The sequence below is a fragment of the Aulonocara sp. 'chitande type north' Nkhata Bay genome, linkage group LG12 (genome assembly GCF_057382095.1).
Source record: "Aulonocara sp. 'chitande type north' Nkhata Bay isolate Kocher_YH1m ecotype deep benthic linkage group LG12, A_spYH_male_GT1.1, whole genome shotgun sequence".
In the NCBI taxonomy this organism is placed as follows: domain Eukaryota; kingdom Metazoa; phylum Chordata; class Actinopteri; order Cichliformes; family Cichlidae; genus Aulonocara; species Aulonocara sp. 'chitande type north' Nkhata Bay.
Genome location: NC_141355.1, coordinates 26,750,725 through 26,810,059, shown reverse-complemented (window position 1 = coordinate 26,810,059; position 59,335 = coordinate 26,750,725). Strand labels below are relative to the sequence as shown.

The following is a 59,335-nucleotide window of genomic DNA, read 5'->3' as shown; positions in this document are numbered from 1 at the left end:
ATACTCCATAAGCCCTTGTAACCTAGTTCTCATACTTGTACTTGAATTCACTGAAGAGGGAATTTGAAGAACGGGTTTTCAAGATTTAGTTAAAGATAAGATAAGATAACCTTTATTAGTCCCACACGTGGGAAATTTGTTTTGTCACAGCAGGAAGTGGACAGTGCAAAAGTTATGAGGCAAAAATTAGAATACAATAAGAATAAATACAGTACACAACTGTACAGAATAGAATAAAATAAAATACTATATACAGTAGAATAAAATAAAATAAATATACAATAAGATAAAAATAGAATACAAATACAAATACTATATACAACTGAGTAAAAATACAACGATGACAGAAAGGATTATTGCACTTAGTATTATTGCATATGTATGGATGTGTGTGCTTGATCAGTTAAAGTCTTTATTATGGAGTCTGACAGCAGTGGGGAGGAAAGACCTGCGAAATCTCTCCGTCCCACACCGTGGGTGCCGCAGTCTCCCACTGAAGGAGCTGCTCAGTGCTGTCACAGTCTGCTGCATGGGGTGAGAGATGTTGTCCATCAGGGATGACAGCTTAGCCGCCGTTCTCCTGTCACTCACCACCTCCACTGGGTCCAGAGGGCATCCTAGAACAGAGCTGGCCCTTCGGATCACCCTGTTCAGTCTCTTCCTGTCCCCAGCAGAGATGCTGCCGCCCCAGCAGACCACGCCATAAAAGATAGCAGAAGCCACAACAGAGTCATAGAATTTCTTCAGGAGTGGGCCCTCCACTCCAAACGACCTGAGTCTCCGCAGCAGGTACAGCCTGCTCTGCCCTTTCCTGTAGAGGGCGTCTGAGTTATGAGTCCAGTCCAGTCTATTGTTCAGATGAACACCAAGGTACCTGTAGCTGTCCACAGCCTCAATGTCCATACCTTGGATGTTCAGTGGTTGCAGTGGAGAATGCTTGTGCCTGCGGAAGTCTACCACCAGTTCCTTGGTTTTACTGGCATTGATCTGGAGGTAGTTCAGCTGGCACCAGTCCACAAAGTCTTGGGTCAGACCTCTGTACTCCTTGTCGTCCCCATCAGTGATGAGGCCGACTATTGCAGAGTCATCAGAGAACTTCTGCAGGAAGCACTGGGTGGAATTGTGGGAGAAGTCTGCAGTGTAGATGGTGAAGAGGAACGGAGCCAGAACCGTTCCCTGTGGGGCCCCCGTACTGCAGACGACCCTGTCCGACACACAGCCCTGAGTCCTCACATACTGTGGTCGGTCGGTGAGGTAGTCCAGGATCCAGGTAGTGAGGTGATGGTCCACTCCAGAGTTCACCAGCTTGTCCTTTAGAACCGAGGGAAGAATGGTGTTGAAGGCACTGGAGAAATCAAAGAACATGATTCTCACAGTGCTTCCAGCGGTCTCCAGGTGAGCGAGGGAACGATGTAGGAGGTGAATGACGGCATCATCATTAAAGGGACAGAAGTCCTTTTTTAAGGTTCAGGTTTGTGGCAACCAACCCGGTTTGTGGCAACCAACCCGAAATATTGTTGAAAGCTGACTCTGACATTAACAGCTGTCATGAATTAGACATTTTATTTTATATGATGGCAATTCAGATCCCTTTTTTTCTTTTTAAATATGTATATTGTTCATTTGAACACTGGGTTTAAGGTCAACCAAGGCAAAGCCTATTATTTGAGAGACCTATGTTTATATTGGGAGACATGGCAGTGATTAGTGATTATGCACAGTATTTATGACAATATTGATCTTTTTTCTGTGCTTTTGCTGGCAATGGTTTGATAAACCGTTCCTCTCGTGACACTCCTCCAAACACATAATTGTAGAAAACACAACCAGATGGGAAAACGACAACAACAAAAAAACCTGATTTTGGCAGAGAAGTCAGTCATCTACTTTGCTGTCATTTAGGTAATAAATTCCGTGGAGTGTCTGGACATGATACAGACCATGAAAGAAAAGGTTTTGTATATTCTCCATCTTTATACCATTACAACCTATTTTCTGAATGACTCGTGTTAAGCTGGCCAGCCAGCTGATTGTAATCACACTGATTATGCAGAATGGGTCATTTTCATATAGCTTTCAGTGATTCAAGTGCATGACCTTAGCTCAGACATAGGTTAACTAGGAATTAGAATTTAATCTGTGACCATCTTATGTTAAAACCCTACACTAACTGAACCTTTTTGGATAATGCACATATCCAGTCCTCTAAAAAGATGGCTTTAAATGTCCAAAATGTTCTAACCTCAGTAAAAGCATGTCTTGAATTATGGAATCAGCTTGGCAGACCTTTTTACATAGGCTATTCATATCCAACTATGTGGTTCCAAAATATTTAACATGCTGCCCTCATGTGGGGGTGTTCTGGCAACCTTATGGGTTTGTGTAGTCTAGCATTCATGCTCTGTGCATTAATGCTAAAAACATGAGATGATTATATGTTGCCTTTTATTTTGTAAGTGACTAGTACTGAAACATACCCATTGCGGCGTTTAGGCTATGTTACTATTGGGCGACTAACCGCCGAATGTTGCCATATTTAGATCCATCCAACCGCATTTTCATAAATGTGCAACACGCCTATGTGTGCTGCTGGGGGGGCTGACTTCTCGGTCGCGCAGTTGTGTCTGTGTGTGTGCGTGAGATAGGGATGCTGAGAGAAAGTGAGGCAGGGCGCGAGTGTGTCTGTGTGTAGAGAGAAAGAGAGAGCGCGCGCTCCAGGTTGGCGCAGGCACCGGTCAGGGAGAACGGAGCGTTGTGCAAGGTGGAAGCATGGCTTCGTCTCACGGGAGAAGCGACCTGCGGTTCGCAGACTGGATGGCAAGTTTACCGCAGAGCATGCACACTATCCCGCTCACCAACCTGGCTATTCCCGGTAAGTGTTTTTTTTTTTTTTTAAGACCTTGTCCAAGTGTAATCGGATGAGGAGGATGCCCGTGTCTTTTTAACCTCGCGCATTGCGTACAGCTTTTCTAGTAGATTAGAAATGCACAAATTGACAGTTTCAGATTTGTGTTTTACCGCTTCCTAAACTTGAATTGTGCATTTAATACAACCGTCACTTTCGTTGCACCTCGTTGGAACAAAGGGTAAGACCTGTTGCGCAACCAAAGAAGTACTATGTATTTATAATAGTTCAGTTGCTTGTGTTGCGATCACCTGTCTAACGGTTATCAAAATACCCAGCTGTCGTGTTCGTTCTCCGGCCGAGTAAGTATGCACTTAGAAAATAATGATAATAAAGAAAAGGGTCATCTAGAACCACTCTATAGGTTCAGAATAGATGAGCCACGCTGCTCTGTTTGTGCTTTTATGCTGGGGTGGTGGCCACAGGGAGACGGAGTGGGATGGGTGCCGTCTGCACACTCAGATGATCACAGCGCATCCCATTGAAAATGTGCTGTCGGACCTTTATCCAATCAGTGTGCCGGTCTTTTTAACTCCATTCAAATGGGAAATGCTGGTTGTATAGCCCACCACTGATCTGACTGATAGAATGTCTTATTAGCAGCCAGTTAAATCCATATTCACTGCCTAGCGATTATCACACCTCCACACAAAGCGATTCGATTCTTCATTCTTGTGAATTTCTAATCCTTTGTGCTTCATTCCCTTTCCCCCTCCTTTCTGTCTCACTTTCACTCTTCCGCTCTCTGTCTTTTTCTTGCTGAACTCCCAATACCTGAGGTGTTTATTGGTTGGCATGTGCAACATTGCATTTCACATGCAGATGGATTAGTGGTTGATGTCCAGGGCACGGCATATGACCAAATATGATCACAGCTTTTAAGGATGCCAAGACACATGCAGTCAAATTAGATGTAATGGAATACAAATAAGGACTGGAACAACATAGTATGCATAATCTATGCTTGTAATTTTGCTGAATCATGTGCTGTGCGGAATCACAGTTCATCCATGCCAAGACAGCATGGGAACATGCTCTGTCCCTTTTAATTAGGCATTAATATCTCTCATTGGTTCTGTGGCCTGCAGCTCAGCTGAGGATAGCTCAGTTTATCCTTCATTTGGATACAGATTCTGTAAACATCCACCAAATCTTTGCACTTTCTTGTGTTTGCCTGCACATATTTGCCAAGAAACTCCAGAACACACAGGATTTCTATCCAAGCTCATTATAGCAACAACCATGTGTTCCTATTGGAGTGTACGTCCGAGTTCTTTCAAAAGTGTGCATCTCATATCACATTCTTTTGTCTCATCATTGAACGCAGCATTAAGCCTTTGTTCAAGCAGGAATAAAACTGGGACAGACAAGAAACAAAAAGGATGGGCGATTCATTTCCTCAAACAAGTCTCATAGCTCCACTTAATTGGAAGAATATTATTTCCAGGATGTTACTGGAAAATGCTGCTGTACAAAACTTATTATACAACCGCTGCTGCCTGTTTCTTAGTTTATTTTTCTGTGCTCACTTTTTCAAAATAGCAATTCACCTACCGCAGAGCTTGAAATATCCAGGGAAAAGTAGTACTTTACAGTGTAGGATAATGTGATGGCTGCTACTCCGCTGTTGCCAGAAAACTTCACAGTCTAGCTGTTAGCACACATAACCATCTGAATGATTGACAGTTTATTTTAGGGTACTGAGGTGGCAGATTCATTACTGTCGGATTTTTTTAATATATATATAATGTTTTAACAGCATTTGCTGTGCTTCAAGTAACTGGTTAATGAGCTAATGCTGCCAAATTATTTGTGCATATAGCACATTAAAGATACTCAAAGTAGCAGGTGTTTGATGGCTACAACAGCTGTATAACAGATGTGTAACAGATTGCATGTGCTTACCTGTTACATTTGAGTGGTTCAACCTGCAAAATCTTGTTATGAAAGCAGTTTATATGCTACAGTACATATGATGCTGACTGTGGTTGTTCACTCATTTTAAATTCCTGCTATTTCTTGTTACTTTGTGTGATTGATGGACAATTCAAAAAATTACAATGAGACTGATCCAGTGACGGTAAACTTAGCAATGTCACCTACCTCTGTCAAGTGAACTTAAATACAGGTTATTTACAGTATTTAAATATGAGAGATATTAACAGATAAAAATCTGTTTTCATTTAGAGACACTTAATGAGATTGCACGGCTAGATCCATAAAGTTTTGGACACAGACACAATTTTTGTTCTGTCCATCTGCACTGTAAAGTGTCATCCAATGAATTTTGCTGTGCAACGTATTCCCATGCATAAGGAGCCTCCAACATATTTAATAAACGATGTTGTATACTATGAATCTTGGACAAAATATCAGGTGTATGTTCTCAGAGCAGCCAGAGTAAGAAATGAGGGTTGAAAAAAACACAGCATTTTTTTATCCTGAGAGATGGTTGCAAAGGAAAGTATTCCTTAACGTTTTGCTCTTCCAGGTAAGGGGCAAAACACTGCAAAGTCTGATCCTGAATGCCAACAACATGGTCGAGACAATCTGAAATAGAGGAATGATCAATTTTGTCAAACTTAGCAGGCCCAGCTGAATTGAAATTGCATGATTTACCGAGTTCAAAAACACATGTGAATCATTTGACACTTAAAGGAGAGCTGACTCAGTGTGGTTGTGAAACCTGGAGAAGATTTGTCCAGAAAAAAGAAATGAGCTGTGCACAGAGCTTTTTCTTTCATTCTAGAATTACAGTATATAACAATAGTACTGAGGAAGGGTGTTATCTGAGGGAGTCAGATTTAGATGTTTTTAACTGGATGACACTGGGACAGCTCTTGTCCAGTTTATTTGGAATAACTGCACATTTCTAATTTGTTTGTTTGTTTGTTTGTTTTATGCTATGACTCATGACTGAGCACAGTTGCGTTGTGGCTGTTTGATTAATTATGTGAGAATAATACATGCTCTCATTTTCTTAATCCTGCTAATCCACTGCAGACTACGTTGTTTGAGACCTAAGAACATGGTAGCACTTAGGCATGACTCAGCTTTCTGCATTGTCCCTACATGCCACTTTGGCCTCCGGCTGTGCCGACATATCGCATCTATAAAAGTCAAATGGCTTGTGCCTATACTAATTGGAACTAGGTTGAAGGGCTGTGCAGGAGAGGAAAGAAAGACTTAGTAGAATATTAAATATTTGGGTCATTGAAGGGAGAGATGGTGAGGGAGAGGGAGCAGCTACCTTTCTTGTTTTACCCAGGCTGATTAGTGTTTGACTCTTTTCCTGTGGCTACTGTTAAATCTGCCAGGTGAGGGCTGCAGACTGGCTGGCATTCCTCTCAGCAAGACGGTCAGCAGAAAGGTGTGCCACCAGAGATACTGTGAATTTCTTTCTCTGTCACCATGAAACGAGCTTAAGAGGGGGAAGGGAAGATCTGTCACGTTTTTACTACCATAGTAATTAAATGGATTTTCAGTACTTTGTGTGGTGGTAGGTGTATAATTTGAACTATGTGCTCACTGGCATGTACAATATCTGTGTCGTGCAGGTGTGCATGACAACTAAATGAATCAGCACTATAGTGGCAACACAGTATTAGTCACTTATTATGAAATGCTTTTTATGGGTTTATTTAAGCACCTAAAATATTCAAATGTATTGTCTTAATAAATTGAACTGGTGAGTGAAACCATATCGTTCTGGATCGTTAAAGCTACATTAATTAATATTCAGCGATTATGAATCAGAAGAACTGCAAAATAGACTGCTAGCATGCAATTTATATACATTGTACATTTATTATTTATATTATTTTTGCCTTAAACAAAGACTTTAGAACTAGCAGCTGTAACCCGTTTACATAGACTTTCTCAGTTACTTTAGAAAGCGATGCAATCTCAACTTTTAGGTTTTTTTTACTGTTTATTTCTTATTTCAGAGTACAATGATTAAATGGTGCATCATTCTATTGTGATAATTTGGTCAACACACTTTTTAAGTACTTTATTTACTTCACACCCATGGCCGGTTTCAAATCACCAATTAACCTAACGTCTTTGGACTGTGGGAGGCAGCCTGGAGAAAACCCACTCAAACACAGGGAGGACATGCAATCTTGTCCTCCCTGTGTCCTCCCTTGCTGTGAGGCAAAAGTACTAAGCACTATAACACCGTGCCGTCCCATTCCATTCCATGCAGATAATATTGATTATTTTAATACCGGGGAAGAAGGCTGATTTACACTTCTCTATACTACATTTTCAGGCTCAGGGGAGCCATTCTTCACCTCCTGAGTAACAGCTCAAGGCTTTAGGTAAGCAATGAATAGCATGAATTACCAAGGGGGATGGGTGAAGGCAGTGGTATTAGGTTAAGATAGTCTTGCGAGAAATAACAACCAATCCACTGTAAGAAGAGGCATCTTGAGTTTCAGTGGTTCCCTCTGGATAGAGAAAAAGGCTTGCCCTGGACTTTTAGCTGTAAAAGGCCATTAGTCCCCTGATTAGATCACTTTGACGCCACTTAAACCCCTATAGAGCAAGATGGATGAATGGTATTAGATGCCAAGATAAACACTGGTAGTGCGGATGTTTGAAGAGGAGGAGTCAGTCAACTCAAAGCCACTGAAAAACAGGATATAATGTGCAATACAAAAGCAAAAGGGGGGTCTTTGTTAGAGAGAGAGAGAGAGAGAATGCCCATCTTAGAGCTATTTCCTGCCATGGCTCTTTATCTGTGAATCAAGACCCTCCTTAATCTGAGTGAAATTTTGTTTTGCCAAAGATATTGTGTGCATCTTGCTTGTTTGGAGCTCATGAGGATTTTACAGTTAGCAGTTTTGCAAAAAATTCCCTCGTTTGCAGTATTGTATTATGCTGATGCATGATACTCATAATTAGCCACTCATTAGCCAACATCATATATTTGTGGAGTTTTCACTTTTATAAGTTGCTTAAAGAAAATTAAAAAAAATATTGTAGAATCCAAAAGAAATGGTTCAGTGTGGAATTCTCCACTGGCTCGTTTTCCCACCATTTGCAGTTAATTGCATTTCCAGCAGAGACACTTATCTTAATAGTCACATAGTCTCAAAGTCAAATAATTCAGCCTCATCAGAAATACAGTGTGCACACTAATGCTCAAACAAGATGGAGAAAATAAAGTGTTAAGACAGGAGAAAAGGAACTGGAGAGTTTGAAAAATAGATGCAAAGAGTAACACTTGCAGAATTACTGTAAAAAAAAAAAAAGAAGTGTAAATGACAAAATTATGTAGAGTCAGAAGCCTATATCTATCTTGTAGTAACATTTAGCTCATCTCCATCCTGTCAGTTTTCATTCTCTTCTCATTTTTCTTCTTCTCTTCTCCTCTTTCCTCTACTCAGCATCCTAAAATAGATCTAAAAAGGGTGGAGAGTGGTAATGTTTTGTAATGAAAAAGGGCACAAACCACCAGTGGTTCTCTCTGAATGCTCTGCTCTCATTCAGTCAGAATGACTCAGTTAACAAAGGTCAATTCTCTAAGGTAACAGTAGCAGCACCCAGCACCACTGTCATCAACACTGTCATCATCATCACTCTGTTTCACCTTGTTGAAGTCTTTTTTGTTGTCTCTGTGGCACTCTTGTTCATCTTCTCTCTTTGCAGTTTGAGACTCTTCTTCTTGTGTGCGGCTGATATTTACATGTCGGAGAAAAGAGTTCCCTAAGTTTGCTTTCCAATGAAAGTGCTACACAAGTGACATCTACTTGTATTATTCTGGGATATGTTTTTTTTCAGGGTGCTTTAGTTTTTTCTGTGTACACATCTTCAATTTTATCAAAGTTAAAGTGATCAAACAGCTTGACAGTAGTTTGTTTGGATATTGTTTGCGGTAGGTAATTCATATCAAACACTGGACTCTATTCCCCATTAATGCCTTTCCCAGTAATTGCATATTTTAAATACAGAGAGGAATGTTCATTCTCATGGCAGTAGCATGAAGATTTTGCGCATTTGTATATTATTGTAATTTACTGTCTGCATTTGGTGACAAAGATTATCCGGTCAGTGGTCTTTTTATTGATTTACCTGCTGCTTTTTTTTCATTCATCATGACACTCGATAGAAGTATCACAGTCACCGCACATTTGCACTCTGGTAAAAGCTAAGAAACAGCTGTACTTCTTAAGCAAACTTAAGTGGGCTGAATTCCTGTGTCAAGTTCTTGATAACATTTACAGAGGATCAGTGTAAAGCCTGGTAACTGGAAAAATCAGGAACTGGCACGAAATGTGCACATCCCAAGACCTGGAAACTGCAGGTGATTAATACTGCTCCGAATGTCACCAGTACCAATCTATGGAACATAAATGATAAACTATATAAGACAATCCACCCCAGTCACAACCTGTTATGTTGTATTTGCTTCTAAAGCTAAAATGAGAAGTATAAGAAGTTTAAAATCTTACACTTTGAAAGGAGAAGTTTTTTTGTCTCTGTAGACAAGTTTGAAATGACTCAGTTCTGAGCTGCTGTTGTTTGTTTTTGTGAGAATGAAAACTAATTGTGTGGATTGTATGTTTCAAAAACTGAAATGCTTCCACACATTTCCAAATGAATGTTTTTCCCTTGAGAAATGGCAGACCATCAAGGTGGAGCATAAACAATAATTAATCACATTCAGGGCTCAGGCATCATAATAGTATTGGAGTGAAGTTCTCACATTTCTGCAAATTCTCACAGATGTTCTGCACATTTGGCAAAAGATTTGGCCCTCCAGGGTTGATACTGTCTCAGCTTTTCCTGTGAGATTGTTTCTCTCTGCAACATGGCATCAACCATGGGCTTTTTGTCATACATATTTATAGAAGTATTTGTTAGCAATGCAAAACAAACCTCATTAGTTTCCCTCAGGTGCTAGGCTTTCATTAAAAACTAATAAAATATAGTTTGTTGCTAGATCCTTGGGGACTGTTAGATTTAATTTATATCTTATAACTGTTCTTCTTTCCCCAAACAGAACAACGCGTATCTCAAGGAGAGTGGCCTATGCAGCTTGATGGGTGTGTAGCTATTAGAAGTGTGTGTTGCAAAACTGAAACAATTATTCAGGTTATTGGTTAAAGGGCAGCAGCCACTTCAAGTGTAAATTAATTGTTTCAGTGATTTTTTTTCTTTTTAATTAAAGAAGGCCAAACTTACCTTTTCAAACATCTCATATGTGAAGATTTGCTTACTTATTTTTACTTGTATACATTGTGAAGAGGTATTTGCCCCCTTTCCTAAATGTCTTCTTCTTCTGTTATTCATATTTATCAAACAGATGTTAATTAGACAAAATTAAGTTGTAATAGTTGTAAACTTTCCCAAGACTGGCCAGCCTAAATTACTCCAAGAGGTCATCAACAACTCATCCAGTGGTCACAAAGAACCCAGAACAGCATGTAAAGACTCAGTTATGGTCAGTGTTTATGCTCTTTGCCAGAAAAATCCAGAAGGAGAATGTCCAGCTTGGTTGTGGAGCAGGACAATTTATTATCGTTTTGTTTATTCGTATTGTTGCCCTTGCTGCTTAACTAATTTCTCCTTGCGGGACCATAAAGTATTGCATTGAATTGAACTGATCTGAAACACACCAGCAAGTCCACCTCTCAGGGCAGGGATAGCTCAGTAGGTAGAGTGGTTGCCCCATGATCGGAAGGTCGGGGGTTCGATTCCCCTTAACAGCTACCCTGAGGTACCCCTGAGCAAGGTACCGTCCCTACACACTGCTCCCCGGGCGCCCAATGGCTGCCCACTGCTTCACTGAGTGAATGGGTTAAATGCAGAGAGCAATTTCCCCACGGGGCTCAATAAAGTACAATAATGTACACACTTCTTTCAAAGGCTCAAAAACCAACTTTGGCCTAGTCAAAATCTGGATTTAAATCTAACTGATATGTTTGGCATGACCCTGGTTTCATGTTCAGAAACCAACCATACAGTCATGTGAAAGAGTCATTGTCTATTATCACAAGTGGCTGATCAAATTTCTTGCTACCAAGGGTGGCATCGCCAGTTATTACGTTTAGGGGGCAATTACTTTTTTCACATGGGGCCATGTAGGTAGGGGTTGCTTCTACCCCGTGATAGATGAAATCATTATTTAAAGACAGCTTATTGTATTAACTCAGGTTATTGTTGTGTAATATTACAATTATTTAATGATCTGAAACATGTAAGCATGACAAATATGCCAAAAAAAGATGTCAAGATGGGGGCTTAAATAAATTACTTAAATTGTTTGACTTTTTCACCACACTGCAAGGGTCATTTCAGTAACAAGCGCCCTAAAGGCATCAGCAGTAGCGTAGTTTTCAACATTGACTGAATGACTGGATAATGAAAATAATTTTGCGATGATTATGATTTGTTGTTGCGCAACTTTGAGCCCTAAAAAGCAAAGATTTTCTGCAGAGGCAGCTGTTGGAGTCGGTTAAGGTCATGCTCTGCTACGCTGTGACCCTGGTGGTGCGGCTTAGCCAGTAGTGATGCGACTGCTGCCCTGCCCCAGGATTCAGCTGTCTACTCAGCTTATGGTCATTCGCTGTGCTGACTGTGAAGACCTAGCACCGCTATATAGATAGCTGAAGGTCAGTTCAGGCTCTGTGTCAGAGGGGTGGTGGTGGTAGAAGGTGAGGATGTGAAATGTAAAGGGGATAATGAAGAAGTCTCAGTGATTATGAGAGGAGCAGGAGATGTTAACTGCTCAAGCAGAACACACAACCTTCAGGTCTATTTTACAGCTGATCCTGAGTTTGTCTCAAGGAAATAGTTAAATGTCACAAAGGAATCACCATTCAGTGTACAGACTGGCTTACACAAATGTATTTTTTTCACCATTTCAATTTTAATACAACTAAGAAAACATCAACTGTATCACTGTTAATAACAAAATAAATATGCTTTTAGAGGTTTTTCACAGATTCCACTGCCTGTATTCATGTGACTTGTTTTATTTCCTGAGGCTTGTAGATGTCTGTATCTAAGATTTTTGCTGCCACTCCAAAATGATTGTGATCCCCAAGGCTCCAAAGATGACATTTGGAAAATTTCACAGCATGTATCTTTTCAGATACGGTTCCAGAGCTTGTCGGGAAAACTCTGACAGAAGACATAGACCTTTAAATTTTGATCATTCAGAGATATTGGTGAGAAGCGTAGTTGTGTGGAAGCAATTTAATGGCAGGTTCACTTGTTAAGCAAGTGTGTCTGAATTTAAGCAGGAATCCAAAACCAGGCATTTCACAGTTAGAGGTCTATCCTAGTTTAAAGCTTAGTTTAAAGTCTTCATATCCAGAGTGGATAAAATAGTTGTCATCCAGGTTGTAAATTTGTTAAGTCAAAGGCTGTAATTTTTCTTGATTCTTTATTTTGCCTTTAATTTACACCAAAACTCAGTTTTATCGGAAAAGGATAATATGTAAACGATAAAACTTTATTAGAGAATGACCATCAGGAATCTGATTTCCTTGGGATTCTGACAGGGACATAACTGGATTTAACTTTGAACTATTAGAGTATAAGTAAGATGGATGTGTGTATGTATGTGTGTATATATATATATATATATATATATATATATACACACACACACACACACACACACACACACACACACACACACACACACACACACACACACACACACACACATCCATCTTACTTATACTCTAATAGTTCAAAGTTAAATCCAGTTATGTCCCTGTCAGAATCCCAAGGAAATATATTTTCTTCTTCAAGCTGTCCGAGTTCATGATTTGCAACCTTGGATGCTGTTTTTCGTGTAGTTAGTTTTGTTACCTTGGTTTTGGGCTATTTCTCAGTAATGACCTCAACTTTCAGTCGTCTCCCACCAGAAACGACACCTGCAGTAGTCAGTATGCAGACTCATGTTTGTGTTTCCCCCAGGATCCCACGATTCCTTCAGTTTTTACATCGATGAGGCGTCTCCAGTGGGCCCCGAGCAGCCAGAGACGGTGCAGAACTTCGTTTCTGTTTTTGGCACGGTGGCCAAGAAGCTAATGAGGAAGTGGTTGGCTACACAGACTATGAACTTCACGAGCCAACTGGAGGCTGGGATCCGGTTCTTTGACCTGCGCATCTCCACCAAGCCCCGTGACCCTGAAAATGAGCTGTACTTCGCCCACGGGCTCTTCAGTGCCACGGTTAGAAAAGAGTAGAGTTTTGATGGTTTTTGATGTGATGACTGTTTAGCAATGCTTGTGGTTGCTAAGTGATATCTAACCATCTCTGTGTGTGTGGCAACATATTTATATTTGAGTGTAGACTGAGAGCCTAATTATACAAGGTCCTTCAGAGATTTGAAGTACACAGTTCACGGTCTGTATGTCTACATTTAATATCATCACTAAAGATTTTAATAATGTGCATATTTTGTTTTTTTTGTTGTTGTTTTTTTTAGGTCAGAGAAGGCCTAGAGCAGATCAGCAGTTTTCTGTCAGCTCATGCCAGAGAGGTGGTCTTCCTGGATTTCAACCACTTCTACGGCATGCAGAACCTGCACCATGAAAAACTGGTGACCATGCTAAAGGAGGTGTTTGGAGAGAAGCTCTGCCCTGTTGTTTTTGCTCAGGAGGTATAAATACACTTAACTTTTAACAGGGAGGAGGAGGGGTACGTGAAGTAGGAGCAGCTGAACATTTTTCTGATGCTTCTTTCGTCTTACCAAGAACATCTTATTTAGCTGAGTTCAAAAGACCTCAAGCAATTATTGTTTTCTCAGCACCGCACAACAGTGATTTTGTGTTTTGATCAGTACCGATGTAGAATTATGGTTATTACATCTCTAATCATAGTTCATTTTTTCACTCAGAATAATAATAATAATAATAATAATAATGGATTGGATTTATACAGTGCTTTTCAAGGCACCCAAAGCGCTTTACAATGCCACTATTCATTCACTCTCGCATTCACACACTGGTGGAGGCATGCTACGGTTGTAGCCACAGCTGCCCTGGGGCAGACTGACAGAAGCGAGGCTGCCATGCCCATTTGCTTAGGAGACAAGTAGAAAAGTCTCCCTAAGATGAGACTTTGCTCTTTGAAGGTTTTTCAGGGTTTTTTTTGTCTTTTTTCCCATCCAATTGTGGCCCATCTTCATCTCCCACCCTCCCCTGTAACTGAATAACCTAAAATAAGCAGTACCAGTTAGCCCTACAATTCATGAACTACCACAATCGCTGACACCACTCTAAGATGAGCACCTTCCTGTCAGGTGCAGCAGCTGAGTGAAAGAAAAAGAGGGCAAAAAGGCCAAGAGTGACTAGTAGGTTCTGAGAAAACAATGAGCTTCTCCTCAGTGTTTAATTTTGTAGACGGAGACCTGAGACTGTAAGTTTATCTGCCATTCCCTTGTCATCTCTATAGCCCACATTTGCTTTGCTATTCAAAGTTAATCCACTTCAGCACTGTTTTCCAGCACTTGTTTGGTCTATTTTAAGAACTAATATTCAGCTGCAAGCCCATTTTTCAAAAAAATAAATCAGCTCAAATAATCAGCTGGAAAAGAAGATGTGAAGTGTATGCGTCTTGGGATTCTGATGAAAAGGTGTATTTTTGCTGTAATTGACACTCCCTGAGGATCATCTAGCTCATTGCTGTTACCGGTTGCTTACGATTAATTAATATTGCTATCCAGCATTTCTTTCATCGGATGTAGCCAACAAAATGTGCTGCTGATGTCCAGCTATACACATAAGCATGTATTTGTAAGAATGCAACTTGTGGGAGACAGTCTCACTGTTTTTACGTCTGCAAAAATGCTTTCAGAAATGTATCATCACGTTAGAGTCAATGCAATTCACTTAAAATAGATTTTATATGTAGTTTGGTTCACTTACAGCTCTCTGTTGGTGTTTTATTGAGCCACTGACTTCAAAAATAACACATCTGACACCTTCTGTGATAAGTCAGTACTAAATATTGAAGATGCATCACTCTGAGAGAAATTCATTCATTCAGAATTAATTCAGAACTAAGCTGTCAATAAATCAGCTACCTGTTCAGGTTGTTTTATGTTCCTCAGTTTATAACCTCTTGCTACTATGAACACCTCCCTCACTCAGGTGAGTCTTCAGTATCTATGGGAGAAGGAGTACCAGGTGCTTGTCTTCTACCACCATCCCATGGCCCTGGAGGTGCCCTTCCTGTGGCCAGGCCAGATGATGCCTTCTCCCTGGGCCAACACCACTGACCCGGAGAAGCTGATTCAGTTTCTGCAGGCATCTATCACTGACCGCAGGTACATTTCATATTCATGAATCCAGTGTCTGCTACACAGAGGAAGAAATCAGATAAAATCTGTTGTGTTCCCCGCATAAATTTTTTAATCACTTTAATTAATGATCCATGTTTCATTAACTTGGTTTTATGTTTTGTAACTTTGCAAATGAGCCATAAGGATTAAACACAATGGATCTTTTTTATCATGATGTAGATATATTGCAGTGCTTAGAGGTCTGTACAAATAATTTGACTTGCTTTTGGCTCCTTTGCTTAACTTACTGATTTCATCAGCATGCTGCTACAAGTAAGCAGGCTTTAAAAAGATTAATTGCAGTTAATGCAAAGTAATTAATTCAAAGGTAAAGCAGTGAATTATATAAGAAGTAGCACTTCTGTAAAGCAAATATATTATGGTGACTATTAAAAAGGAAGAAAGTTACAGCAAAAGATAACATGTAAACCCTCAACGTTTCTCTTGCAGGAGGAAGGGGACATTCTTTGTCTCCCAGGTGGTTCTGACACCAAAAGCCAGCACTGTGATGAAGGGTGTGGCTAGTGGACTGAGAGAGACAATTACAGAAAGGTGTGCATGCTCATTTATGTGCATGTTTTTGTGCTCATGATCGCTATTATGCTAGGCCTAGCAAAAAATGCATTGTTACCACCAGTGGTGGCACACAGTCTTCTTCCACACATACACAGACGCTCAGTTTTGTGACCAGAGTTATGGAAACACCTCAGGCACCAGAGCCCACAGAAGTGATTTAGCCATAACAGCTCGCAACAAAAAAATCACAAGCGTGTGTACCCTGACAGATACACACTTTAGGAGTCAAATGTGAGTCATTGTGGCATTTTGTAACTACAACCAAAGGCATGGTGGTTTCTACAGGTATCCCCAGGCATTTGACACTGGCCTAATTCGAGTTATTGTTTTTCTTTCATCTTTTTTTTGTCTGGAACAACTGCCATAAACCAGAGGCAATTTTTCCTCACGTTATGTCTCCTCTTTTCAGTTATGGTACACAACTTTTTTTTAAATTATATTAATTTACCCTTAGCTTTGTCTGTGTTTCATTCCCTCTTAATGTCCCCAGTTTGTTAAAAGCATCAACAGCAAAAGCATCAATTTTCCTGGCATGAATTATTCATTTGATAATTCCACTATCAGCCTCTCTCACCAGGCATTTAGTTACTTTGATGTAGGCATCCTTCAGAATCCCATCCAAGCGTTTTGCACATAGACTGCCAGCGTTGGACTCAGCATAACAAGAAAGCAAACAACGAGGAGACAACGCGTAGATTTTATTTTTAATTTTTATGCAGAAAGCTGCTCTTCTTTGTTGCTCAGCTCACGTGAACATGTCCGGCATGTTCAGAGTGTCCTTCACGCAGCTGGTGTCTGGCTCGCAGACATCACATGCAGCATCACAGGGATCTTTTATCTCAGCACGCCCCTGTCCCCCTGTCTGTGTTTAACCAACTGTGAATCATCCCTTCCTCTCTTCCTTTTTTTGACATCATTTTTTTCCCCTTGCACTCTTTCCACTAACATGCTTTTTCTTTTCATTTCTCCCAGGGCTTTACCAGGTATGATGCAGTGGATCAGATCTCAAAGACCCGGGGAGAGCGGCATTAACATCATCACAGCTGATTTCGTGGAGCTTGGAGAATTCATCAGCGCCGTCATCACCCTCAATTATCACCTGGATGACGAAGACGACGATGCGACCTGAGAACCCGCAGCAGGCGTCAAGGAGTGCAGTCACCACCACTGATACTAGTGGTTGCGTCTGTGCTCTCACTCTTTTCTCTTTGGCATTTATTTCAGGAGGGGGAGCTAAACGGCTCCTTTCACTTTATTTAGGGCTATAGTGAGATGAGCGGTCAAATGGAAAAAGGAGATTGAGGAATTTCAAGTTGAGACTGGTAGACATAACGCTGATGTTCGGTTGGAGCACTTTGAGAGTGAGGTTTTGTTTTGCTTGTGTCCAGTTTTAGGGGATCCAAAAGATTTTTGATTATTTTGTTTGTTTTTTCAGGTAAAATGTTTATTTTCTTTACTCCCTGTGCTGTAAAAATCCCTGCTTTGTCCACTGATCAAATGCACTGTTTTCAGGCTTACCACTTCATCACGGGTAGGTTCCTCAGAGCATATCAACCGTCTGCTAAATGTATTGGTACATCAATCGTGGTATTCTAGTGACAGTGACAGTTTTTTCAGAGGCTGTTTATAATAAGTCTGTGTATCTCAAACTTTAGGCCGGTGTAAGTAGCTAGCAGTTGTATGTCTTGTTTGGCAAATCTGTCCAAGTGAATTCTCTCTCTTTTGTTTTTAACAATATGCATCTTTGGTCAGATCACTGCGGGTGTTTTTGAAAACGCCTCCAGCAGCTTGAATGCAGAGTGTGATTAAAAAGTGTTGTTCCAATGTGTTTATTCAATACATAGACAAAAACGAATCATTCCCATTTCTTTTTGAAACTGTATTCCCTCGTGGGATTTTCACCCAGTAAGTCTCCACTGAAGCCAGCTTGCAGCAATGGCGTTTATTAGACACCTGTGTACTCTAAAACTATTTATCGATAGATTAAAATGATTCATGCAGTAATTCAAAACCATATTGCAAGAGAGAGTGAGAGTGCAGCTTGGCTGGCCGACAAGTGTTCTAATCATGTAAGATGGATACACAGCGGTCTCTTGTGCATGAGCACTAAAACAGTAATTTTCACATTATCTGTTTGATTCATATTGCAAGACAAGCATCAGTTCTCACTGTTGGAAATGAAGTTGATGAAGCAAGACATTTCTAATGAGAAGGCATTCAGTGTGACTTTTTTTTTTTTGCATTCTGTCGTGGGTGTTGAGTCGTGATAGCCAAGTATAAAAATACAGTATATCTGGGTGCCACCGTCTGCATTTCCTTTGCTCATTGCTTGCCCCCAGTCTGCATGTATCTGCAGATATATGTCTGCATATATATATATATATATATATATATATTAGGGGTGCAACGATACACAAAATTCACGGTTCAGTTCGATACTTTGGTGTCACGGTTCGATATTTTTTCGATACAAAAAAAAATGTTCATGCCTTTTTAATTTGTCATTGATTAAATTTTCACGGCACATTCCGCACCACATCTCTGTGCGTCCATCATTTGTTTGAAGCCAGCTCACCTCCTGCAAATACTTTTCCGCTTCTTTTGTGGTTCGGACTCCTGACATTTCTTTGGAGGTGGAGGAACATCACAGTAATTGCTTAAAGGAGCTTCTTCGACATCTTTAAGAGTTCTAAACAAATGTCTGTCCTCCTCCTGAAAATCTTATGTACGCAAACACGCGTTGCAACTTCTTATCTTGTGCGTGTTTTTTATTTTGACAGCGAATGCGCACCTGCGGACCACTTATGTGCACCCCTGGTTATTTAGCTCGTCATATTGCAGCCACAGAAATTCTTTTGTCCATGAAACCATAAAGCTGCACTTTATTTTTGCCTTATAGTCTGATTTGTCATAACTTTTCCGTTTTGTGGTAAGCTTTTCTTTGGCTGTCACTTCTTCACCCTGACCTGTCTTATTTGGTCGGGACGTCGTCGATTTTGCGAGCCCTGTATCTGATTGAGGAATTACTCATCTTTGGAAAAGAGAGTTTATTACAGAGAAATGGCTCTTTCCAAAATAAAAGCTATACTATACGCTTCTTCTGGGCTATACTCTCAGCAGCATATTAAACATATCAGGTCCCCATAAGGAGAATCATGTGCTAACGGCTGTCTAAATGACTCGGGTAAAGTTTGTAGCATGCGTGCTTGTTGTTTTTGTCTGCTTCCACTTGTCTTTGCACTAGGATGATGTCGGCGTAAATGTGCAGTCATATTCGTTGTGTTCCCACTAGTGCTGTCAGCGTTAATCTCGTTGAAATGACGTTAACGCCACATCACGGCAAATCTCCGTTAACGAGCTACCGCGGATCGCCCCGTGCGTGGGGCTGGACGGCCAACACGTTAACGAGCTAACTGCGCTAACACACTAGTTCACACCAATGTAATTAAGCATTGCATGGCACTGAATGAGGGTGGGGAAGGTTCACTTTGCCATGTTGCAAGGAGAGCTTAACTTCTGTCTCGCTAGCTTGCCCTGCGCTCAGTGAATCTGCGTTCGACTACTCCACCTAGGCTGCACTGTCGAGCGCAGATCCACTGAGTGCTCAACACAGACAGCATCGTCAGAAGGAAAGTTGATAAAATAAATTACAAATTTTGTATTGTTCGATACATATGCGTACCGAACCGAAAGCACCGTATCGAACGGTTCAATATCGATACGAGTATTGTTGCACCCCTAATATATATATATATATATATATATATATATATATATATATATATATATATATATATATATATATATGAATGAGTCACCCTGAGCTCCATCACTATATCATGTATTTCATAATACTAGGTGACTGCTTCACAGCCACTCAGAGACTTATTGTATTTAAAAAATAAAAAATAAAAAAAAAATCATAATTTAGAGTCAGGGGTCCTGATTTGGCAATGATGTTTTATCACTAGGAAAATAATACAAGAAATATTCAGTTGAGATATATGTGCAACTCTTTAGCATCTTCTTATCGCTCATGTTTATGAATCCCTCAATTTCTGCTGTATCAATGTTAGGGCAATACATTAATTTCTTATTTATATTTGGTGCATGTCATTCTTTCGCTTCCCGGGTTTAAATCAAGATGGAAAAGTACAAAGAAATGAGATTCAAAAAGACATCTTTTGTTGCAAGGTTTTATGCATGGAAAACACACACACACACACACACACACACACACTAGTCAAATATCCACACACCTCATGGTCTGTGTGGTATTTTCTGTAGAGAATGTATTCTGCCAGGACAGTGTTAAGAAGTTCAGTAATGTAAAGCCAAAAACAGAAAACTTTACTCTTTGGATTGGTGAATGTATGTGTCTCGTGCGTATCTGTGCCATTTTTAAAAGTTTCATGTGAGTGACTGAGTTTCAGCTAGAAAGTCATGTTTGTATTATTATGCTTCAATGTGAAAATGAGTTCAAGTTTTAGAGTTTAAAGATGTGGTTTCATGTTAAAATGTTTTATATCGTGGAGAGTTTCTACATACTGTAACTGCAAATAGTATACTGCCGATAAATTGTAAGATATTTAGATTATTATATCGTCACTAACAACATTTTCTTCGTTTTAGTGAACTACCACACCGCCCGCGTTTGTCATATTTATTTTACACTTTACTTTTTTTTGCATGAACTGAAATCTTCTACATACTATACTGTTTTCTGTACACCTAGAGGGTCCATGAGGTTTGTGCATAAATTTGATTATTTTCTGCATATTGTTGTTAGGAGCATGCGTGCATCTCAGCTGGAAATGTTCCTTCCCTTTAAGACAAATGTCTAAATTAATTTATTTTTTAAAGGTTGCACTCTTACTAGCCCATGCAGATCATGAATGAACCCACACAAATGAGCAGACTTTAAAATGCTTGCAAACCGTGTTGTAAGGACATTTGTGTCTCTCCTGGTCCAAACTGTTGTCACTGCCTTTATGTTCTGATGTGAAGAGTCCTTTGCTGTTGTAAAACTCGGAAACCTTTGTTCAAAGTGACTCTGTTCTAAGTGGAAAATGGCAGATCAAATAAAGCTTCTATGCCTATTAAGTGAAGTATCATTTCCTCAGGAGTGTCTGGCTTGTTGAGTGGTTAGTGGTTGCTTGGTTGCTTAATTGCTTGACTGAAAAACAAAATCATTATTATGGCCATTATAATAAAATTCTAATCTAATTCAATCACTAAATGGCGGTACTCTAGATCTAATGTAGATTTTCAGCTTTTAAGCCAGCATAGCTGCATTTTTTTACTCGATTTGTGCAGAGGAGCATCTTAAAATCATCCTGTTTCCAGGGTGATGTGGATGGAGGTGGGTGGGCAGCGGCACCCAGGGTGACCTTACTGAGACTGTGTTTTGTAATTCAGCATCTGCCATTCTGCAGTAAGGCGTTGCTCATGAAGAGGAAATAAAGATAACTCAGGTGGAGAGTAGCCCCCTGCATCTGTGCACCTTCGAGAGTATCTAATATGATGACTAATATGATGCACTTATTAGTTATTACAATCTTTTTTTGTTAGGTTAATGTTTTTAAGCATGTAGTTATTCGCTTAAAAAAGGTTAGTTTTGATGCAGTTCTCATGTTAATGCTGTTTTACTCTTATTAACAGAGGTTAATTGACTGAGTGCACTCACTGCTGTGAGCAGTCATCAACCTTCTTTGGAAGCTGCGGTGTGCAATAGCAGAGTGGTTTTGATAGCCACAGACTAGCTCAATGAATGGATATTAAGTGCTTTGATTGCACATTACAGTAGTTTTGGGAAGGAATGGCACAGCTACTTCCCTTTCTCTGTTTATATTCCTTTCTATGTGATATGAGGATTCTTTAAATGTTCTTGTAGTGTGCTTTTTATTTGTTTTCTAAACCATGTTAATGGACTGATAGATGACATGCCAAGAAAAAAAAATGAACGGAAATAGTCTTGGATGTTATTGCTGCAGTCATTTTCCCCCGAAGAAATGATAAAAATTCCAATGTGTTGTTGTGCTTAAAAATGTGTGCATGTTTGGGTCTGTCTGTCTTTTTTTTTTCTGTCACGCACGCACAAGCAAATAGACAGATGAAGAGGAGGTAGAGGTGTAGGAGGTAGAGATGATGGCATTCAGACAGTTTAAAGAGGGGCAGCAGTGAAATGCACAGTTTCAGAAAAGTTTGAAATGTGTGGAGGAGGAAGAATAATTTTACCAGCCACTCTTGTTTCTAGTTCTGAAGTCCTGATTGCTGTTTCTCTGAGGCATATGTATGTATGTATGTGTATATATATATATATATATATATATATATATATGGTAATGTATAGTAAATCCTTTGAATGGAAACTGTTCTCTCAGGCATGAAGAGGAAATAAAGAATGAAGAAAAGTAATTGGAATGCTACAAACAAACTAAACACAATTTTTCCTTGTCCTAAAAACGCAAGGAATTAGGAATTGGAAGATATATTTCTAGCCTCAGAGATAAAAGCAGACATGTATCCTAACTCGGTTTTCACAGCTGAAAAAAGGAAACAGAATATGTGGTCAATCGTTTATGGGTGAGGCTGAGATGCACTTCACCCTACAGTGTAAAACATGCAACGGAGTAAAGAACAAGTTCAACACTGGGGCAATGGCGGGACGGTAATTAGTACTGTTGCCTCACAGCAAGGAGGCCCTGGGTTTGAATCCACTGGCCAGCCGGGGCCTGCTCCCTCTCACAGCCCAAAGGCAGGTATGTTAGGTTAACTGGTGGTTCTAAATTAGCTGTGCTGTAGATGAGGATGTAAGTCTGAATGACTGTGTGTCTCTTGGTGTTAGCCCTCTGATAGATGGTGACCTGTGGAGGGTGTGACCAAACTCTTCCCCAGACAGATGGTTGGATGGACAGATGAATAAATGTTCAACACAAATTTTCAGGTTTCAGAGAACTTAATGACCTTTGAAATGAGACAGAGGAAGCAAAGCTTTCTTAAAAGTCTTGTGACAACCAAGAGAGGGGGCATGAGAAAGAGAGAGAGAGTTGGTCCGTGGCCACTGGTGGTTTATGACCTTTTTAGTCACAACTCATTTTTAAACAGTCTGCATATAAATATGCCACATCAGCAGACAACCCATATACTATAGGGTGTTTGCCTTTTTCCTCCATCTTTATTTGTATTTAACAATTCTGGTTAACATTAGATGGATGGATGGATGGATGAATGGATGATGGATGGATGATGGATGGATGGATGGTGTTCAGTTTCTTATTACCGCACATGTCCTTGGATTTATCTGATGACCCCTTTAGTCACTAAAGCACCAGGCTAGGAAGCTCCAGCACATGTATAGTGGGCCTAATTCTTTTAAATAGAAATAATTATGGATGATTTGGGGTTTTTTGACCATTCAAAATCTTGTAGTATACTTAAATATGTTTGTAACACAATTTGGACATTCATCTGGAGATGAGTATGGATAAAAGCTGCATATTCATTGACTGATACACCCTGTGTGTGCAGCTTACTAACGTCTCTGGCAAGCCAAACTTCCAGGGCAGATGGCGGTCAAAGATTGCTCTCTGAACATCATGAAAACCACACAAGCAGAACTAATGAAGGAGGGCATGGTCTGGTGGCATATTGTCTGAGCCAAATGTTATTCTAGCCTGAGGTGCTGGGATTTGGCTTGCTGCTGTACAGTAGCTGAGTCATTTAGCATTAGGTGGTCATTTCAGAAATACTGGAAATTACTTTTACATCCATTATTGAAGTCCAGGGGAAAGATATGCATGACTTCAGTGTGATTGCCTTGAGTTTATATCATAAACTGAGGTGACACGCTCAGACTAAAGTATTCTCCTAATTATATATTTCCTTTAATGGTTATTACTACATAATTACCCAATATAATTTCACCTTCTTGTGCGTGAAAAATAAAAATCTTGGGTGGTCAGTTTAAATCCAGCCCACATCTGCAGTAACCTTCTATGCATAGAGTTGGCAAAATTCAGATAGTGAGGCTATAGCAGCATTTGTAATGGATGTTTCACCTTTGCTAGCCACAACCATCACCTTCATCTTAAAACTACATCCTAAGAATGACAAAAGCATGGACTAGTTTTTCAACATTACTCTTAGACTGGATGTTTCTTTTTTTCAATACCGATCAGATGAAATAAGGTAGTCCTATAGACTTGTTTCATAAATAAATATAAATTTCAAATGACAGGGAAAATATATAATAAAGATCAGTTCATCACATGTAATTAATAAAGCATTAATTGAGGGTAAGACATTTTGCATAGTTCTGTAGGTATGGTATTTGCATAGACATGCAGATTAAAAAAAACATTATTAGATTTTTAAATGAAATAATTACCAAGGTTGTATGAGGGTGTTTGTTTTTTTTAAAACTGATGTAAACTCCTCCATAGCAACCAGTTTTAGGATCTAGAGGAAAAGTTCAAATATGTAGAGGAATACTTGTGACTTCTTGACTGACAAACACAAACAAAAACACACACTAGCTTCTTTGGATACTGACCAGGTGCAATCATAGAGACAAAATCTTAAATATCTCGGATACATTTGCAGAATGGATACTGGTGAGCTGCTGGAACAAATGGCTTTTGACATCAGACCGACATCACAAGTGATGTGGAAGAGGTTTGCGAATCTGCTGGGACCAGGTGTCAAACGGATCAGAAGAAATTTGATGTCTAAAGCAGAATTAGAACTGCTGCGGTATAAGATAATGTCCAGACAGTAGTACAACAAGAAACAAGTGGCTGAAATGAAACTGATGATGAAAGAGCAGATCACTCTGATCAAATAACAGTAAAATTGTGTTTCCCTGCCTGAACAGAGAATCGAGACTTATTCCAAAAAGGAAACTTAGTTTAAGTATCCCTTTACACACAAAGATCCCACAGTGTGTTTTAAATGACAACATTTCATCTGTAACAGTACCTAATGATCGGGCATTATTACACATGGCTAATAATCTGTAATGCTATTGCAGATAAAGTAATACAAGGCTCCGTAAAACATATCATCTGTGTCACCGCTGCCTGCTCTGCTTTGTCCTGTTGCTGCTGCTCTCCCTGCCTGTGGCTTTGCAGTATGCACGTGGAAATGCAGGGAGGCCTCACAACAGAGAAACAGCAATCAGGACTTAGTGGTCCTGACTTCAGTAGGTAAATATCACACAATTTCTACTTTGTTCTAAAATTGCTGCACCTGGAAAATGACTTCTAAATAAGGAGGTTACCTTGGGGGAGCTTTTGAGTGGATAAAGGGCTGAGATTTTGGGCACTAAGTGTTTGCTCAAGCTTTTTTTTTCTGCTTTATTCCTCTGCTATTGCTATATTCTCATCTCCAACATGTCTTTCCCTTTCCTGTCATTTTACCTCAGTTTCAATCACACTATGCGTTCATTTGATAACCTTAAATTGTAATGTGGGTTGGTTATTGCTAGAATTGATAGGCAGCAGGAATCAATGCACAGCAACACAACCTCGCCTGCCCCGCGACTGCTAAAAAGCATTTCGATGCAGCACTCAGTTTTTGCTATTGAGCTGCCACTATGTGATGAATATGAAGCCGTGATTGCCTGAGACAGCAAATATATATTCATCATTAGTGAGAACCTTGACACATATAGGAACAGCTTTTCATAAACAGCAGAAAATCTCAAGTTTGGCCGTGAGATATGTCTCCTTGAAGCTGCAGAGCTGACTGTGATGGACATCACCCAACCTCTCTCTGTCTCCCTTACCATGCATATATGCCAGGAATATTAAGATATGAAGATATAAGATATAATCGAGCTCAAGCAGAATGGCTGTGTTGCAGTTTTCCTCAAAGGTGATAAATACTGTGGAGATCAGAAACAGTCACAAACTTGCTTGAATCAAATTTAACCCAAGAGGAAACAGTTCTTAAATCTCTGTTGCCCTCCAGTGTTTGGTTGGATAAATCACATCTCAGTATGCATCACTACTGTATGTCTGTTTTTACTGTTTCAGAGCTGTAGATGCAAAAAAATCACTCATCTGAATAAGTTAAAAATGATAGTAGTCATTTAGATAACAGTTTACAAGGAGAAACACTGAAGCGTGGTTAGTAACTAAGGAGCAGTTGATAAATAAATCAATAAGTCATTAATCAATGCTGCTGTAAATCGTAATACAACACAAAAGGGTGATGCTATGTTATTGGGTGACTGGTCAATCAGTGTTTCATAAATATCAACGAATAAATCTAAATTCTCAGGCATTAATTAAACGATTAATGACTAAATAATTCTGAATGGCACAAAACTGTAATTCATCATTGTTTCATTAATTAATATGTGTTGCCTTAAGTAATGAAGCATTTTCTTAAAGGAAGACTAAGCAATGGTTAATTAATCTTGTGGTAATGTGGAACTATTATGTAACTTGGTGGTTTTCTGAAGACGGTTTGTATTAAACCCTTGTTTTTCCTCCACTGATGAGTAAAAGCATCTGTTGTGAGAAAGGTCATTCTTAGTAGAGGAAGCTTTGTTCAGTTTCAAAATGACTTCTCTGGAAGAACTTTTTGGCATGAACTTCCAACATATTATTTTCTTGCCTCTTTCACAATATGGACAGGAAGATATTCCTCTCTCTCTCTCTCAAACACACACATGCTCATAAATTTTCCCTTGAAACCTGATAAGCTCCATGTGTTGTATTTACAACAGCTGGACTCCCTAGGAAGAACGAAACATAGAAATCTTGCTCATTATCCATCTGTTGCTGTGCTTCTCTCAACATGAAGGCAAGTAGATTTTGCATGGATACATTTTTCAGTTTTCTGTAAAATATGTCACTGATGTGATTTCAGTAAGAGTAAGTTTGTATTGTCATTGCTGTGATATTTCCGTGGGTGACTGCTATTACCAAAGCTTTTCTTTTCTTTTGCTTTCTTTAACTTTCTTTTCTTTGCTGTGCTTTTTTGTGTTTTCATTTTCCTCCTCAGAAAGTTGCACAACTCTGTGCAAGAGTCTTACCATGGCTCCTCTTCCTGTTCACTGCCAAGGGGTAAATCTGGTTTTCGTTTTGTGCTTTAAATCATAAATATATTGTGCTTGTTGAACTTTATACGTTGTCATTTATATCGTGTTATGTTGATTTAAACGTCATTTTCAAGAATGTGTAACCAGGAAGTTCATTGCCAGTGGGGTCCTTTTGGCAGTTGGTCAGAATGTGATAGCTGCACCAAATTACAGGTCAGGGAGATTCATTGGTAACTAATTTCTTACCCATACAAATTTGCATGCATTTTCACGTACTGTATACAGTACAGTACAAGAAAGTGTATTCATAATAAAGATTTTTCACCATCAGAAATACTCAAGATTATGTTATTTTTAAAACTTGTGAAGATATTTTGCCATTAATTAAATTATTATTACTTTATATAAATATTTCTTTGTCATCCTGTGGATGCTACAGACAAGAACCCGATCCATGGTTGTCTACGCTCAGTTCGGTGGAAACCGTTGCTATGGAGAGCGAAGCGAGACGAGGCCCTGTGAAACCACACAAGGCTGCCCTATAGAGGACGGATGTGGAAACAGGTTTCGCTGTCGATCGGGTAGGAATCGAAACTGCCCTCACTTCCTTAATCCTACTGAAGTGGTTAAACAATAACTATCTATCTGTCTTTTGACTTGCAGGGAAGTGTGTTAGCCAGTCTCTGGTGTGTAACGGAGATCAGGACTGTGAGGAAGATGGACTTGATGAGAGTAACTGCGACATTTCAGAATACATTGTTTGTTCAAACTCAGTTCCTCCGCCGAACATTGAGATCCTAGGACTCGGGTAAGAGAAAAGTCTTGATCTAGATGTTTATTTTTTATGATTCATTGAGACATTAATCTACAATCGCTGTTGTTTCTGTAGGGTTGACGCTGTGTCAGGAAAGAGCAGAGAAAGTGTCATCAATACTAAGAGCTTTGGTGGCCAGTGCCGCACCATCTTCAGCGGCGTTCACAATTCTGTTTATCGACTGCCCCTTAGTACTCTTCAGTACAGCTTTTTGGTTGGTACCTGTGGAAGAACTTGAACTGTAGTTCATACTGATACTTCTTTGGTCACAATTTCTTTTAAAGTACCCCTTGGATTTGTATTCTAGAGTTAAGGAGTGAATATAGCAATATTTTCTACCTATTCTACTTTTTTAATCTATTCAATCACACATTATTACCATTGGCTTGCTGCCTTTTGCTCTTTTTTTTGTTGCATTAGGCATTTGGCCATTGACTCACATTTGGTGCCCTCAACTTGACATACATTCACATCATCTGCAACATCTCATCATCTTCTCTTTATAAAGTTAATCAGCTCGTTAGAGTTTGTCTTGCTGCTGATGGTGTTTTCTGATTTGTGGATTGAAAAGAGATGTCCAAAGTCCTCTCTGGAAAAACAAACTAACAAAGTGTAAATATATATGTCAACACATTGAAACAATAATTTTAAACCTGTTTTTATTCAAAGTTCAGATTTATGCTCATTTTTAGACATACAGTGACTCATTTGTATGACTCATTTTAACATAAGATTTCTGTAAACACAAAAAATTCACCTGTTTCATCTTATTCACCTGTAGGGTCTTCCCCTAAATCTAGTTAAGTTGTCCAGGTGAGCATTTCATATCTCTAAACTAGAGGAAACCAGACATTGTAACCCCTGTCCCGATTCCAGGTTAAAGTCCCGAATGACTTCAGTGATGAGATGTACACCAGCAAATGGCACTATGCAAAGGATATTGTCAAGAGGCAGACAGTAACCGGGACTACCACGGGATATCGCAACTATGATTTTCATGAACAACACGACAAGACTCAAGTGAGTAGAAACCTAACACTTTAAATAAAAAATGCCTTTGACAAGTCATCTCATGTTGAAACGGAACCTTTTTTTCCTCTTCTTACAGACCAAAAAGCTTTTAGTTTTAAAGAATGACATCGAGGTAGCTCAGTTCCAGACTAACGCTCCTCGGTACATCCCGATATCCGAGGCGTTTTGGAAGGCACTGGTCAAACTGCCATCTGTCTATGACTACTCGGCCTACAGGAAGATTTTGGAAAGGTTTGGAACGCACTACCTGTCTGCTGGAAGCTTAGGAGGCTCCTTCAAAGTTATTGCCACAATTGATGAAGAAACTGAAAACAATATGGGTAAGGATTCATAAAACACTAGTGTAATGGAAGAATTTAAAAATATGGTCTTAGTGGTTAATTCTACCCAGTGTTTTAAGGTGCTAAACAACAAGCCACTGCATGTGTCTATTGCTTGTAATAGTTGTAATATACATTTTTTAAAAATGCATTTGACTAAAAATGCTCAAAAATTTCTAAAATGTGTTTTTAAATGTAATCAGTTTGTAATGTAATTAAATTATTTATAATATATATATATATATATAATTTACATATATATATATATATATAATACATATATATATGTAAATTATATATAATTTACATATATATATATGTATATATAATTTACATATATATATATATATATGTATATATATATATATATATATATATATGTATATATATGTATGTATGTATGTATGTATGTATGTATTAATATGTATTTTCCTTATAACATAAGGTGGTCCGATATTATTTTTAAAAAAATCCAAGTTGTAATTGCAGCTGGATTTAACTATATCACACAGCTGTAGTGGTAGTATTTTTCCAATGCCAAGTAAAACATCTGGCTGATAAAAATGCTGCCATAAAGCCCTGCTTTAGTCCTGCCTCACTTTTCTGACACTGACTTTACGTTTTCCTTTGTTTTCAAGTCAGCGAAAGTGAGCAGTATGACGAATGTTCAAGGACTAAACGCTGGATTCTCATATTCCCCATCACCACAGTGAAGTGTAAGCGAGGCCAGAGCACTCACTCATCAGGCACAGGTACAATTTGGATGATAATTTTACAGATACCAGTACCTATAAAAGCACTTTACCTCTATAAGTTTTTCTGCCATCCACTATCTCTTCAAACCTTTAAAAATAGGAACCAGGAGGAGCAATAATCTGAAAAAAGTGGATGTGGAGGGAGGAGGTGTCTCACATATTGCAGCGCTGAATATGATGAACCTAGATAATCCAGAGAGAAACTGGGAAATGTACTCAAACTGGGCAGAGTCTGTTAGGTCGTTTCCAAAGGTCATAAAACAAAAGGTAAAGAGAACGTAAAATAAGCTATTTGTATGTTAAAAAAGCAAGATCATAATGTTTAATGAATCTTATATGGATTTCATCTTATCACTTAATGCAACCTTGCATCGCTTTTATTTTACTATTGTTTCTCCAGCTGCGGCCGCTGTCAGAGCTGGTGAAGGAGGTTCAGTGTCCTGGTTTGAAGAAGCTCTACCTTCGCAGGGCCATAGATCAGTACCTTGCTGAAAGTGCCCCCTGCCACTGCCGGCCATGCAGGAACAATGGAATGGTTGTCATGGATGGAGATGAATGTAAGTGCATCTGCAAGCCTAACACGTCAGGACCAGCCTGTGAGCAAGGAACTGAAGCAGAAGGGCAGCAGGGTGTGTATTGTCTTTCATACAGGATCTTTATTACTGTAGTTTTTTAAGCTCACCAATGTTACTTTTAAAGTCTAAAAGGGGCACATTGCAGTGAAAACCCCCTTTAAAAAACAAGTGTTCTTTTTCCTTTTAGCTTTTAGCTTTTGTGTTGTGATTATGCTTAGAAATGCCAAAATAGCCCTGTGGGGCTGGCAGATGTGAGATTGGTGTCAGGCTTACTTTCAGGATGAAAACAAGGAAATTAACAAACTGTTAAATTGGGTTAAGTCACTATCATGGGTGGGGGTAGGATTTAATCGAGGCTAATATCAGACAGACTTTATTATTGTCCTTAATTTCTTTCTATTTCTTATTTTCCATTTCTGGTCATTAAGGAGTGATCCATGGTAGCTGGACCTGTTGGTCTGCCTGGTCATCGTGCTCTGGGGGCCGAAGGTCTCGTAGTCGTTCCTGCTCTAACCCCTACCCTCAGAATGGGGGACAGCACTGTATCGGAGAACCAGCTGAGACGTCCGACTGCGAAGATGAAGAGCTGCAATACTTAAGGTGAGAGCTTAAGTTTGTTTTGTGGGTTTTATGAGTTTTTTGTTTGTTTGTTTGTGCTGCGTGAATTTAGTGACATATTTGTAACAAGCACTGTGTTCATTGCATTGAGTTTCCAGTAAGAGAAAGTGTCAAACTGATTTTCATCAATATGTAGTTATGCAACACATACTTTTTCTACAGAACTATGGAGCCTCAGTGCTTCGACTATACTCTCCCAGCAAGTCAGAAGTGTGGAACCCCACCTGCTCTGATCAATGGCTACATTCTGGTAAAAATAGAAATTTTCACCATGGTGTGGAACAAATGATTACAAACATTTAGTATTTATTAACCAGACTAACTGCTACTTTTGTAGTGCTTGAACAGTGTTTTGCACAAAGTCACAGTACAGTGTTAGAAAAAGAGTTACGGGAAGAGACTTGAAACTGAAGCTCTAGTATCTCCTATCTAAGTGAAAGAGAGTCTGCCTCAATGTTACTGAGTTTATTAGTTATCTTTAAATATTTTGCTGAATTTTATATCTTCTCTTCCCCATAATAGAGATGTGTTTTGTCCTTGTGTCTCTATGTTCTCCTCTGTGCTCATCCTCCAACCATTTTTGGCAAATGGCTGCTCTTCCTGCTGCCACTTGTTCCTCATAGGGGAACTACAAGTGGTACTGTCTTATAAAGTGCCTTGAGGCAACCCTTGTTGTGAACATAAATAAAACTGAACCGAGCTGAGTTACATACCCACATCAAAGCTAAGAAGTTGAACTTGATGATCTTATCTTTATTACATGTGTCACAGGATCCAAAGGACATTTATCTTGTGGGTAGTAAAGTTGAATACACCTGCACTGAAGGTTTTTATCTTGTTGGTCACAGCACCATAGAGTGCACTGCTGATCAAACCTGGTCTGCCCGGCCTGGATTGTGCACAGGTGAGTAAATAAAGTTTAACATTTAGTGTATCATAATAATGAATTGCTGTGTCACATTGTAAAATTACACATTTTCTTCAAGTTACAAGTTGCCAGATTGGACTCCTTGCAGATGGTGTCATAGCCTCTCCTTTAAAGGAGACCTATGGCATAGGAGAGTTAGTAACATTCTCCTGCCCAGCGGGTAAACGGCTAACAGGCGAAGCCACGGCTATTTGCAATCCCAGTCTGGATTTTTCACCAAACCCAGCAGACGTCAGGTGCATCCAAGGTAAATTTTACATCAAGCTTTATAATCCTTTAGCTCTCTGCTAAAGGACTGTCCTGGACTGCTATGTAACAAAATGAAATATGATGAGCTCTATATTTAGTCATTCAGTGTAGAGAATCAGTAGACAATGTGGAACAGTGATTTCTGTGTATTCCACAGACAGCGCACCAGAACCAAGCATTGCTCCTGGAGTGCAGTGTAAACTGTGGGAGAAGCCTTCCAGAGGAAAATGTGTTTGCAAAATGCCTATTGAGTGTGGGTATGTTTATTCTGCTAATAAATAATTTGGTCATGTCAGTTTTGGCAAACTGGCTAATGATACTGATTTACTGTGTTTTTTGTGCTTTGTGCCCACCGGCCAGTTCATCTTTGAAGTTGTGTGCCACAGCTGCTGTAGGTAGAAAATCGGTCCTTCTGGATGTGTGCAAAATGAATGCATTGCAATGTATGGGGAAGAAATATATGATAGCAGAGGACAGCACCTGCATTTGGCCACAGCGTGATACAACAGGTTGCACCGGCTGCCACATGTGGGAGAACTGCGATGGTATGAACATGTGAAGTGACAAATGATCTATTATAATGTACAGCAGTTTGTAGTAATTCATGCTGTTTGTCTTCACACGATTTTCTCAGATCAAGCCAATGACTGTCGCTGTAAGGACTCTGCAGATTGTGCGAACCCTGGGTATAACGTGTGTGTCCGTGTTGGAGAGGATGAGACTGCGGCCACACAGACCATGAGTGAATGTGAAGCAGGACTTCGGCGATGTAAGGGAGAAAAAGTGTTTGTTGTCAGTATCCAGCCCTGCACCTCCTGAGCATTCAGGGCAGGAGCTGATTGACTGACCTCTCTTATTGGTCTTCTTTTATTATCCCACTTTGAAATATTCCACAAATTTTTTTGTGTAGCCAATGTTTTTTGTTTTTTTTATGCTAAGATTTAGCACACTTTAAAGGCACATTTTTTGCATGCGTAAAAATAGAACAATACTGTATTAACAATAAATAAAAAGCACATCAGTCATGTTTGATCTTTCTTCTTTTGTATTACTAATATTGAGACCAAGAGATATGTAATATTCTCACAGACAAACATAGCATAATGGACTGTTGGTTGGGTTTGAGAGGTAATGTTTGGAAATCTGTTTTTCAGGCTCGAGAAAGTGTAGGGCTTCTCACAAAAGATGTCTTGTGCTTACTAAACCCGACAAAGCTCATCCTGCGAAGCAAACCCCTGCTGACAGTCTATTCCTGCCTCTGGCTTGCAGCCCTCGCACAGTGTGAATGCACGTCTGCATGTGTGTCTGAACCTGTCCGTGAATAGCTGTGAAGACACCAACTACTTAATGTTTTATCATCAATTCAAGAAATACTTATGGTCAGCAGAATGATTTTCTAGGTTTGAGATGTTGATCACAAAGACTGATAGTTGGGGGAAAGGTGTTAAAAGTGCATCTGAGCTGCCATTCTTGAAGGGATAATGCATACAAATTGATGGTTTTTGGGTGAGATGTGGTAAAAAAAAAATTCCTATCTATCTATCTATCTATCTATCTATCTATCTATGAAAGAAGGACAGAGAGAAAAAAAAGCACAAATAATGGCATACATGTTTGTTCTTTGAATGCAAACCACCTAATTTGCATTTAACACAGTCAATTTATCTAATTAATTCAGTGTAATTTTACTGTTTGAGCTTTACCAGAACGTGCTAGACAAGTTTGTCTCTGTTGATTGTTTGTCTCCACCCGGTGGACATTTCAGTTCATGCAAGACAATGACAAACACTGGTGGATGAGTTTCAATAACAAAAGTTTTATTAACAATGTAAAATGACCTATATCAGCTTTGACTACTGTACCTTCAGCTTGCCATAAACAGTGATCACTATATTTAATAAGCTGCGCTCTGTCTGCTTGACTGCCCAAGAGAGAGAGATGCTCTCTGCTTATACCAACAGCTTCTTTACTAACCACCTGCAACCTTGAAAATAATTCAGAGAGCATTGCGTAAAGAGTATGTGTATATACAAGTCTAATGTCTCGATTTATAGATAGATATTGTGTGCAAAGAAGTTTTCTTTTGACTATTGTATCTTCTATTCCATTTTGAAGCTGGAAAGTTTAAGTTGGGTACAGGTTCTTGTTTTATGGAAGACTAAATTAAGTACATTGAGAAGAAAAACAGCAAGGAACAGAAAACGGAGACTGTAATACACAAACGTATTCTTCACAAACCTGTCATTTCAGCTTAGACAAACGACAGTAAAACTTTGTCATTGCAAGAGCCGTCCTCAGATGTGTGAATGGCATCTGTTCATAAGTTATCACATTATTTCTGACAAAATGGACATTTAGATTCCCTTTTTAAAAAAAAAATAAAAACATAAATCCACATCATTCACTCAGGCTTGTGGAAGTAACAGAACATTGATATTATCATTTCAGACAAACTCTCATTCCCTTTTACATCAGACAAGCAGATATCGCACTTCGTTTACCAAAAAAGGGGAAAATCTGTTGCAAAATATCTTAAAATATATGTTCATGACTTTTGTTTTCATTACACTGCAGTTACAATTCTTCTTCGTATTACAAAATAAAATTATAAAATGGGCAGCCGTTAAAAAAAAGAGAAAGAGACAATTTATTTGAAAATGGCAGTAATAGATTGGTGGGAGACACAAGTGGTGAAGGACAGTGGGTAATGGTGTCTTTGTTGCCGCCTCCTACCCACAAAGGCGGGGCCCTTAGCTGGTTACCAGGCAACAGAGCCCAAAGAACCGCCTCTTCCTCTGTCGGACTAGTGGGTAGGGAGTCAGGTTCAGCAAACTGCTGTCATCTGGGCGAAAGAACACACAGACACCACAGCCAAGTCATGCATTTTTCCTCATTTGAGCTACGATGCAGTCCACTTAAACCAGTACCTCTGCTTCACAATGAATAATTCTGAAAGTGTTACTGCTTTTTGCATTTTCTTTCTCACCTTGGTTCTTCAGTGGTAAAGGCATTGTCTCCCTGAGTTTACTGAGAAGGTTCTTCATCTCCCTCATATCCCTGCAGTAAGGCAAATGGCTTTTTATGTTGTGTACATAAAGTATCCATAATATATGCAGTACATACTCGCATTCAGAAAAGCACAAAATCAGGTTTCCATTATTGGATTTTCTGGAGACTTTCCTCCCTAACTCGAACTCTTAACTTAATGTTAACCTAGGGACTGTATTTCAATTTATTTCATAATGTATTTCATAGCAGGAGTCGTAAACACACACGGTGTCTAGAAAAATAAGTAGTAGTAGTAAAATAAGTGTGTATACTTTTTGTTTTGAAATGTTGAAGCTTTGACACAAATATCTGATTATTTTTGGTATACTTCTATTGTTTTGTAAACTCAAATCTTAAATCCAACTGTGAGGTAAAACTATAGACCCACACAAACTACATAAATGTAATTTCAAGAAAGCCTTAGCTGATAAAAAAATATAAACATCCCAATGAATCTTATAATACAACATGTATTCCCAGTGTATTAAAATGCAATTTAATGTGATACGATACTTTGCATTATGTTCTTATAGGAAATGTAACAGATTACCCACCAAAATATATGTGAAATATTTGTTAAATCATAATAAAAACGCAAGTGCAGACACAGCACCTACGTACATCCCGAAGGACACAACAGAACACACTTTGTTTACCTACTTTTCTATGTTTTCTATGTCAGTGGCCACCAGCCAGCAGAGCTGAGGACAGTCAGTGGGGGAGGAAGAGGTGTCCTCCAGAATGGGGATGTCTGAGCTTTCCTCCGTTTTACCATCTAAGCCGGGAGGGCCACACGAGTCGTTACCTAAAGCACACAGAGAAATGCCTTAATCGTGTTTCCTCACTAGATACTGACCTAAATTATTTATGTCATTTGTACACAGTTATTTGAGTTTACTGATCGGTTTAGTGATGGCATTACTGGAATGACGGTGACGTTAGAGATACAAAATCCCATTTGTCCACATGTTTCTTTAAAAAAATTAAAAACAAAACAAAGCATACTATCTATAAACTATCCATGAGGCTTGTCTGTGTATTAACCTTTCCTGTGGAGCTGCAGCGATCCCAGCAAGCACACAGATTTGAGCATCTCTGTGATGTACATCTCCAGACAGCACTGCAGCTGGATGAAGAGCCTACAGATCTCAGGGTGGATTTCCCCGTCCTCTGGCCTGAAATGGCACATGAAGAGAACAAAGCTTACCAGCCAGGTGGAACTTGGTAGACAAAATAGTCTCTGCAAGTCTCTATGAGCATTACAGTAGTTGTTAATTCATCCGTGTATGTGCTAATCTTGAGTCTGAAACCAGCAGCAGCTTAAATAAATATTAGTACTAAACCAAAAAGTTAAAACAAAGAAAAAATATATTCCACTCTAAGGATGTGTTACTGACATGTCTAATTTGTTTGACTCATTTAAACTGTAAATGCAATATCTGTTGAAGAAATATGATCACCTACATTGGTAACTTATGCACTGCCTGTTCTTGTAATTTGAGGGTGCACATCTGTGTCACATCTGTGACAAATGCGAGTCACATGCTTTTACTTGGAAATATCTTTACTTAAGTGAATAAATGAGGGCTGGACCTGGTGATACTCGTGGTATTTTCTGTGCGTGATTACAGAAAATCTGTAACCTGAAGAATAACAGCAAATTCTTAATACCAGGTTTTAAGGCCAGAGAGGTTTATGAACTCAAATATGCATTAAAATGTTTGAGCAGAGTGTTTCCTAATCAAAGCTTAAAGTAAGCCTATAGAGTCTGCAATGATAATAAACATACTGTGCTTCTTATCCATGTTTTTTACAGCAAAGTTCAAATTGCTGCTGTCTCTGTGATTGTGCAAGCGTCTATATGTAGTGCTTACTTAACTCCCTGAGAATATATAAATAAAATGCACTGAAGAGATTCAAGCAACACAAAAGCCCGTCACAATATTTTTCATTCAACCGGAGCTGATCATTAGCTTTTATGAGACATCGCAGTAGCTTCACAACTATATTAATCGGGTTTTCAAAGGGAAACAGCAGGTGATATCCAGTGGGTGTAATATCACATGGGAAAGTGACAGCGATAAAAGGCGTGAAACTTGGTACAAATCTTTCTCACACAAATCATGCTCTAGAATTCACCTCTTCCAACAGCAAGCTTCTCCTTGCCATCACCGTTTTGTCACAGTGCCGCTTTACTGTTGCTCAAGCACAGCTGTCACCAGTGCTATCCCTCTAATCAGCTTTCCCCCTGCACATCGGAGGGACCTCCCATCATTCAAACCATTCTGACACACTGGGTTTATTTTATTAAAGGGGAATGAACTGGTTTAATTCAAGCTCTGTCTCTAGTAGCGGAGACAGACACTTAGATGGCCGAGAGAGCTTTTAGGGAAGGAGTTTTTAGAATATGTGCTGGTGATAATAATGGCAATGATGCAGATGCTGTTATCAGTGAGAATTTAAGAGTTCTCTCTAAAGCTACTGCACCATCTCCATTTAGCAGCAGAAGCTGGAACATTTAAGAGCACAGTTTCAATGGCTAATAGTCTTTTTTCTGCAGATACAGGTATAACTGTATTTAGGTGTATAATTATGAGCCATGCAGTTGAAAAACAACAGTGAAATGGTTCATTTTCCACCACTGCCCTGCTGCATTAAGGTATATTATTATTTAAAGCAACTAAATGCTCCTATTCAAATAAAGTTACATTCATGATTCATGCATGTGCACGATGGGAGATGTGCACTGAACATATTCAGTGTCACGCATCAAACATGTAGTTTTAAAACCCCACTAGAGTGAATTAAAATAGAAAAGAATTCAGCTTAACACTTTTTAAAACTGGACCTTGTAAAAAATATGGTGACAAATAATTTCTAATAGAAAAGGATCTCTCGTGGTTTAAATATACAGTATGTCCAGTGGTAGGAATATGCCCCTTCTGCAAGATAAATCATGATGCTGTTATTGTTCCAGCAGCACCCAGGCTTTGGCAAGCAGCTGGCACTGCAGACGTCCTCAAATCTCTCTCACCACTGGCTTCAGTCTGTCCGATTGTTATTTAAGTAAGTTTGAGTGTGCCAAGTTGGCTGGCATCTTAGCCTCACTGAGGATGTTAAAATCCCAAGCCTCCCTTTGCCCTTCTTCTACTGGCGCTATTGTAGAGGAGATATTGTGGGCCAAAACAGCAGTCCTTTCAGGCTCCTAAAACAGCTGTTTTCCTGTATCTTGAATCAAAGCTTTCATCACAAACAAACCACTTGAAATCTAATTTAACATGAAAATCTACTCAGAATCACTAAACAGTGAACAAACTTTGGATCCAACCACTTTAATTTACTGTTTCATTGTGATATCATTTGTTTTTGATGAGCAAAAGAAAAAAAACTCCCAAGGATTCCGATTCTTAAAAAAAATCTGTACTGAAGAAGCCACTCTCTCAATAAATTACAAGAAAAAGAAGAAAAAAAAACGTCATTGGCTCCACATTATTGATACTATTATCTCAGATATTAGTCCCGGGAAGCATTCCACTTTCCCTCCACTTTGTGCATTAACGTTTTAGGTCAGCTAATGGGAAGTGATCAGTTACAGTATGTTGTTGTGATTGCTTCCTGGTAAAGCTCTCCTTCTAACAAATTAGAAATGTCATGATTTTTAAAAGCTGATCTCATGTTCTGTTTTCCCACATACTTTGCCCACCACGAAAAAAAAAAATCAGTCCTTTAATGGGACAAGCATTAGATGGCCTATCGAAAGAACATTCTTATAAAAACACACACACAAAAAATATTCAGCAGCTCAAATGTTGATACTTGTGCAGGTTTACTTTGGTAAAATTAGCTACTTTTTTTAACTTCCGGCGCTGCAGTGTTGCAGAGCGTTCAGCCACTGATGGCTCTTCATTTTCAGGACCATGGACAGCGTCTGTGCCAACTCACCCCGATATCAAGGAGAGACTATGGTGTGCCGTTCGCGCCATTTCGCAGCCTTTGGTTCGGGTCCTCAGCATTTCGGCCCGTAACGAAGGACAGTCGACAGTGATCTCGCCAATTGAGATGACCAGCTCACGGTACAGAGCCACAAGTGTATTGAATTCTTGGACGATCTGCATTACAGTGAGATAATAAGTCACACAGACACAAAAAGTTATTACCTAACGAACCAGACAAGTAAGCATCACACAAATAAATTGCAGGATAGTCTTTATCCTCAGTCCGACCTGTCAACATGAAAACGCGTCAGCCAAGAAGGAAATGCTGAGCAGCATTTTACAGCGCCCCCCCCCCCCCCCCCCCCCAAAAAAAAAGACTAATGGGGACAAATAATGCTCCATGTGCAGTTAGACTGTCATGTGCTTCATTTCGAAAATTGCAGCCTTGCACATGTGCAGTCACCGATCCTTGCGAAAAACGCGGAAAGTGAAGCACAGCCCGCAAAGTAAGACTGCACGATAAACCAGCTGATTGTTGAATTGGTTGGTTTTCCATCATGCTAAATTTGGTTGTCTGCACAACCACGAAATTTGAGCTTGGGGCACAAGTATTCTGCTCTTTTTGTGCACCTCCTGCATAGCATCCTGCTGTAGTCCTGTAAACGAACAGCGAGGCTCCATGACGATCACTGATGTATGAAAGGGTGAAGTAGGCTTTATCATTCCTGTCAGCTTCTGTCAAAGCACATATGTGCCAAGATCATGCACTCCACCATGGGTAATCTTGTCATTCGGGCAATGCTGAAATCATTCCAAATCACCAGCAGCTTTCCACACTTTAAATGCAAATCACACAGTCAATCTGCACGCCGAGGTGTTCTGTTTGGCTTCACTGCCGACAAAGCAATGCAAATGCATAAAGCTATTTTTAGGCTGCTAGACCGGGTTAGAATCTTTTTTTTTTTTTCTTTTTTTTTGCAGCTATTAAGAGCTGTCGCCTGTGCGGCGTGCATGCACGGGGTATTGGAACATCCTTAAACAAAGAAAGGTTGCGATAATAGCACAGCACTCCTTATCAGAGGCACCATGCAGGCACTAACGTGCCGCAAACCTACCATTCTGCAGTCGGCCACGGCGCGCTGGGCTTTGCGGGTACTTTCGGTGCTCTCCCTCCTTTGTGAGTCTCGATAAGGAGGCTTGCCGATCTGGAAGATGTTCCCGGCGGATCTGGGGCGATTTTTGCGCCCATTCGATGCAGAACTCATGCATACACATCCACTATTAAAACAGCCCTAAGACAGAACGATTTGGTCTTATCCCCCCAAACTCCACCACTTTCTCTCTTCCTGCCTTACCACCCTGCACCTTACTGTTCACCTTATTCTCTCCTCGATTTACGCTCAGCTCACCTTCGCCAGCTATTGGCTGTGTTGAAACTCGAACGCTATTATTGCTCTATGTCTTACGTTCTTTCCCCCTAATGTGGGAAAGGTAGCAATTTTTTCCCAAGAAGAGCCCTAGAGCGCAGGTAAAGTACCGGATGAGAGCCCGTGACTCCTCTCCGCATTGCCTTGACTGCGACGGGGCGCAAGTCACCTTCACTCCAGCAGCACACGGTGCACAGTGAAGACTTCACACCCAACCCGGACTCCAGCTAGCTGAGGTGTCTTTTCTGACGCACCGATGTCAAGAGGGAACGATCGCATTCACGGATATTCTCCAAATGCAACCATTTTTTATGATTGCGCGTTTCCATTAAGCACCAATAAGACGGACGGTAACAGTCTTTTCTTAGCTATACAACCTCCTATTAAGACGAAATAACACGGCCAGTGTCCACGGCGACAATTTCACAGCGTACAACTGTGCCGGAAAACGTCGAAAAACTTAATTCCTGCTCTCGCGGTCTCAAGTCGGCTCCCAGTCTGTTTCCTTGAGTGTTTCCAGCTATTAGGAAGGGCCTATATCTAACCTTGGAGAGGCAGTAGAAGAACAGTTGCTACAGGCCTGACGTGGCTGGCAACACTGCGCACCCAAAGGACGCGAATACTAATAGGGCCCATCAACTCAACCCCCCTCCTCCCCCATGCTGACATATCAACTCCTGTACGTATGAAATTGAGGTCACTGGCCACTTTACCTCCACCACAAGTACCGAGTGGAGACAAAAAAGAATGAATTGAACACTTCCGTTAAAAATGAGCCTAAAGTGATTCTCTTTAGTTTTTAATATCACAAATTATTACTGCGTTTATACTCACATGCAGGTTAACTTAACAAGTGCTTAAGTTTCTGTTGTTACATGTGTGTCCGTCTACCTTTACAAGAATATAATTAACATAAAGAATGAAAAGGGTGGGCTATAGCTATATTACCGTTACTTAACTGGAAAAAAGTGCACGTTCAGCTTGTAGATAGTGTATCGTTTATTTTACATTTTGGATAGTTCAAGATTTAGCTTCGTTTCGACTAATAAAAATGCAGTTTTATCATCAGACCCTAAAACACAGTTGGGGTTGAGATATACATTAAAGTTAAAAATGCACAAAGACAAACTATTTTTTTACTATATATATTATGAGTATATAGATGTGTAACTGATCAATAAACGTTTTGTGTGTGTGTGTGTCTGATTACACCACAAAAGATCATCCAGGAAATACGTTATTTCAGCATGGGCACCGCTTTACTATAAGAGTGCCAGAATCAATTACTGGCTGTTGATGAGTGCTTTTCTCTCCTTGCTTTTCACAACCACAAATAGAAAAGTTTGCAGCAGATATTGTGAATAAATCAGTGAATGTGTATGGAGTGCTCTTCCTGACATGCATTACCATGAACACAAAGGAAGACTTGCGTGTGGAGTTGAAGACGCAATCACATATATTAGTGGCACAAAAAAGGCAAGGCAGAGAATTAGTTTGTGATATTTACTGTATAGTGACAATTAGTTTAAAGTAAGTTTTTGTGATCAATGTTTTCGGACAAACAAAAACCCATAAACATATCAGTAGTATGAACAACTACAGTAAAAGTTCAGCAAAAAACAAACAACCAAAGAGAACCATAACAGCCACACACAAAAAATGTAAAAAAAAAAAAAAACAAAAAACTTGTCCAAAAGGAGGCAAGACAAAAAATGGGAGATGAACGGCTAGAGAGCAGAGACCAATGAAGCAATCAGTTCAGTAAAGATTTAAGATTCTCCACAGCTTGGGCCCAAAGTTTAACTACACCTTCTTTAGCTCCACAGATTTAGGCTATGGAGAGTTTAAGATAAGCACATCCATGAAAGTGAGCAGCCATTGCTGCCAAATGAGCATTTGAAGTTTCCATCTTGTGGCAATCAACTTCTTAGCAGCTCTGAAACCAGCTAAAAACACTTGTCTCTGAGCCTTATGCAATGTAAGTTGATCTAAATAATTTAAAATTGAAATGTATGGGGAAAGTGGACCAGAAGTATGTAATAAACACAGATTTTCTTAAACCATCATTTACAGCAAGCTAAGCGGCACTGACTAATGTCTAGTTTTAGAGCTGTGAGCAATGCATCCACACTGAGATTAAAAGCCTGGTGCATACTTTATATGAAGCTGCTATAGAAATAATGGAAACTTGTAGAAAAAGTTCAAATAAAGGAGTTTTTTATATCCCAAACTAAAAGTTTGAAATGTGTAAGATGTGTGAGATGTGTGAATTCTTTGGCAAAAAATAAAAATGACCTAAAATGTCTTAAATAAAAATTTGTTGCATCTACAAACCTGTATGAAGTTTAAATGTTATTTCATATAAATTGTAATAAGTTAAACTAAACATGCATGTAGCCAATATAGACTCACCAGTAACCTAACATCCAAATCTGTGGAAGGAAAACCAGAGAGAAGGGAGGGAGCATGAAGGGAAACAGGAAGAACATGCAAACTAAACAGAAAGTCCTCACCTGACCAGACCATTTAAAACCAGAACCAGCAGTACTGAGCACTGCACCACCATCATGGTGCCCCCATCAGGTATAAGCATTATTAGCATTAGTAATATGTTGGGGAAAGCATTCATGAAACCACAAATGAATGTTCCCATACCTTAAAGCACATTTTTTTGTGTGTTTTTCTAACGTTTCGTTTCGTTTTTCTTATTGCGATATCCAACCTCTACAGTCTTATTAGACCCTCATCAGTCTGTTTTCTTTTAACTAAGATCTGCTCATTATTTTGGTTAATTCCACTTACAGGAATACAACAAGGATGCAATTTAAACTTATTTTGCATTGAGTGTTTGCTGCATTACAATATGTTTAATCAACAGTAACACATCTTAAAAATGAAGTGTCTGCAGTGGATGGAAGTTGGTAATTAAAAATTTCACATTGAAATTAATATGTCCTTGGACATTAGAAAAGTAATCACACTGGGAACAGTTCAAGTGGCTGTGCTGTTAAACAAAAGTTTAGGCATTGAAAAGTGTAATGGGATCATGTTGAAACACTGCAGCCTAACATGTTATATTAACATGCTGTTCGTGTTGTTGAGACACAAAACTGAGAACACTGGATTTTCCTTATTTCAGTGATTTATTAGAGATGTGAAGCTAGCACACTGATGGTTTTCCTCTACTACACCTCCTCACCTGCTTGAAATTCACTCACTGCGTTTTCATTAAACCTTACAACTTAAGTTGACCCCCCTTTGCATGCTCGCTGCATCATGTTTATGTTATGTCCTCACTCCCCTTTACCCCCACCCACCCCAAATTTATCTTCAGCCTTACCTTATTTCTATGTTACCCCAAAATTGCTGCCAGGGCATCAAAAAGAGGGGAAGAAGAAATAGCAAAGAAAGCAGAATATGAAGAACCCAATAACCCAGTTCACTGAGTAGATGTAGATGATGACCATGTCCATGTCAAATCGCCAGCCACGAGTGTCATCCTCGAAATCCATGGTGTCCAGAGGGTAGCCTTCTCCGTGGGGGAACTGGCGTCTAGCAATAGGACTCGACTGCCTCTGGAAGCCTGGTTTAAATGAGAAATAAGTCATTTTGTGTAGTTAAAAAAGCAACAATTTCCTCTGGGGTAATTAACACACATAACCTCAGTGTTTTGATAAATGTTAGACGACAGATTTTGATACAACTAGAGCTGCTATTGAAGACATTTACAAATTCATACAAATGAAAAGTGCACAGGATTATTTTTAGTCTTCTGTGAGGCCTTGAGGTACAATTACGATAAATAGGTAGCACAGCAGGTGGGCAGCACGGTGGCACGGTGGTTAGCACTGTTGCCGCACAGCAAGAAGGTCCTGAGTTCAATTCCACCATCAGGCCGGGGTCTTTCTGTGTGGAGTTTGCATGTTCTCCCCGTGTTTGCGTGGGTTCTCTCCGGGTACTCCGGCTTCCTCCCACCGTCCAAAGACATGCAGCTTGTGGGGATAGGTTAATTGGATAATCCAAATTGCCACTAGGTGTGAATGTGTGAATGAATGTGAGTGTGAATGGTTGTCTGTCCCTGTGTGTTAGCCCTGCGACAGACTGGCGACCTGTCCAGGGTGTACCCTGCCTCTCGCCCTGTGACAGCTGGGATAGGCTCCAGCGCCCCCCGCGACCCTGAAAAGGATAAGCGGAAGCGAATGGATGGATGGATGGAGGTAGCACAGCATACACGCGTCATATTGTCAAAAGTCACAAAACAACAGCGCTCTTTAAGTGCAGCTTCATAAAATACTAGCTATGCTTTATCTTTATATAGTTTTGCTGTTGTTGCAGATGACGTTGCTTAAATATGACCCCACTTTAGAGGGAATTAAAAACTTGCCTCCAAAGATGCGGAAGAGTTTTCTGCAGCTCGGGAGAGGCCACTTTGCACAGCTTGCTTTCTGAAAGTTCTGTTTCCGGGAAAGGTATTCCTTTGGAAAGAATGTTCTTGCTGTTTGGTTTAGCTCTATATAAATACATATTTTAAAAAAGACACAAAGTTAATGCAATAAAAAAAACCCGACCATTTTAATCACTTCTTCATAGCTTGGCTAGATATGTTTGATTTACTCAACACATTCACTAACAGCACATATAGCGTCACTTGCTTCTCTGATTATCTCCTTGTTCTGTGACCTTGGCTCTGGTAATCAACACGACAGTCTAATCTTGTCATCTAATCATTAACAAGAGCCCTCAGTGTTTCTACAGTCCTCCTCACCATCTAATCCATGCTACTATATACATCTAGAAATAGGCTGGGATGAATAATAAAAGTTTTTCAGTGATTCATAAATTTGACCAAAATCAAACCAAAATTGTATCTAATAAATTATCCCAAGGTGACAAAATACATTTGTTAGCACACACCACAGAAATATACACAATACATATATTATTACAGTAATAACTACTATTATACTGCTTAACATTGTGGTGAAAAGGTTTCCCTACAGCTTTAGGGTTCCACTTTTTACTGGTTTAAAGAAACCCTAAAACATCTGCTCCTATTATTACAGTTCATTTCCACCCACGGGGAATACTACTTCTTATTTCCATTAGAAAGCACGGAATCAAAGTGCTCAGACTGTGTTTGATTTTGTCTTCTCAGTCTAAGTGACTCATCTGGTCAAAGCTGAACTTAGGTCTACTCTGCTCCCTGTGGGACATCTGCAGCTGGGCCCTCTGAACAATCTGCAGCTTAGATGTTGTGTAGCAGCCAACACAGGAATAAAAATATAGCTGAAATCGTTTGTCCTTAATGTCAGATTTTTACATGAAGTTGTTTTTTGCTTTATTCAGTCTTTAGTGCTGAGGAAGTTTGATTAAGTGATTATACAGTAAGTGGTCCTTGCTCATCATCTCACCTTTTTGGAAGAAAACATGTGTGATGATTGTTCTGCACAGGGGGCAGGGGGTATTAGTGGGGCTGTTCTTAGCCAGCGTCCTAAGACAGGGCTCACAGAAGATGTGATTGCACGGGTGGCACATGTAAGGACTGAAGTACACATCCAAGCAGACAGCGCAGATGTAGCCCTCTCTGTCCCCGGTAGTCAGGGCCTCATCGTCCTCACTGCTGCTGCTGGATGGGTTTCCTGTTGAACTCTGGGAAAAAACAGAAGTAGAAAAGAACATTTTAATTGTTAAAAATATCTTTTCTTGTGTGACCACAAACCTGCTTATGTTTGCATGTGTGCATATTTAAAGCTCCAATATTAGAATGATAAAACCCATTTTTGCACAGTTTTGGCTATATGGACTAACCTCTGAGACAGTTATATTAGTATCTTGCCTAGGATTGGATAACAGCAATAAGAGAGAGCAATCCAGAGATTTGACCCTTCACGTATGAGATGTTAAGTATAAATTATCACTACAAGATGCTACCAGTTAGCATTAAATATAAGTGAAAATGTCCTCTTTCACAGTTCTCTTCTATTTGAATTTCTTTTCTCTTTTGATGAATGTAACCCTCTTTGACACCCATCCAAACAGCATAATAATATGTGTGAGGACATGAGGGTGTCAGGTGTGAGTTCAGTCAAGTGAAATGTCTACCTACCTACATTTTCACACATCTTACTGTAAAGCATAAACATTGTTTGTTAGAGAGAGCATTCTGACCCATCATAGGCATTAGTTCAAACTCCTATTACTTCATGGAAAACCAATAGAGGTGCATCTTAGGATGTGTCACTTTATATCTGTTGCAGTTTGTCAGTTAAGCCCTACTATGAGCCCTCTTAACCTCTATTGGATAAAAACAGAAGGTGGGTTTTGGATCTGGTTAGTATTCTCTTTCATCATGCAGAGCATCTGCTACACTCTTTCCTTACTTCCTCTTTTCTCCTCAACAGTTAATTTATCCTCATCACTCACTTTTTATGGTTCCAAATTCCAGCTATAACTCCATGATGTAACAAAAGCTCTTTTTTTAAAATAGTAGCTAGGGCTTTCCAAGTCACCCACCGCCTCCTCAAACACGTGTTGTGTTGGCAGACCCCTGAGAATTGAAGCTTCACTGTTTAAAAAGAATCCTGGGGGTGTTTCCAAAGTAATTACTATTTTCTCACCCTGGGGGAGCTCCAGGGACTTCCCAGTCACATCAGCCCATCCTCCCAAGGTGTGTCATTAAAGAGAGGAGAGAACACAGAGCACAGGGTGTCTAAGTAAGCATAGATGCTGAGGCTCTCCTGGCAACATGTATGGTGACATGCCAGTTTTGTCTAGGTTACAATCATATACTGGTATATAAATGAATAAGAGTGTGCTCTATGACATACAGAACCAAAGTTTAGACTAAAAAAAACTGCTAATTTATAGATAAACCTATAACTGAGTGAAGCTCTATTTGATAGCGCTGCTGCACCACAAACAATTTGCATTTCCTTCACAAAATGTGTTTCTGCAGAACAGCAGCTAAAACCACATTTTAGCTTTTTTCCAGCAGCTGGAAACAAGCCAACACTAAACGTCTCTGCATTACTCAGGATGAAATCACATCCTGTGGTTTGTTTTTATACAACAGCATCTCCTCTAGCTTTGTCCTACGACACTTTTCTCACAAACAAATTCAAACAAGCCAGCACAAACCAAGAAGGCAGCAACATGAATGCAGTAAGTTAAGACAGTTTAAAAAGGGGATTAAAAAAATGTAAAACATTCTGTATTGTACAAAATATTGATAAAACTTATTGTGAAAATCCAAAATCTAAACCAGGGTATTTGACCAGTGTGCCCAATAGCAGCGTGTGTTCTAGGTTTTTATATTCTCCCAATCGAGAATAAGTGCAAAATTTCTGAAATTCAATTTTCACAGAGCTGATAAATGGAAATAAAGATTCAACATGATAAATGAGCAAGAAATGGGTACTGGGTAACAAAAGTAATTGTTTAAAAACATATTGAATATATGTTGGGTTTTCAATGTCTTTATCAGTCTAAGGAAAAAATGCCTTTTTCCTGAAAGTTAGCTGAGAACATCAATATATAAGGGTGTGCTAGATGTGGAGCAGGAGCAAGGTGATGATTGGCTTAGCTTAGGATAAATGGAAGCAGAAGGAAGAAGCTAGCTGGCTTCATCCAGTGTACACCAAAATGCACCCGCCTTCAAACCTATTTGAAAATCCGTTATTTTTTTTTATTATTAGGACATAATAAAAAAAAAAGAAGAAATCATTTGGTTTTTGCTAGAGTCTATCAGCTTCAGATGAACGACAACACATTATATGCTACAGTATCGTTATCTATTTATCAAGCCTATACAGCAATGGAGACACAGCGTATGAAAAACCAAGCATACCCTATCATTCAGTAGTTTGCAGAACTATTATTAGCGGCAGTAAGTTTAAATAATGGCTTTCTGTATGATTTTATCAGTCTCTCAGATCATTGTGGGGGAAATCTGAGCCATTCTTTTTTACAGCGTTGCTACAGTTCACTCAGATTTGCAGGCATTTGTTCATGCACAGGTCCCACGACAGCATTTTATTTGGGAGTAGGTCTGGACTTTCTTCCTTTCTTTTTCAGCCATGCTAGCAGATTTGCTGGTGTGCTAAGGTCCTGTTGCATGACCCAGTTTATTTACACACCAAGTCCAATGAATAACAGATAGGAATATCTTAACTAAAAACAGCACAGTCTGTAGGAGGACAAAGGATTAGGAAATCGATCATACGAAAGTGTCGAAGAAACTAATTTGACTTTTGGTAACAGAGCAGTCAGAGTAATTTCAGTCTGCCAACGTGACTGCAGCTCTGCAGCAGCCAATCAAAATGGAATCTGCTCTTTTGTCTGGTCGGTTTTGAAGGGCTCTCTGCCCAAGCCTCATCATGCAACTAATTCAGATGTAACCCCACTTTAAACCACGCACACAATGGCTATTGAAATGAGCTGGTTGCTGATATAGCTTTCGAGAGCCAGAGTCTAGATGAAACAAACAGACACACACACACACGTGTATGCTGTAATATAAAGTACCATGAGTAAAAACAGTGAAAAATAGATGCAGTGCAAAAAAACCAAACAAACAAAGCCCCAACAACAACAAAACAGAAACAGGCCTAATGTTTGTACCTGTTGTTTTGTACCACGTGATTATGTGCATGCAGCCTCTGTTTCTTTCTTTCTTTACTACATATACCTGCCATGTTGTGCTATAAATACTTCTTTAGTAAGAGTAAGTCCTGAGTATAAATCTCAGGACTTACTCAGTTAAAAACATTTGTTATTTGGTGTGTCTTTAATCCTTAAAGTCCATAAAGACTACATATTAAAAAAAATAAATTATCCTGGGTATTAATTACTGGATCTAGTAATTACTAAATCATTTAGTGATCTAATAACTGCCTCTGTGACTCATCTCGTGGTGATACTTAAACCTCTGTGATGTCAGTGTGCAGTGCCAGTCACCTGTCTGCTCTCTTGCTGTTGATTTTGTCTCCATTTCTCCCTTCTTCGCTGTCTCCTCCTCAGACTTTTAATCCTGTTCCTCTCCCTTTTACTCATCCTCCTCTCACAAGGAACACAAGGTTGTGCCACTGCTGAGGTCACGCTTTGACTCATCACCCTTACCACCCCGCTGCCTCCTTCATCACCATCCTCCACGTTCTCTTCATCACCCTCATCCTCTCCCTCCCCTCTTAGCTCATAGAAGGTCAAAGATCGCCCAGGTGCTGACCCTGGTCTCACCTCCACCCAGAATGGATCTGGCTCCCTGAATGAACTTAGTGAGTAGAGGTGCAAGTCTCCTGCTGCTGGTCTGGATAAAGGTCTCTGAGGTGACCGGGGTATGGACCTGGTATGAGCAGCAGGCCGACGGGACAGTGCGTTTGAACTGGAAGTGAAGGTCCAGTTGCAGCCAGTGCTCTGGAGTCGAGAGCAGGTGTGTCCTCTCTGCAAGTTGCTCGATCCTTCTCCAAGTTCCAAAATGTTGTTTAACTGATGATCAGAATTATTACTTGACAAACTTCCAATGCTTTCTCTTCTCTGTCTATACTGTGCTTCATCTCCATGTGTTTCATCTCTTTCCGCCATTCTTCTTTCCATACTTTTCCCTCTTTCTCTGCCTTCCAAATCTCCAGCAGTTATTGTCTCCTCGCCCCTGTCTTGGTTTTGCTCTCTCCAGCTTCCTTTGTTGTCCTCACTGCAGGTCTTTTTGCGTGCTTTTCCACCTGACAGCGCAGGTCTCACCAGCACATTGCTTGACCTTCCCTCGTCTGCTGGATTTACACTCCTTTGCCTAGATCGCTCCACTTTTGGTGTGTGAGTCTCATTAGTACTGGTTTCCTCACCAGCATCCTCAGCTTCGCTACATCCAACTCTGTTCGAGACATTTACACTAGAAGCTCCCACATGGGAGCTCATCATGGCTCATTCGAAGCACCTCGCCCACCAGTGGAAGACATCTGAAGCAACTTCACCCAGTTAGCCTGGTTTTTCCCCTGTCATCCTTTTCCTGCTCTTCTTTCCCACTTCTTCTGGATGTATAGATTGAAGCTCTTTTTAAGAGCTACAGGGACTGTTCGAGTGCAGAGGCGGTGAGCAGTGGTGCTCTCTATCCTGCCCCTGTTAGCCCACTGGGGCATTCCACTCTGTTAACAAAGACAAAGTCCCCATAGTGTGCCCCACTGCAATAGGTGCACTGTTAACAGCCTTGCTATTGTCCTTCATGACCTATAGAAAGCACACCACTATGGAACCAGCAGACTCACAAAAACCAAGTGAAATAGCCAGAGCCACCTTTTTTCCCCTCATGCCCACAACCGTGGTGTCAGCTTTTTTCACTTACTGGTTGATAAGCACAGCACAGTGTGTGTGTGTGTGTGTGTGTGTGTGTGTGTGTGTGTGTGTGTGTTGCTGCTGCTGCTGCTTCCTTGTTAAAGCATTTCAGTGGTCTAGCGTAGCAGAATTTATTTTTCCTGAATTCAAAAAAGATCTGCATGAAAAACATTCAATTAAATGCATTTTTATTTATATAGGCAAAAATCACAACAACAGTTGCCTGAAGGTGCTTTATACTGTAGGGTAAAGATGTGACAATAATACAGAGGAAAATCCAACAATCAGACAAAATCCCAACAATTTATCAGTTCTTGGTTACTGGAATTTAAAGAGCCTGCTTTATAACTGAGGTTCTATTAAAAAGGTTATTACATGAAGTTTTATATTAGTATTTATCAAAATAATCATCCTTTCCACCCTTTCCCATTGTGAAGGTGGCTCTTCACACCTCCCTCACCTGTTTTCTATTCCTTCATTCTCATTGTATTCTTGACATTTCCTCTCATCTTTTGCCAAGTTGTTTTGTCAGTTTGTTGCGTCAGTCTAGTGTCTTGTCTCTTTAATGTATTTATCATTTCCTGGCAATCTGATCTTTTATCCATCACTTATAGAGCAGTTAAATGAAAGCACTAAATTTATCCTCGTTTTTTTTCAGCACTTAGCTTTTATTACATGCTTTTATCATTTTTGCAGTGACTGTCATGTCTAATTGTTTCAAAGACAAATGACAAGAAAGGGTGATTTGTATCCCTTTAAAGGTGTCTGTCTGTGATAAAATTGTCATTTTAATAAGTACTTCTGTTACTTAGATTTTGGTTTCGCTGACATTCTGAGAAAATTGAGTGGCTCCCTCAATGCCAAGCAGTCAATCTGGAATTACATCAAGAGACAAATAAAAGTCAGATGTTATACAAAAGAACAGCGGCAAGCACTCAAAGATGCTTTGTACAACCTACCTGCCAAGTACCTTGAAAAAGGAAGAGAACAAGTGCCATTTATGGCACAGTGACAACCCCAAATTTTAGTTTGATTTACTTTTTTGTTCTTTCTGATTCACCACTCTTTGGTTGAAAGTGGTAATATGTTTTAAAACATCCTTGCATACCCTCCCCCTTCAAATTTAACACAAGGCTATATTTACCTGTGTCGTGTCAGCTGATTTCCACACACACTGGAAGTACTATACAGAAAGAGCATGAGACTTTCTAATCTAATTATTGTACTGGTATTTCAGAAGCTTCAGAGGGATGGGAAAACAATACATCCATTTTGATTTTAAACTCCAGTATAACCAACACAGCAGATTCTCGCAGTTAAAGTCAAAGTTAAGTGTCTAAAAACTGAAACCATCCAACAAAAAGAATGCAGAACAAGGTTTTTTTTAAAACAGAACTTTGGAGTTTTTTCAAACATGTTGAGTATTATCTTTGGTGGGGAGGAGGGGGGCACCTGGAGGCACAGGCTGGGATGTTGGATGAGTCTTATCCCAAATTAGGATTGTAATTGTAATTTGTAGGAAAAAACGTATTTCAACAAATAGAGAAAATATAAATTGCCCACTATGTGCTCTGTTTGTACACATTTTGTTGTCCATTTAAGCTTTTGTCATTTCTAGCTTTTGCAATTTTCACTTCATGGCCCTTTTCCTAAATTGACATTTTGCATCTAAATATCTTTTCTTTTTCAATTTTTAATTATCACCTGGCCTTAGGGCCTCTGTGTGGAATTCCAATGAGAACTTTTAAGATTTTTTTAAATACGTTTTTTAGACTCACTCATCTTTCATACAATCACCTCATAACAGACACTCACCCACAGCCTCCATCCCTCCCCTTTGAGAAGTTCCTCACTAACTGCGTTTATTCAGACTCCACTCTGACTCATAGCTGACATTATTTGTTGGCTCGAATACACTTGAACACAAGGCAACGGCTACAGCTGTTTTCAAGGGAACCCCCTCCTTCCTGTAATGTACTCACACAACCTACCCTGAACTCATATGCGCTGATGGAGCAACGTCCACCATTTGGTGCAATATCATTCGCGTACAGCAGAGGGCAGCAGCATTCCTTTCAGGACTGCAGAGGAGCTGTTCCTGGTCCTGAAACTATTTTCTCTCAGCGCTCTGGACATTTGAACTTTTCTCCCTTTCACATCAAAATTGCAAAGCTCCACTCGTAAGCACGCTTTACGAATTACTCGGTTCTAGTTCAAACTGTTTTAAAATATTTTTTAAAGATCCGTTTCAAACGAAGTTGCTTTACACAAAAACTTCATGGGAACCGACGATAGATACTCTTTTTTAAAATGTATCCGTCTTAGGTAGCCCAACGACAAATTTGCTTCATTTGATAGTTAATTTTCTGATATCTCGTTATATTAAAAAAAGAAAGGAAAAATTCCTGGTTACTGGTTCTGGCTGATACCAACCCTTTCCGATGAAGGCTAAAACTAAACTTTAAAAAATGAATAAATAAACAAAATACTTTTTTCAGTGAGTCCAAAGAGTAAAATAAAGGAGATACAAAAAGGACAGTAGCTCTCTGCACCCTCGGCGGCGGTCTGTGATGAAAAACTGAGCAACAGGGAGAGTAAAGGCACAAACCTCCAGGACGACCTCCTCCCGGTCTGACGTACCTAAAGCTGTTGGTATAAATGAATTCACGGCGTCACCAAGCTCAGATGATTCGCAGTACCAGTGTGCGCACCCGGCTGTCAACACTCATGGGCTACAACATACACAGCCCCCTCACACGCACTCACAAGCACGTCTGCGTCATGCGTCCTGAGAGCGACAGCACGAGCCCGGTAACTCCGATGGACCCGGTAAAACGCACAGCGGCAGCAGCAGTCTGAGGGGGCTGACTGACTCCTGCTTATTCTTCCACTACTCCCCACTACTTTGGGAAAAGTTTCGCTCTGAGTGTGGTTGCATTATGGATTTTATAACCACAAGCAACAACGACAGCAACGCGACCAGTGTTTACCCCGGTGGGGGGGACGTGGTTGCCGACTGGAACGGGGGTGAGAATGGCACGGGGTCCGGGTCTCTTCCAGATCTGGTGCTAAGTTACCAGATTATTACCTCAATGCTCCTGGGGGCCCTCATCCTCTGCTCCATATTTGGCAATGCGTGCGTCGTGGCAGCCATCGCCCTGGAGAGATCTCTCCAGAATGTGGCCAACTATCTGATCGGATCCCTGGCCGTGACAGACCTCATGGTATCTGTGCTGGTCCTGCCAATGGCGGCCCTGTATCAGGTTTTAAACAAGTGGACTCTGGGGCAGGAGATCTGTGATTTATTCATCTCTCTGGATGTACTGTGTTGTACATCATCCATCCTGCATCTGTGCGCAATTGCTTTGGACAGGTACTGGGCCATAACGGACCCTATTGACTATGTAAATAAACGGACACCAAGGAGAGCTGCGTTCTTGATTAGCGTCACTTGGCTAATTGGTTTCTCCATTTCTATTCCGCCTATGTTAGGCTGGAGAAGCGCCGAAGACAGGGCAAACCCCGACGCCTGCATGATCAGCCAGGACCCGGGCTACACCATCTATTCTACGTTTGGAGCTTTTTACATCCCTCTTATCCTCATGTTAGTTCTATACGGACGAATATTCAGAGCTGCTCGGTTTCGGATTCGAAAGACAGTGAAGAAAGCAGAGAAAGCAAAAGTGTCAGAAAAGTGCTTGAGTGTGTCTCCGGCCATCTTTCACAAGAAAACCAACGGAGAAACCGGCGGCAAAGGCTGGAAGCGCGGGGATGAGTCTAAATCCAGCTCTCCGTGCGTAAATGGCGCGGTGAAGCATGGAGACGAGGGCGAATCATTGGAGATCATAGAAGTTATCAGCAACTCAAAGACGCACTTGCCTCTGCCCAACACTCCTCAGTCCTCCTCGCACGGCTATGAAAACATGAATGAAAAGAACTCGGGGGCGAAGAGAAAGATCGCGCTGGCCAGGGAACGTAAAACGGTGAAAACACTCGGCATCATTATGGGAACTTTCATCTTCTGCTGGCTGCCCTTTTTCATCGTTGCACTGGTACTACCTTTCTGTGCAGAGAGCTGCTACATGCCCGAGTGGCTGGGCGCAGTCATAAACTGGCTGGGCTATTCAAACTCTCTCCTCAACCCCATCATATATGCCTACTTCAACAAAGACTTCCAAAACGCTTTCAAGAAGATTATAAAATGCAAATTCCACAGACCATGACCAGAGTAAAAAAAAAAAAGAAAAAAGAAAAACGTTTACGTTTACGTTTATTTAAATGCGGATACGTTAATCAGAGAGCGGGGATGTTCAGTGACTGTATAGAAACAGCAAAAAGACAAAAACAACAACAACAATACACAGACTTTCATTCAGGGACAGTCCCTTTTAGTCGTGTCTTAAGGATGGTGTAAAAATAATCCACCGGTGAAACAAATCAATATAGAAACTTTCGCTGTTAATGTACAAGCTCATGTTTATTCAGTGTTGTAGCTACAGTATATAGCTTATATGCGACGGCAGCCATCGTTGTATTGCCATGCAAGACGTGTCCTGTGCTGTTTCCATGCATTTTATCATGAGGCACGCGGGGTTTCCGTCCCATGTCATGAGCTGTGTAGCACTGAAACAATAAAAGCAATCAAAGTTTGTCACGAAGAAATATGAGTGAATGTTTGTTTAGAAGCAAAAACGAGAAAAGAAGAGAGCAGAGGCCCATTATGAAAAATCACACTTTCACTTATAGGACATGGCTCGTCATATATCTTCATATAGATAATAAGGAATGAGTGATTTTCCTATGTTCTTGAGCACTCGAAGCAGTGGGCAACTTATCAGTTTGCTTTGACAGGCCAACACACTGATGATGATGAGTGATGCTCAGGTTATCAGTGCATGGTGTATTTAAGGTCTTAAAACAAATGGGTATCAAATGAAGCCCAGTGTCTAGCCATCAAATCCACCTCAGAGTTGAAAGCAAAAGAAGATGGGCATTTTTCTTCTAAAATGGGAACTGGTATTGCATTTATGATACGATGCATTCTCAATCTCCCTGTGGCTCTTCTCATTTTGGCCTCCTCTCTTCTCTATTTCTGTCCCTTGAGTGTTAGAGAAAGACAGGAAAAACAACAGACTGACAGTGAAAGTAAAATTACTCAGAGAAAAACCAAGAGAGGGAGTCTAACTCGTTTCTCTTGTATAGGATTGTTGTGCAGTTCTCCATCGAGGCTTATTGAGAACTACATAAACAGCTTGTTACATCATCAACCTCAAGAAAATCTGTGCTAAATTTAGTCCACACACACGCACACACGTACACACACACACATACACATGTGTGCACACTCATAATAGCACATAGTTTAGAGGGTTACTCAGAAAAATAGGCCACATAATAAAAAGGGTTGCAGGAAACCTCCTCACTGTATAACTGCTATCATCTATCAAGCAAATCTCAGACACAAATCCACTTACAGTTGATAGAGAGATAAATGCTGTCAGGCATTAAAAGAGGAAGGAGGAAAACAACTTTCAGGAAGAAGCCCCAATCAGGCCCGCTTCCTTCACAAGATGGGTGGCTATCTGAAGCATTGCCATGGCAACACATCAAGCCCAAGGCATCAAGGTTGGTCAGATATGAAGGCAGGCTGGCTAGGGACAGACAGGAATGTGAGACATACAGTAGCATGACAGTTTACAGGTGACACCTGTGGCATGACAAGTTAGCTCATACTCTGCTGGGTGATCGTATGTGAGATAAAATTACAGTGTATCTAATTTTTATCACTGCAAGGAGCCTTTTCACCAAGGATTGCTTTTTAAGTTGGGATTTTCACTTTAAAATATCTTGAATAATTCCAGTGAAAATTAGAACTTTCTTTCCTCTACCTTCTCTTACATTCTTCTCACAAACTTGCCTCTCTTTGAGACTATGTTAGTGATTCAAAAAAGTTTTATTAATGTTTTAATACCAATGCAAAGAATGCTGGTGTATCAACAGCTAATGACTGAAATATAATCCATTAAAACAGCTGCAGTCCCACTTGAGGATATTTGATCACATGCATGGAAAGAAGCAGCACATTGTTTTGTAAACCCCCATTTTTACACACGTAAAAGTAATAAAGGTCTAACGTATGGGCCAATTGTTGAATTTAATTTAAGGCTTGCAATTACATCTCACGACCTTCATTAATTAATGTACATTGCAGTGGTAGTACTATGGTACTAGTACAAGAAAGCAGTAGTCAAATAAATGAAGACTCTATCAAATAATAATGATTATAAGCAATTAATAAATATATTTTCTAGATATAATAAATATCTTGCAAAGAATTAATAAAAACAAAACAAAAATGCACTTTATTTTTCATTTTATTTGAGGAATGTTTTATATGAGGAAGCGCATATCAATACCGCACACCTACTGCTGCACTGTAAAGTAACAGTTACCAGGCTTGTTTATGAGTAAGAGAAAACACACTCATAGTGTGGAGAACGCTGCTTTTGCTTGTATGTGTAAAATCTGGTGGTTTTTAAAAGGGAACTGACAACACAGGCCAATAAAATTTATTTCACATAAGTGATCAAGTATTAAATCAAAATTGTGAAACAGAAATGTATTCTCAGTCTCTTGCCTGTCTCTGTGATGCATTGATTACTGTTCTGATAACTGATATTATGTCATCATAAATGATGATGGATGATTAAGGCTTGTATGCCAAAAACACAGGGGAGGGCTTTGTTTTAGGTTAAAGATGAGAATAAAGCCATTTAAGATATTATTAGAAAAGAGAGTTCCTTGGATTCTTTGACAATTTCATTTCCAAAGAGCACCTGAAACAATAAACTAATAGGACAGGAGGATGTCATACAACCCCTCTGTCTCTCCATGCCCGGGTTTCTCCATCTGATCACTTTGCTCTGTGGCCGGTTAGAGTACCATGAATGCACTTAAAATGCTTTTGGGAAAATTAATCCTCTACCTATGACCTCTAGGCTCATAACAGGCTCAGAGAAACACATACAGATTGTGGTGTGAGCCAATGAGCAGAAATGAGTATATTTCACAACTATGAGTCACACTGTGTGTAAGACTATTACTGTATAATCATTACATTTTGCTCCTGCTGTATGGGATTACGAAGTAGATGACCTTCTTTGAACTATGCTGTAATATCAAAGGAATCGGTTGTGGAAGTGCATTAATCCCAATCACTCTGGGAATCTTAAATGTAATATAGGTATGTGGGTGCACTGTGATGACGCAGGAGCTTTCCTTCAACCCAGCAGGAGAGGAGAGGAGAGGATGCTTATATAAAATGCTAGCCTATCGGTAACAGGGGGATTAGCCTTTACTGCTTTAGCTGCCCTCAAGACTAAAACTGTGAAATTTAGCTGATTCTGGTTTATTTTGTAGTTTGATGCTGGTTCTATAGAAGCATTTCAGTATACTGTAGGTTAGAGAGTAGCCAAAATCAGTTGTTTCAGCTCTTCTTAAACACAGAGAAGTACTATGACCCATGTCCTCTAACAGCACATGCTATATCCAACATTTATAGAGTTTATATGGAGCGTTAAGCAAAAAAAAAAAAAAAAGGAAAGATAGATAGATCAAGACAGGTAGATCAAACATCTGGCACTTAAAATTGAACATACATTTATTTAAACAAGTTCTTTGAAGGTGGTACAGTAATTTGGAAAGTGCATAAACTGTAAACAAAGAAGTAGACCTGCTGTTAATTATTAATTACTACCTCTTTTTTCTTCTTTTTCCCCCTGATATTTAAGTTGTTTATTTTGAGGCAAAGCAGCAAAAACACTGGACATTTAAAAGGCTAAACAGGGGTTTGGTCATGAGAAAAGAGGTGACCACATGACTGAAAACAGCAGTCCCTTTCAATCACCCAGTGGGAAAGTCTAAGCCTGGACTGTGTACTGAGAAAAGAAACATTTTAAACACACAATTTGCACTAATAAATATGGACCATTATCTAAGGTCAGTTTATTAGCTTGTGAGGGATTTCAAAATGGAAAACGGAAAATAAACCAACGTGTTTAGGTTGCATTCAAAGGAAACCCAGCAGTGAATGACATGAATTAAGCGGAAATAATTTTACCACTTCAGGTAAAGACAGCAGTTCGGTGTTTGATCTGTTTATGATCATTCTCTCAATAAATTCATAAAGTACATGAACATCATTTGATGTATAAACACACATGAAGGTCAGCGTTATTATATAAAGCCAATCAAGCCGTCAGAGCATTCTCCTTCTGATTGACCTCATTAACATGAGGATAACACCTCTCCTTCCTGGAAGGACGCAGAAACACCTCTGGAGTTGAGTCAGGAAGGGCATCCGGTGTAAAAAAAAATAAAAATAAATCTGCCAAATCAAACATGTAGAGCTACCCACTGTGGTAACCTCTTGTGAACGAGGGACAAGCTCAAAGTGGCATTATATTAGAGT

General features: G+C 39.8%; 5 protein-coding genes across 7 annotated transcripts; 3 read left to right on the top strand and 2 right to left on the bottom strand.

The window, feature by feature from the left end:
• Nucleotides 1-2,566: 2,566 nt before the first annotated feature.
• Nucleotides 2,567-19,525, top strand: plcxd3 (phosphatidylinositol-specific phospholipase C, X domain containing 3). Its single transcript, XM_086314691.1, has 6 exons — nucleotides 2,567-2,872; nucleotides 12,845-13,101; nucleotides 13,359-13,532; nucleotides 15,025-15,200; nucleotides 15,666-15,767; nucleotides 16,764-19,525. The coding sequence occupies exons 1-6, from the start codon at nucleotides 2,770-2,772 to the stop codon at nucleotides 16,918-16,920; spliced, it is 969 nt and encodes a 322-aa protein (XP_086170817.1). The 5' UTR covers nucleotides 2,567-2,769; the 3' UTR covers nucleotides 16,921-19,525.
• A 6,962-nt stretch (nucleotides 19,526-26,487) lies between these two features.
• On the top strand, nucleotides 26,488-33,159 carry c7a (complement component 7a). The gene is made up of 18 exons (XM_086314690.1): nucleotides 26,488-26,603; nucleotides 26,805-26,866; nucleotides 26,976-27,054; nucleotides 27,281-27,422; nucleotides 27,505-27,649; nucleotides 27,731-27,869; nucleotides 28,532-28,675; nucleotides 28,764-29,007; nucleotides 29,646-29,759; nucleotides 29,863-30,029; nucleotides 30,163-30,391; nucleotides 30,766-30,937; nucleotides 31,118-31,205; nucleotides 31,727-31,859; nucleotides 31,942-32,130; nucleotides 32,290-32,389; nucleotides 32,493-32,677; nucleotides 32,767-33,159. The coding sequence occupies exons 1-18, from the start codon at nucleotides 26,598-26,600 to the stop codon at nucleotides 32,949-32,951; spliced, it is 2,523 nt and encodes an 840-aa protein (XP_086170816.1). The 5' UTR covers nucleotides 26,488-26,597; the 3' UTR covers nucleotides 32,952-33,159.
• A 769-nt stretch (nucleotides 33,160-33,928) lies between these two features.
• Nucleotides 33,929-41,164, bottom strand: rgs7bpa (regulator of G protein signaling 7 binding protein a). Its single transcript, XM_086314689.1, has 6 exons — nucleotides 40,231-41,164; nucleotides 39,123-39,289; nucleotides 36,225-36,355; nucleotides 35,841-35,985; nucleotides 35,119-35,189; nucleotides 33,929-34,974 (listed from the first exon to the last, which is right to left on the bottom strand). Exons 1-6 carry the CDS (start codon nucleotides 40,378-40,380, stop codon nucleotides 34,883-34,885), a joined length of 756 nt encoding a protein of 251 aa, XP_086170815.1. The 5' UTR covers nucleotides 40,381-41,164; the 3' UTR covers nucleotides 33,929-34,882.
• Nucleotides 41,165-43,865: 2,701 nt separating this feature from the next.
• On the bottom strand, nucleotides 43,866-50,912 carry rnf180a (ring finger protein 180a). 3 transcript variants are annotated; one of them, XM_086314685.1, is made up of 4 exons: nucleotides 49,498-50,912; nucleotides 45,954-46,191; nucleotides 44,927-45,052; nucleotides 43,866-44,125 (listed from the first exon to the last, which is right to left on the bottom strand). In XM_086314685.1, the coding sequence occupies exons 1-4, from the start codon at nucleotides 50,452-50,454 to the stop codon at nucleotides 43,920-43,922; spliced, it is 1,527 nt and encodes a 508-aa protein (XP_086170811.1). In that variant the 5' UTR covers nucleotides 50,455-50,912; the 3' UTR covers nucleotides 43,866-43,919. The 3 variants fall into 3 exon arrangements, with proteins under 3 accessions (XP_086170811.1, XP_086170813.1, XP_086170812.1); XM_086314687.1 differs by having other exon boundaries at nucleotides 49,777-50,912; XM_086314686.1 differs by lacking the exon at nucleotides 44,927-45,052.
• Nucleotides 50,913-53,535: 2,623 nt separating this feature from the next.
• Nucleotides 53,536-55,994, top strand: htr1aa (5-hydroxytryptamine (serotonin) receptor 1A a). Its single transcript, XM_086314688.1, has one exon. It carries the CDS (start codon nucleotides 53,805-53,807, stop codon nucleotides 55,086-55,088), a length of 1,284 nt encoding a protein of 427 aa, XP_086170814.1. The 5' UTR covers nucleotides 53,536-53,804; the 3' UTR covers nucleotides 55,089-55,994.
• The last annotated feature ends 3,341 nt before the right edge of the window (nucleotides 55,995-59,335 follow it).

What these genes read in the sequence shown, in the direction of transcription:
- plcxd3 (XM_086314691.1), top strand. Translation starts at nt 2,770, where the DNA reads ATGGCTTCGTCTCACGGGAGAAGCGACCTGCGGTTCGCAGACTGGATG. An exon ending in ACGGGCTCTTCAGTGCCACG is followed by an intron (nt 13,102 to 13,358) that starts GTTAGAAAAGAG and finishes TGTTTTTTTTAG; the next exon opens with GTCAGAGAAGGCCTAGAGCA. An exon ending in AGAGAGACAATTACAGAAAG is followed by an intron (nt 15,768 to 16,763) that starts GTGTGCATGCTC and finishes CATTTCTCCCAG; the next exon opens with GGCTTTACCAGGTATGATGC.
- c7a (XM_086314690.1), top strand. An exon ending in CTCTTCAGTACAGCTTTTTG is followed by an intron (nt 27,870 to 28,531) that starts GTTGGTACCTGT and finishes TCCCGATTCCAG; the next exon opens with GTTAAAGTCCCGAATGACTT. An exon ending in AGAAACTGAAAACAATATGG is followed by an intron (nt 29,008 to 29,645) that starts GTAAGGATTCAT and finishes TTTGTTTTCAAG; the next exon opens with TCAGCGAAAGTGAGCAGTAT.
- rgs7bpa (XM_086314689.1), bottom strand. Translation starts at nt 40,380, where the DNA reads ATGAGTTCTGCATCGAATGGGCGCAAAAATCGCCCCAGATCCGCCGGG. An exon ending in GCTGCAGCTCCACAGGAAAG is followed by an intron (nt 35,986 to 36,224) that starts GTTAATACACAG and finishes TGTGTGCTTTAG; the next exon opens with GTAACGACTCGTGTGGCCCT. An exon ending in GACATAGAAAACATAGAAAA is followed by an intron (nt 35,190 to 35,840) that starts GTAGGTAAACAA and finishes GCCTTACTGCAG; the next exon opens with GGATATGAGGGAGATGAAGA.
- rnf180a (XM_086314685.1), bottom strand. Translation starts at nt 50,454, where the DNA reads ATGATGAGCTCCCATGTGGGAGCTTCTAGTGTAAATGTCTCGAACAGA. An exon ending in ACATGTTTTCTTCCAAAAAG is followed by an intron (nt 45,053 to 45,953) that starts GTGAGATGATGA and finishes GTATTTATATAG; the next exon opens with AGCTAAACCAAACAGCAAGA. An exon ending in ACTCTTCCGCATCTTTGGAG is followed by an intron (nt 44,126 to 44,926) that starts GCAAGTTTTTAA and finishes CATTTAAACCAG; the next exon opens with GCTTCCAGAGGCAGTCGAGT.
- htr1aa (XM_086314688.1), top strand. Translation starts at nt 53,805, where the DNA reads ATGGATTTTATAACCACAAGCAACAACGACAGCAACGCGACCAGTGTT.